The following is a 67,757-nucleotide window of genomic DNA, read 5'->3' on the forward strand; positions in this document are numbered from 1 at the left end:
CCTTGATGTGACTGTTGTTGTGATTTGGTGCTTTGATATGGTAAAAGTCAGCTTTGTTCTTTTTTATGATTAGTAATTGTTCAGCTTTTAAATCATATCGTATGTGTTTGTTTGTTTGTCTGTTGCCAACGTTTAAGTAGCACGTAGGTGGAGCTTCTGTCCTTTCTTTTACTGCAGACTGCTTTAGAGCAATCTAAGTATAAAGTCTAAGTCTAAATATAAACAGATGTGACATAAAACAGCACTTATGTTGTGAGCCAGTGTTGGTGACACAGTTAAAAGAGGCTGTTACAAAGGAGGCTGTGTTGGTGCTGTTTCCTCCTTTTTATGCCCACACACCTTTGAAAGTTAGAATGAGAGCAAACCTGATTTGACTGCAGAAGCAAGTCTGTCTTCCACCATTCACCAATCACATCCGTCTGCACTGGGGTTTCCCTGTTATGTAATTATATAGCAAACTGTGAAAATACCTGTCAACACGTTTACTTTTATCATGATTGTGGCAAATTCGGACAACAGTGGATCATGTAGATATATTTGACAAGAAGAAACCACTTAGAATAAGAAAAAACCCTACATAGATGTTACTTTTCAGCCACAATGAAGATCAATTCATTCCTCTGTTGCCTTTTATATGGTAAGTGACTTTACAATGTTACCACTTTAAGCTATATTTAAATGGTAATTTCAGTGCATTTAATTCTGCACTCAATGCTTTCAATTTTAGCAGGTACACTTACTGATGGAACCATAATCAATTTAGAGGAATTCGAGGGGAGAAGTGTCTCCTTCCAGTGCTCACACAGACTCGCAGGGAGCAACAACAAGTATTTCTGCAAAGATCCATGTATAAGCACAGGAGACATACTACTTACTGTAGAACCTGGCAGAAGAGCAGAGTCAGGGAGGATTGCTCTGATGGACTCTGGGGATGGATCCTTCACTGTGACCTTCAGCAATCTCCAGCTGTCAGACTCACAGAAATACTGGTGTGCTGTGGAGCGGACTGGTTTTGACACATATGTTGAGGTACAGCTAACAGTAAAGAAAGGTATGTGTATTATACAATCAGTTTTAAATAAAATGCATTAATACCCTTAAGTTCTGTAAAGTTTACACATTCATATTTCACTAGAAGAGGAATACATTTAAATTTAAATTTACCGTACAAGTATCTTACCACTGCTGAAGTTATGTTACAGATAGACGGTATAAAATAATATACTAATAATTAATTTTAAAATTTTCATAATCCTTTGGTTCACTTTTTTTGTCTTTTGGTTTGACTGGAGCCCACAACTTCTTTTAGCTCTGAAATTTCTATTATTTTGTATTTTCCTCTTTATTCTATTATTCTCTCAAATCTTTTTAGATAAAACATATTAGAGTATTTTGAAAAATGCAGCTTTTCTAACTTATTATAGTGGATTTAAAATTATTTTTTAAATCCATAAATCATCTCTTGAAAAAGGCATTACACACTTTGGTGGGGCTCTCTGGACAAAAAGACTAAATTCTGAACATTGTTGGGCTATTCTGTTATACCTGTATGTAAAAAATACACTGCACCCAAAATATTTCATAGTTCAGCAACACTGATCAATCTAATAAACTTAAACCTACTCCATCCTTCCTATTCTGGTATTTTAAAGAGTAAGCAACCTAACTAATAGGGTTGCAAACTCTGATGAAAAAAAAAATAGGGAACCACCCCCCACCCTCCACCTCATGATGCTTAATCGATGTAATCAACTTTAATTTGATACAGTGTGAAAAAAAAATGCACAGAAGTAAATTATTTTTCAAGAATAATTAAATAGATGCAACATGTTTCTTCTACAGCATAGGTGTCAAACTCTGGCCCGAAGCCATACCAAATTACTATTAGAGCTGGCCTACTGGTATTATACAGCTAATATATATATTGTTTAGTATTAAGCTTTGCTTGTTCCATATTCAGTTTTTCAGCAAAACTTGTTTGAGTCCATAAGAAAAGATTCATTCTTATATCTGGAGGAAGATTTTTTTTTCAATAAATATTAATGTTAGCCCGCGACTTTGTTCCAGTTTTGAAATTTGGCCCACCGTGTATTTGAGTTTGACACCCCTGTTCTACAGAATTGCAGACTGCACAGATGGTATCTTCCCAAAGGAAAAAGTAGTATAGCTTACTAGGGTATATTAGACTTAACAGTTACTATATACAGTAATGGACTTCTATATATTATACATAAGATTAAAACTTTGGGTGCAAGATTCAGACAATTATTGATTAAAAGCTAGACATTTTAAATGAGAATAAGAACTAAAAGTATGTCTTTGTGCCCCCTTTTCCCTGTTCATGCCCTATCGGCCCCCCTGGCTAAACTTTGCTAAATCCGCCCCTGCACAGTTACCAGCCGTCAGCTACGTAGAAAACGATCCTGGTGTAGAAAGTAATATTAAATAAATTCTAACAACAGATTATCAAGCTTAAACATGCTGCTGTTGTTCAGCTGCTGGTTTCCTCTTTCTGGCGCGAAGTGGGCCAAAAACAAAGAAGAGAGACGGACTCATGACAGAAAAGCCGATCAGCTGATTATTAAGCAGTTTCATGATTGAAGTAGCAACAGGAGAGGGAGGGAGAAGAGGCAGTCGCTCCATATATTGGTTGTTAAGCTTAATGTGGGAATGCTTTACAAACATTCAGAGATGAACTTACACACTTGCTTTACTTCTCTGTGGGATAACTTCCTCCGAGATGAAATGCTGGTTTGGTAGCGAGGCTACAAATACACACAGCCGCTCTATCACGTGAGCACACTGCTCCGAGGTGCTATGGTCAAGGCTGGACTGGGACAAAAAATCGGCCCGGGCATTTTGACTAGAGACCGGCCCACCAGGATAAAGATTGAAAATGTGACGTCATTCAGGGGTAAAACCGCAAAGGATTCTGGGAACTTGTGGCAAGAGGTACTAGTGCACGCAGGCTTTCAATTGAACTCGGTTACACAGCGATAAAAAGAAACACAGAAAATGGCAACAAGCTGTTGTATTATTAACTGCAATAGCCGGTCGCATGACAGCCACGGGAAGCTGACGGGTAAAGAGATCGTTTTTTTTTTTTTATCGGATTATGTCGTTGAAGAGAAATTTTTTAAGCCATGTTTCCGAAGTAAGAGCCGACGGATGGTCTGGATATACCAAATATAACGTCTCAGAACACTCCAGCTCACATATTAGTCTGCTCCAAGCATTCCCACAAAGGTCAGAGTTTTGTAGTAGTTAATACGTAATTTTTCTTAACATAATTGGTGATATAGGTTACAAGCAAGTCTGGCGCTGAACAGAAATTGTCGCGCTATGCTCCTTTGTTTATTGTGCATAAATAGTGAATTGTCCTGACACAATATTGCGTTTCGCTTCTGTTATTACCATGGTACATTGACAAAAACATATACTTTTATTCACAGGATAAAACAGTTGTTTTGTATCACTAATTGCCCAGTGCGATTACAACATACAATATTATTGTCACTGCTGCATTTCTGTAATGCTACCAGAAATTATTTCCACTACTAATTAATTACCGTTGAGCTCGAAGGTTATATTAATAAACTGTTAACGAATGTGTATTTATGACGACGATTTGTGAGACTGGTAAACTTACCTTTGTTCCTACCGTGGTCTTTCGTTCTACACGGTGCATTTCATGGTCCCTGTACCCATCCGTCGGTAAACTGTACCTGGGCTTGTTGCAGTGACCTGAAGTTACTAAACTTCATGAGTGTATGCACTCACTCCAAGAACCGTATAATTATAAATCTGAGCGTGGTGAAAGTTGGGCAGCACGCTGACGTCTTTTGTCCACTCTGTGTGCTCGTAAGGGTCTGACCCTTTCACTCCTTTGATTTTTCCTCGTATCTTTTCTTTGTCTTTTCGTCGAGTCTGTCTTTGTACGGACCGGCATTGTTCTCCTTTTGTTTTGTACATTCCTTTTTTGTGCGGCAAAGAAAAAAACAAGAAGGTGTTGGAACCGGAGAATGAACGTTTTGCGTTGCTGCAAATGCTTGCATTTGATGCGGTACTTGGATTGTTTTGCCACTAGTTCCCGGCATGCAATGCGCGAAAATCACGTGATTGCTAAACAAGGGGGAGGGTGCATCCGGCCTCCTCGGCTGTAATTGGTCCAGCCCAGAGTCGATCATGACCAATTGGCCAATCCAACACCTTTCATTATAGATACCCTTCCTTAAAAAAAAATAAAAATAAAAATCCATCGGCCCATAAAAACAAAAAATCGCCAGCGGCCCACCGGGCAAATGCCCGGTATGCCCGATGGCCAGTCCAGCTATGGCTATGGTTATGAGCCGAGTTACGCCATGTCATGCTTTTTTGATATTTAATGGATCAATTACATTTTTTTATTTCTCTCCGATATCCGATCCAGTAATTTACGTCAGTATCAGACCGATACCGATACGTAATATCGGATCGGTCCATCTCTACTTTAAATTCAGTGCCATTTGAGCACCCAGCCATCAGGGACATCAGTCATTGATTTTCAGGCTCTCTTGCCCACACAGACTTTTTTAGATTCTTGAGGAACTAGTTTGAAAGTGTTCCACAATTTGTGGACATTATTTTTTTTAGATTGGCTAACCTCTGCTTCCATTACCTGGCCTCTCTAAAATACTCTTTTTATACACTGTCATGGTGCAGCTGTGTTGCTAACTAACTTAAATATCTGCAAAGCATAAGATTTGAAAATCATTGGATTCATTTTTTTTTGCGTTTTACAATTATTTACGTTTACAATTATTACATTTATTTAAATATTACATACGATACATTTCCTGTATTGCTTACAAAAATAAAAATACCAATAGTCTAAATGCCTCTTACACCATTTCTTTTTATACAGCTGTTAAAATTGTGACAACGGTCATACCTGATGTGTCTTCCACAAGGACATATCAGAATACCAACACAACACATTTAACAACAGGAATAGACACCACAGAGCCCACTAAACTGTCACGGCGGGGTGCGCCGATGTGTGTGGAAACAGGACCCAAAAGCAGATGATGACGAGGAATTGTAATGATTAACAGAAAGGTGAACCTTTAATGCGATGACGGCAGGGAAATGAACCAAGAGACCAAAAACAAACAGGCAAAACACTAAGAAACAAAATACTAAATGGTACTGAGACCAAAACCTAAACTATGACTGTGGTGGAAAAATAATAAACAAAGACCATGACTAAGACTAATAATACATAACAGATGAAAACTAGAACTATGACTGAGGTGAGGTAAACAGACTAAGACCATGACTAAAACTGTGACCCTGGTGAGATAAACAGACGAACCGACAATGGCATGAAGAAAACAAAAGGCTTAAATACAGACATGAGGTGATCAGGGGAAGTGGGGACACATGGGGGAACAGCTGACAGACATAAACCTAATGACAGGACCAGGAGAGAAAGCTAAATACAATGAACAAAGAACACATGACATTGTCAAAATAAAACAGGAAATACTAACAACTAAACATGACAACACAACAGACCCAACACGTGATGAATAAATACCAAACCCCAAAACATAGAAAACCCAGGAACAATAACCAATAACTGCCTAAACTAAAGGCAAAATAGGAAATAACACAAACTAATAACATATCAAAAAATACAAAGAAAACTCAGAGTGCTGGGTCGGAGACCCAGCCTGTGACAGAGCCCCCCCCTCAAGGGTGGATTCCAGACGCCCGAAAACACCCAGAAAACAAAACCACAACAACCCACCAAGGGCGGGCGGCGGGGGCCCAGGACGGAGGGCCAGAAACAAGGCCACAAAAAACAAAGAAACGAAAACACACAGAGCAAACACAACAAAGGCACAAAAAGGCCGAGACCCGACGTCAGGAGGGCGACCATGAACCCGGCAGAACAGGAGCGAATGGCGAAGCGGTTCAGGTGGCCGCCCCGGAGGCCGACAACAAAACAAAAGACAGTTCAAAAGTTCAGGAGGCCGACCAGGAGGCCAACGGTCCAGCAGTCCAAAATCCACGAGCTCAGGGGGCCGACCCGGAGGCCAACGGTCCAAGAACCCAGAAAACAGTTCAGGAGGCCGGCCAGGTAGAAGGCACCGGTGGCGACGGAGCAGATCAGGAGGCCGACCGGGCGGGAGGCAGCGACGGCGACCGAGCAGGTCAGGAGGCCGGCCGGGCGGGAGGCACTGGTGGCGTAGCAGTTCAGGGGGCCGTCCATGACGGCGGCGTAGTTCAGAGGGCTGTCCATGATGGCAACGACGTCCAGTCATCGGCCGGACAGAACGTGCAGGACGAGCAGGCCGGACAGGACGTGCAGACCGGACAGGACGTGTAGGCCGGACAGGACGTGCAGACCGGACAGGACGCGCAGGCCGGACGGGACGTGCAGACCGGACAGGACGTGCGGGACGAGCAGGCCGGACGGGACGAGCAGGCCGGACGGGACGAGCAGGAGCAGACGAAGCTGAACACTCGGAGGCCGGACCAGGCGGAGCTGCAGAGGCTGAGGCCGGACCAGGCGGAGCTGAAGACACGGAGGCCGGACCAGGCGGAGCTGAAGACACGGAGGCCGCAGCAGACGAAGCACAGGCCGGAGCCGCAGCAGACGAAGCACAGGCCGGAGCCGCAGCAGGCGAAGCACAGGCCGGAACTGGACCAGGCGAAGCACAGGCCGGAACTGGACCAGGCGAAGCACAGGCCGGAACTGGACCAGGCGAAGCACAGGCTGAAGCTGGACCAGGCAAAGCAGAAGCACAGGCTGAAGCTGGACCAGGCAAAGCAGAAGCACAGGCTGAAGCTGGAACAGGCGTAGCAGAAGCAGAAGGTGGCTGGACGAGCTCCTCGGGCCCGCCAGCAGACGTGGCATGAGGCTGGAGGGGTTCTCCTGAACCCCCAGCAGACGTGGCATGAGGCTGGACGGGCACCTCGGGCCCTCCAGCAGACGAAACTTGAAGCCGGCTGGGTTCAACTGAACCTCCAGCAAACGAAGCATGAAGCTGGCTGGAGTCTTCTGAACCTCCAGCAGACGAAGCATGAAGCTGGCTGGGTTCTTCTGAAACTCCAGCAGACGAAGCAGGAGGCTGGCTGGGTTCTCCTGAACCTCCAGCAGACGAAACATGAGGCTGGCTGGGTTCTCCTGAACCTCCAGCAGACGAAACATGAAGCTGGCTGGGTTCTCCTGAACCTCCAGCAAACGAAACATGAGGCCGGACGGGCTCCCCGGGCCCTCCGACTGACACTGAAATTGGCTGCACCAGCTGTACCTCCGTCTCCAAACCGGCCTGGATAGCAGTCCCACAGCAGCTTAGCTGAGCCTGATGGCTAGCTTTTCCAGGGCAAACAGTCTCTGTATAGCCGGGCTCATTAACCGGAAAAGTAGTGTCAGTTTCCATAACCTCCGGAGAAAAAACATGAGGTGCCAAGATATAGTCACTCACTTGTGTTTGTGTAATGGAGCGTCGGCGGCGCGCACGCCGCTTTTTCTTAGGAGTGGAAGACGGCGGTGAAATAGGTGGAAGTCCCTGGTAACTCCGAGGTCCCCCGAGAGCCAGTCGAGTTCCCCGGAAAGAGTGCTCGTGCTCCGGAATGAGCCACGGCTTCCACCGGAGCTCCTCCTCCAAGAGAGCGCAGAATATAGACTGGCGCTCGTCGTCGTCCAAGTCTATGGTGTCCGGCGCTTCCTCGCGCTGAACTGTGACAGGAGTATGGCGAAACTGTGATGAGGGCGTGGAAACTGGTGAGCTGAGAGGTGGTGACGCTGCGGCGAATCTCAGCGAACCGACACGAACACACTCAGGTTCCGGAGGCAGCAATGGAGATGACTGATTGTGGGGTTGTTGTGACTGGTGGGTGCTGGAAGCCTTTTCCTGACTCGACAATCCCTGGGCCTGCAGCATCTCCTTTATCTTAGTAAAGGCATCAAGTATGGCAGGTGAGTCCGGGAGCTGGAGAAGGCGGGGATCCCTCTCCATGATAGCTTCAGCAACGCTAATCATTACCTGCTTGCTCTTTAAATCGGGCGCTGTAAGGATGCGGTCGAGGATCACTTGGATCCGAGCAGTCTCCTCCAGACACTCGGTGAGAGCAGCATCCGCTGGGTCCATACTGGTCGGTTCGTTCTGTCACGGCGGGGTGCGCCGATGTGTGTGGAAACAGGACCCAAAAGCAGATGATGACGAGGAATTGTAATGATTAACAGAAAGGTGAACCTTTAATGCGATGACGGCAGGGAAATGAACCAAGAGACCAAAAACAAACAGGCAAAACACTAAGAAACAAAATACTAAATGGTAGTGATGGGACGTTCTGTATCGAGGCTTCGGAGCGTGTGTCGAGTAATGAGGGGGCGTTTCCGCGAAGCGCGTATCGAGGCTTGCTTCATTTATGGGAGGAGCTGAAAATGATGACGTCCGAAGCCTCGCTGCCCGGCTGTACCACGTGACTGGTTCATGAAGCGGTTCGAATTTTTTCCGCGAGCTATGAGAGCGATATAAACCCCTCAGACTTCATTCAAAATGTGGGTGTTTGATGAAGAGTTGCGGTTAGTGAGAGTTTGGAGACAGTTTGGAGGTTTATGAGAGTGAGGAGAGAAAGTCAGGAGAGAATGGAGCCAGCTAAGAAGAGGAGGATGTCCTCCCCTGTGTGGGAACATTTTGATCTTATTCCTCCCAACAAGGTATGTGAATTTCCACAGAAGATGGATTTTCATAATACTGATGGTGCAATAAAACCTATGTTAGGCTGTCTGTACTTTTGTACAAGGTGAGGTGTTTGCTATGTGCCAGGGAGCTGGGATATAACAACAACACCTCATCCATGCTTAGGCACTACAGAGCTATGCATGAGAATAAGGGGAACACCGATTGTGGAGCAAGACCAGGTGAGCCATCAAATGCCATGATACTATAGCATGCTGTAATGTTACTAAATGATATAACAATATCATACAATGCAATAAGTGACGTGTGTGATATTTAAATTTGTGCTTTGTTTTTATTGTCTTTCCATACTGCCAGCATAAATATACACAGTATACTGCATCACTACAATATAGATGTTTTACACACTCCTTTTGTTGTTGACATTTACAGGCTGTGTGCAAAATGCCACACTCTTCAAATTCATACCAGCTATTATTTTTACGTCCAGTAGGTGTCCTGCTAGAGCAAATGAAGCTTCATGAAGCTTCGCGTTGGGGTGAACCAATTGGATGAAAAGCTTCAGTGCTTCATGGGGCTTCATCTGCCCATCACTACTAAATGGTACTGAGACCAAAACCTAAACTATGACTGTGGTGGAAAAATAATAAACAAAGACCATGACTAAGACTAATAATACATAACAGATGAAAACTAGAACTATGACTGAGGTGAGGTAAACAGACTAAGACCATGACTAAAACTGTGACCCTGGTGAGATAAACAGACGAACCGACAATGGCATGAAGAAAACAAAAGGCTTAAATACAGACATGAGGTGATCAGGGGAAGTGGGGACACATGGGGGAACAGCTGACAGACATAAACCTAATGACAGGACCAGGAGAGAAAGCTAAATACAATGAACAAAGAACACATGACATTGTCAAAATAAAACAGGAAATACTAACAACTAAACATGACAACACAACAGACCCAACACGTGATGAATAAATACCAAACCCCAAAACATAGAAAACCCAGGAACAATAACCAATAACTGCCTAAACTAAAGGCAAAATAGGAAATAACACAAACTAATAACATATCAAAAAATACAAAGAAAACTCAGAGTGCTGGGTCGGAGACCCAGCCTGTGACATAAACTTTCAACAGGTATAAATATATTTATCAATCCTTATTCATATGAATAATAGATAACTTTATATGACACAATATTCCAATCTGTCCTACAGCCCTAAACTTCACAGCAGAAGAAGGACCTAACATCAAAACAGGTAATGCTTACTTTGATAATATCATTTAAAGTGTTTGCATGAACAAGACCTGAAATGTTCTTGTTTTCATCAGGCACCATCGTGTGTGCTACTGTTGGTGGTGTTGGTCTGATCGTTATCCTGCTTCTGGCAGTATGCTGCAGGAAGTCCAGAAAAACCTCAAAACTTAAACAACATGAGTACTGCAACAGTGCAAACAAAAGAAAGGTATGAACTCAAAAAATGTACGTCAATCTGAAAGCTGTGCTTGTAGTACATAACTAAAAAGCTGAATTTACAGGAATGTAGTGAGTGTGTATCAACAGACATTACACTGTCTGGATTCAGAATGATTAATATACCGTTAGATAAAAAGTTACCACTACCACTCTCATGGCATTCACTGGTAGAAGTCTTGCTCTACCTGCAGTAAAACCAAGTATGTCTAATAGCATCATTGATAGGCATTGTTTAACAATTTTACATCTCAGTTTTATTTGTAGTAGAATCTTGTTAACTCCTCAAGTATTCCTCTGCCTGAAAACCCTCGTCAAAAAACATGTCTTTTGGATGGATCAAATTCAGAGCTTGTTTGATAGCCTATCGCGGCGCAACTGAGTTAAGCTGAACTAAGTTTACTCAAGGTCATGATCCAGTGGGTTTATTGTCAATCACCAGACTGCATAAAGCGCAATGCGCAAAATTGCAATAAAACAAAACAAAAACAGTGCAACACCAGAAAAAAACAGAATGATACCGACACAAGACGGTGCAGACCCAACAGTGCAATAGAATGTGCAAAAGACTGAGCGATGTGCAAAATGTAACTGATATATGAAGGTGTGCGTGTGTGTGTGTATGAGATCGTGCAGATAAGTGGTTGGTAGTGACATGTATGAAGGCATGCGTGTGTGCGTATCTGTGTGTATCAGCCCAGTCACTGAGTGTTCAGGAGTTTGATGGCTTCTGGGAAGAAACTGTTTTGCAGTCTGACAGTGAGGCCCAAATGCTCCCGTACCTCTTGCCAGAAGGCAGCACAAGCAATTCATTCTGAGCATCAAACCATGCATACAAGTAGTTCAGCGCATCTGGTACAGAGGCGTCACCGTCGCAGGCAGGTGTTGCCTTCCTGTAGTTGATGTCCTGGATGCCCTGGTACATGCACTCATACATGCCAACCCTCCCGATTTTTTTAGGAGAATCCCAAATGTCAGTGCCCCTCCCGAAAATCTCCCAGAGCCACCATTCTCCAGATTTTTCCAATAATGGCAGTACAAACATCCAATAAATGCAAGTCCCATAAGAATGTGCTAATTTGTTGTCTCTTTTTCACTTACCAACAGGTCAGCTGTGGTTATGATCACAATAAGAAGAGGACAAAGTGTAGGAAAAAGTCACCTAAGAGCTCTTATGTACCTACTCACCAACAAAGACAGGATATACCAACATCTGATTCCCCAGCAAGTGTACGCCTTCACATCTATGAAAACATCTCTTCCCCCCAATCTTTCTGAATGTTCAGAATATTCACCCACAGGGGAACAAAAAGGACTATGATAATAACTCTGCAATCCACATTAATACTTTGCCAAACATAATGCATGAAAGAACAGATCATGGTACTCAAAGAAAACACAAAGTTAAACGTAAGACATGCAAAAATATAGAGAGTTGCACAAACAGTGTCTCCAGAAGTGATGGGAATAACGGCGTTAGAAGTAACGGCGTTACTTTTTTCAATAAAGAGTAATCTAACTAATTACTATTCCTATCGTTACAACACCGTTACTGTTACTGACAAGAATCGCATTACTATTTTTCAACAAACAGACAGTTGAAGCTGTATTCAGCTTACCGCACCTTATATCAGTTGCACGGAAGTATTTGTAAGTAATTTGGGCGCTACAGCTTTAAGAAGCTGTACACGCTCCCGCGGACGGCAATCACTTTCTGGTAGACAAATCACTTTTGCCCCCCTTGAGCTAGGGGGAAAACAATCGCATGAGTGCTGCTGTTTGACTGAGGAAGAATAAAGTAGTCTTGGTAAGCCAATCACACGACCACTTCAAGATGACAAAGCAACAATGTGATATATACCAGTTTTTAAATTGTGTTGATAGGCCACGTAAAACCAGAATCATGATAAACAATATATACGGCGTGTTTTTTCCTCAATATTTTCATCATGCTGTCTAAGGACAGCGCGAGCAAGCACTCTGCTTATGAACAAAAAGGAAGTTTTAGGAGTGATGGCGAGAGAGAGAGAGAGAGAGAGAGAGAGAGAAAAATTCAAATTCAAATTTTATTTGTCACGTACACAGTCATACACAGTACGATATGTAGTGAAATGCTTGGACAACTGCTCGTGACCTAAAGAAAACAAAAAAAGGAAAGGCTATGAATAAGATAGGAAATAAATATGAAAAATTAAAAAGGGTAAATTTAACTAGGAAGGAATAAAATATAAATTAAGGTTAAAAATGAAATAACTGTACAACACAAATTAGAATGAAGGGTAAATTTAACTGGGAGAATAAGATAAAATATATAAATTAAAGTTGAAAATAAAATAACTGTACAACAAAATACACAATATAGAACTATATAAGAATGTATGAAGAAATATAAATAAATATATACACAATAACAGCAGCATATACACAATAACAGCAGCGTGATTTAAGTAATGAAGTGAAACAAAGTCCAGAAAGTCCAGTGTGTGTGTAAGAACCATATGTGTGGGTCAGTACTGTGTGGTGGTGTGATTGAGAGACCGTATCGCCTGCGGGAAGAAGCTCCTCCTCAGTCTCTCTGTGTTGGTCTTCAGGGAGCGGAATCGCTTTCCTGACCTCAACAGAGAGAACAGTCTGTTGTTGGGATGGCTGAGGTCCTTCACGATCTTCCTGGCCTTGGTCCAGCACCGCCTGCTGTAGATTGAGTGCAGGTCAGGGAGCTCGGAGCGGATGGTGCGCTCAGCTGACCGCACAACCCTCTGTAGAGCTCGTCTGTCCTGCATGGTGCTGTTCCCGAACCAGGTTAAGATGTTTCCCGTCAGGATGCTCTCTATGGTGCACGAGTAAAAGTTCCTGAGCACCTTGGAGGGCAGTTGGAAGTCTCTCAAGCGTCTGAGGTGGTAGAGACGCTGTCGGGCCTTTTTCACCACGGTGTTGATGTGACAGGACCATGACAGGTCCTGCGTGATGTGAACTCCGAGGTATTTGAAGCTGTCCACTCTCTCCACTGGGCACTCGTTGATGACGGGGGTCTGGTAGTTCCTCTCCTGCTTAGTGCTGAAGTCCACTATCAGCTCCTTTGTCTTACTGACGTTTAGAACGAGGTTGTTCCTCTGGCACCAGTTCTCCAGATTCCTAATCTCCTTCAGGTAGGCCGTCTCGTTGTTATCAGAGATCAGGCCCACCACGACGGTGTCGTCAGCAAACTTGATGATGGTGGTGGAGCTGGTAGTGGCCACACAGTCATATGTGTACAAAGAGTACAGCAGGGGGCTCAGAACACACCCCTGGGGGGCTCCAGTGCTGAGAGTGGTGGAGGCTGAGACATGTCCGCCCATCCTTACTGCCTGTGGTCTGCCAGTTAGGAAGTTGGAGATCCACTGACACATAGATGAGCTGAGTCCCAGATGCTCCAGCTTGGTGGTGAGTGTGGAGGGAATTATGGTGTTAAATGCAGAGCTGTAGTCTATGAAGAGCATTTTAACATAATTCCCCCTTCTAGTGTCCAAGTGAGTGAGTGATGTGTGGAGGAGATGAGAGATTGCATCGTCTGTGGAACGATTTGGACGGTAAGCAAACTGTAGTGGGTCCAGTGTGTCTGGTAGTGAAGAAATGATGAAGTCTCTGACCAGGCGTTCAAAGCACTTCATCACTACTGAGGTGAGGGCTACAGGGCGATAGTCATTGAGAGAAGCAGGGTGGGGTTTCTTCGGGACAGGAACAATGATGGACTCTTTGAAGCATGTGGGGATCACATACTGAGATAAAGAGATGTTGAATATCTCAGTGAACACAGGAGCTAGCTGGTATGCGCAGTCTCTTAGGATACGACCTGGGATGCCGTCTGGTCCTGCTGCTTTCCTGGTGTTCACTCTCTTGAAGGCTCTCCTTACTTCATGCTCGGAGATGACGAGCACGTTTCCGGTGCTGGCAGTATCTTCCTGTCTGCAGCCGTTAGCGCCGCTAACACAGAGTAAGAGAGAGAGAGAGCGAGAAAGAGCAGAAAAAGAGAGAGAGCAAGTTTTGAGATGTGAGAGATTTGTGATGTTTAGCATGTTTGGAGGGTGTAGTTAATGTGTTGTCTTGTGTAGTTAGTGTGTAGTGTTGTGGATAGTTTTGTGTTGTGTGTCAAAACAATGAGGCGACTGCTGTCTCCAGGTAGAAAAAGGAGTGATACACCTGCTGCTGTCAGATCTGCAGGTATCAGGCTGTGATGTTCTCCTTTATAGTGGACGGAAATTATTTTTTTGGAGTGGCACAAATAATTTGTGTGGCATCTTATTGAATGCAGAACAGCTGATTGTTATGTAAATAGTTTGAAATGGTTATAAAAAAAAAAAAGAGTAAAAGGTAAATGGCCTGTATTTATATAGTGCTTTACTAGTCCCTAAGGACCCCAAAGCATTTTACATATCCAGTCATCCACACACTGGTGATGGCAAGCTACATTGTAGCCACAGCCACCCTGGGGCGCACTGACAGAGGCGAGGCTGCCAGACACTGGCGCCACCGGGCCCTCTGACCACCACCAGTAGGCAACGGGTGAAGTGTCTTGCCCAAGGACACAACAACCGAGACTGTCCGAGCCGGGGCTCGAACCGGCAACCTTCCGATTACAAGGCGAACTCCCAACTCTTGAGCCACGATCGCCCCGCAATGGCTGCAAATAACTTGTTATTTGCAAAACTTGTGCATATGATTTAAAAATTCACAATTTATATTTGCATTTAAGGTTATGAAATATGATTCAATGAACATGTTTGTGGTTGTTACAGTGAAAAAAAATCACTTTTTCTACTCGGATTTGTTGTTTTTTGTCTTATTTTAGATGAATTGTGTTAATACAGTATTTCAAAATGAAAACATAACTGTAAATTCAGACACGTGAGGTTGTGCTGAAAAGAATGATACCAAACAAGGCAAAGTAAATAGTTTTTAAAGGTGAACTGTCGAGGAAAAATCAAAAGTGGTTAAAATGGCCAATTATACCCTGGACCCCAGAGGGTTAAACATTTTTTTTAAAGTATCAGAATCAGAATCAGAATACTTTATTAATCCCGAAGGAAAGTAACGCAATAGTTACTTTTGAAGTAATTAATTACTTTTAGAATCTGGTAACTCAGTAACTAACTCAGTTACTTTTTTGAAGTAACTAGTAACTATAATTAATTACTTTTTCAAAGTAACTTGCCCAACACTGGTCTCCAGAGTCCCTTGTGGATCCACTGAAAAGAAGCCCATATCACTTTGGTTTGGTTTAGATTTATCAGAAATAAAGGAGAGTTCACCTTAAAGATATGAGTTTTTATGGACATTCATGGACAAGTCCATAAATAATAAATGAGCAACCCTCATTGTCATCATTATTTAACTTGTACAGTAAGTCGTACTGTTAATGTTTCCATTTCATGTCTGTGGCTATATGTGTTTGTGTAAATTAAACTTCTGTTGCATTTAAGTACACGTTTTAAAGCTTCTCTGCTCAGAGTTAAAAGTGTAAAATGTTACTTCATGAGGTTAATACTTCTGGTTAAGTTCAGGGGAAGCGTTAGTAAGCATTGTGTCACTTTGTGCCTATGTTCATCAGCATGTGCTGTTGTGGTTGCATGTCAGCATGTAAATACCGAACAGTCTGTGTCTTCACAGTTAATGAGAACTTGTGAAAATGAGAGTGAATTATATCTTTACTATAAAGTGTGTATACAATTCATTATGCTAAAGACTTGGATTTTGCTTCTTCCTTGACGCCATAGCTGACACCACTGCACACTGATATGAGTAACCCAAATTAGACTAATTACTATCAACCTCTTAAATAATATAATATCACAGTGATGTGTAGTTCACACTGAAGATCTATTCTATTCTATTCTATTCTATTCTATGCTATTCAAGTGTTCATGTAATAAACAAATGATATGTAGCTTATACATATCATATATATACTGGGTTTTTTTTTTTTTTATTCATCCCAATGATAGCATCCTTTGACTGAAATTAAGTGTGTATACACACTGATGTCAGTGTCCTCTCACTTTTCCTGAATTGATATCTGATGCCCACAGCATCCGCTGGATCTTGGAGCAGTCCCCCAGTTCATCTGAAACATCACTTCTCTCTTTAAGACTTCCTAAACACTATGTACAGTTTGAGTTTACATCCTAAAATAACCAGGCCTAGCAGAATTACACCACATTGTGCCACCTTACTTGACAATATTTTCACTAACAATATGGAAAACAACATTGTGAGCGGAATATTAATTAATGACATCAGTGATCACCTACCAGTTTTTGCAGTTTATGACACTAATTATAAGAAAAATCAGCATGAAGAACAACTGAGATACAGACGTGTAAGGACAGAAGAAACTATGACTGCATTTAAGAACGATCTATTAAATCAGGACTGGGACAAGGTGTACAAAGAAGCTGATATTGATATTGCATATGGCATATTTTTAAGAATATTCATGGAGTTGTACGATAAAAACTGTCCAACAATAAAATACAACAGAAAGCACAAATATTCAGATAGACCATGGCTCACTAAGGGTTTACAAAATGCATGTAAAAAGAAAAATACACTCTATAGGGAATACCTAAAACAAAGAACAAAAGAAGCTGAAAATAAATATAAAAAATACAAAAATAAGTTGACCAATATTATACGTGTATGTAGAAAGGAGTATTATAGTAAAATATTGAACAACAATAAACATAATATGAAAGGACTATGGGATGTTTTAAACGGTATCATTAAAAATAATTCTGGACAACAAAGTTATCCACAATACTTTATCGATAATGGCAATATTATGGAAAACACTGCTGATAAGGTCAACAGCTTTAATCATTATTTTGTAAATATTGGACCAAAACTGGCAGAACAAATTCCTGAGTCACTGCCATCAGTAGAATGTAGTGAAAACCTGATTGATAGGAACCCTAACTCAATGTTCCTCACATCAGTGGAGGAAAAAGAAATAATTGACATTGTACACATGTGTAAATATAAAACATCCACTGATTGTAATGATATTGACATGAAAATCGTCAAGAAGGTCATTGAAGGAATTGTAGGACCTCTAACATATATTTGCAACTTATCATTTCAGACGGGAAAAGTGCCAAACAAAATGAAAATAGCTAAAGTTGTGCCGCTGTATAAAACCGGGGATAGACGCCACTTCACAAATTACAGGCCTGTTTCTTTACTACCACAATTCTCCAAAATCCTAGAAAACCAATTTAATAAACGATTAGACAAATTCTTAGATAAATATAAATTACTCTCTGACAGTCAATATGGATTCAGATCAAAAAGATCAACATCTCTGGCATTAATCGAATCAATTGAGGAGATTACGAATGCTATAGATCAGAAACAGTATGCAGCTGGAGTATTTCTGGATCTCAAGAAAGCATTCGACACAATCAATCATGACATATTAATTAATAAACTGGAACGGTATGGGATTAGGGGGGTTGTACTGCAATGGGTGAAAAATTATTTAAGTGACCGGAAACAATTTGTGAAGCTGGGTGTCCATTCCTCATCATGCTTGGACATTGCTTGTGGTGTTCCACAAGGCTCTGTACTGGGTCCAAAATTATTTATTATTTATATAAATGATATTTGTAAGGCATCTGATATATTAAAATTAGTATTATTTGCAGATGACACAAATATTTTTTGTTCTGGGGGGAATCTAAAGGAGCTGCTGGATACAATTACTTCAGAAATGTGCAAAATTAAAAAATGGTTTAACAGGAACAAACTATCGCTAAATCTAAGTAAAACTAAAATTATCTTATTTGGGAATTCCCTTAGAAATGCACAAGTGCAGATTCATGTAGATGGTGTGGAAATTGAAAGAGTACTTGAACATAAGTTTCTTGGTGTGATTATAGATGATAAATTAAACTGGAAGTCTCATATAAATCATATACATAACAAAATTTCAAGAAGTGTCTCAATCTTGAGTAAAGTAAAACACATTCTGGACCACAAATCACTCCACATTCTCTATTGTTCCCTGATTGCACCGTATTTGAATTACTGTGCAGAGGTTTGGGGCAATACTTACAAATGTTCGCTATCATCAATCTTTATATTACAAAAAAGGGCCATAAGGATAATCCATAAAACTGGTTACAGAGATCATACAAATCCACTATTCTTAAAATCAAAAATTCTAAAATTCACAGATCTGGTTCATTTTCTCACAGCACAAATTATATATAAAGCAATAAATAACCTGCTTCCTGACAATATTCTAAAAATGTTTTCTAAAAGGGAACGGGGATACAATTTGAGGGGGGAATTAAATTTAAAACATCCTCGTATCCGTACAACATTAAAAAGTTTTTGCATCTCTGTGTGTGGAGTGAAGCTGTGGAACAGACTAAGTAAAGATATGAAGCAATGTCCAAGCATGGCGCAGTTTAAAAAGCGGTTTAAGGATATGGTTTTTACAGGGTACAGGGAAAAGGTAGAGATTTGATAGGGTGTTCTTGTCTAATATTTTCATGTGTGTGCGCATGCACGGGTTTGTTGGTATGGGTATATATGTATGTGTATATGTATGTATGTATATATATATATGTGTATATGTATATGTATGTATATATATATATATATATATATATGTATATGTATATGTATATGTATATATATGTGTATGTGTGTATGTATGTATATATATATATATATATATATATATATATATATATATATATATATATATATATTAAATATATATAAAATTGTAGGTTGTGTATCCTTCAGGTGTTAATGGGGTTATTGAAAATGTATATATGTCCGTATGTGTGTATATACGTAGGTATGGATAGATAGAAACATATATGTGTATATATTAAAAAAAAAAAAAAAAAAAAATTACACATAACATATAATGTAATTACAAGGAGGTATTTCTGTAGTCTATTGATACTAGATAGTGGAAAAGGGGTGGGATTAAATAAGCTTATGCTTCTTCCTGCTCCTTTTTGAACATGGACGTTATTTGGAGTTGTGGTTGCTCATTTTCCTTTTGTTTGCTTTGTTCATTTGTCTCTTTTAATTCTATTTTTTTTTTTATACTTTTTCAACATGTTCAAAATAAAGATTCAATCAATCAATCAATCAATCAAGACCACCCTGTAAGCTAGTGGTTCTCAAACTGTGGGCAGGACTCCATTAGTGAGACATGGTACTACTGCAGGTGGGGAGTGAAACAAAATTTTGGAGTGAAACAAAATCCAGTAAATATGATTTTGGTTTGGAGAATAAACAAAAGTTTACTGATGTACTTAAGTGTGGATTACACTGCACAGGCAGCTGCAGACATGACAAATGAGGTGTCACTCCTGTCATAGTGCTTTGAAGTCGCAAAGTAACCATGTCTAGTTGTCACATTGTAGTAGTGTCTTCACTGATGACGCCACGTGGTCACAAAACAATGACAGGTACACAGATGTTTGTGCAAAGCCTTAGTTCACTGTCTGGTGATGAAATTCCCATTACTCTGACACAAGTGGACTTAGGCAGATGCAGAAACTGTATCATGCCCATAAAATTTAGTGTTGCGCGGGCAAACATTAAAGCCACCTTTGTATTACTGGTCTTAAGCTGAGGTGTGATGCTTAGAGCGTCTCTTTGTCACAACCAAAATAGCATGCTTATGGGTGATGGGAGGGGTGGAGGGTAATGATTTGGGCTAGTTTCGCAACTACAGGACTTGTTACTGTTACTTTTTGTAAGGTGTTCACACACACACACACACACACACACACACACACACACACACACACACACACACACACACACACACACACACACACACACACACACACACACACACACAGAGTATTGATTTTAAACCTGCAAAGGAGAACATTTGCCACAACTTTTGCCATTACAAAGTTCAAAGTAGTGTTCCAGTAAGCACTGCACACATGTACTATGGTTCCACCTTTGCACTCTTTATTCTGATCCCTTTTAAAAAATATGGCTTTAGGTCACATTTGAACCATTTTAAAGACTTCTCACCCATTTAATTCACACTTGTGTGTTGCTTGTTGTTATACATACAACAGGCGTGTATAAAAGTCAAAGACTGAATGTAACAGCCTGCTCTGTGGAAGAAACTGGGCATCACCTTTGTCTCTGGTTATTATACAGGAAGCAAATAGAAGAGTGGAATTACCTTTATAGAGTTGTATTTTATTTGCATAGACATAGCAATAACTGCATATAACTGCTATTGCTATGATATTAGGTCAGTTTTGTTGCATTATTCCTAAGCAGATAATAAGCAAATATAAGTATGTAAGAATACTTGAAATGGTGACAATAAAACATTTTCAGTTTTTGAAGTGGCTCTGCTTTGAGACTTTAACAAAAATATTTTAGTACACTATGCTCTTTGACTACATCTATAGTATTTGTATACTGTACACATGATGTGTTGAGGACAGTGATAAAGTCAGAGAAAAGCAGTATAAACACATTTGTGACATAACATCTCTGGTCACATGAAGTCAACCAGAAATATTTCTTGAATATAAATTTTCTTTATTGAATGGTCACTACAGTCACCAGATATCAGTTCAACAGAACGCATTGGGGATGTGGAGGTACAGCTATAATTCTTCTATATAATAGGTCAAATATCGACAAATGATAACAAAAATTATACTCTATAAAATCAGGTGCTTTCCAATTTGTGAAATTAGAGATCTATAGAATCAAAGTTTGATCTTTACTTGGAAATGTTAGTCTGGAGAAGGGAAAGACGTGCAGTCCAGCAATTACACAGAATCTGCCAAAATTCCCTCCATTGATAGCTGTCAGCACATCTAATGACATAGAGTAAAAATTAACTTTGATAGTTATTTTCGCAAACCTTATTTTTTTCTAATGTATAAACAAATGTGAAGGGAAATGGCATTCATGCTACTACCACAAAGAAACTGTGTAACAGTTAAAGGAGGCGGAGGGTCATGAAGGATGTTGTGTACATGTCAGATTGAAAGAGACTATAGGACCTGCTCCTCCCTTGATGTCTGCCCATAAAACCTTCAAGAGTGAGATCAGTTTGCGTAAACAGAATGCAGCTGATATTTTAGCCTGCAGGATTGGGTCTGTTCTCCATTTGTGGTACAAGTGTTTAACTTTTAGGCTGTAAATGCAGAGCCCGTAACAACCACTTAGAATGAGAAGGATCTACAGAGCTGGCACTTTATCAGCCATAATGAAGTGCATTTTTTTCTTCTCCTGTTTTTTATATGGTAAGTGACTACCTAAAATTAATACATTAATTAATTTAAATGCTCAATTTGATGCCTTATAATGTCAAATGTAATGTCATTTGTTTTAGCAGCTGAACTAACAGAAGGAGTCATAATTAAAGTAGAGGGATTCGAAGGGAGAAATGTCTCCTTCCAATGCTCGCACACACTTGCATGGAAAAACCATAAGTATTTTTGCAAAGATCCATGCACACGCATGGAAGACATACTGGTTACTGTAGAATCTGGCAGAAGAGCAGAGTCCGGGAGGATAACTCTGGTGGACTCTGGGAATGGATCTTTCTCTGTGACCTTCAGTCATCTCCAGCTGTCAGACTCACAGAAATACCGGTGTGGAGTAGACAGGCCTGGTTTGGACTCATACATTGATGTACAGCTCACAGTAATGAAATGTACGTGTATAATCCTATTTCTTTTAGCTTGATTAAAAATGCATCACTACAGTGAATTCTATAGCTGTATCTAAAGGTTGGTAAAGTTTTACATATTCATTTCTTACTAGCAAAAATATATTACAAACAACATTGTTACAAACTCTGAACATAAATGCTGTGATTTTTTTCCGCATGTTAAATACTTTCAAGTATTTAATATATGAAAGGATAATTAAAATATTTAAAAAACCGGAGGTACCTAAAACATAAACCACATACAATACAAAATAACACCAAAACACAGTAACTCAAAAACACTGGGTCAAAATGACCCAGTACTATGACAACAATCAGAAAAACATTATATTGCAAAAAAAGAACTACTGACATGAAAATGTAAAGTGTTTTTTAAATGTAATTTAGTGAAAAAAGAAGAGAACTTTATTTTTGAATTTCATGTTGAAGCGAGCAAATATCACAAGTTGTACCAGAAAAAACCCCCAAACAAAAGTATCCAACAATACTCAAAATAGAAAAAAAAATAACTGAGAAAACATTTTTGTGCACATTTTTTTCCTTGCGTACTTCGATATCAAAGTATAGTAAGCAGATAATACGTTTGACAAACTTTAGCATTTTAATGATTTCATTTGTATTATTTTTACAGAACTTATCATCTCTCTAAATAACTCTTCTACCACTTCTTCTTACACAGCTGTTGAAAATGAGACTGATATTTCTTCTACATTGCCATATCCGAATCCCACCTTGAAGCAGTCCACAACAGGTATAAGTTCTGTCTGATATTATGCATTATAAGAAGAAAAAGTTGTATAAAGGCTACATGATTCAAGATTTCTTTTTAATACATCAGGCAACATCATTTGTGCTACCGTTGGGGGTGTTATTCTGATCTCTGTCTTGATGATGGCAGTACGCTTCAAGAAATCCAGAAGAACATCAAACAATAAACTACAGGTTTACACCAACAGAGCAGACACCAGAAATTCAAATGAAAGCAAGGTATGAGTTAGAAAATGGAAGACACCTGTTAGGAAGAAGGAATATAAAAGAAGTTATATATAAAAAAAACTTTCTGGGTGGAATTACAGAATTATATTGAAAAGTAAATCATGAGAGTTATACAACCCCAACTCTGTACCAAAACCACTTTCATGTCCTTCTCTTAAATATAATGGCAAAACAGGAGGTGGTTGTCTGAGATTTTCAGACACTGGGACATGGGAGAAATGGTTTGTCTGGCTCTATTACCAGATAAGCATACCCGGAGGGCACTTGCTAACATTTTTATATCTCAGTTTACTTCTATTAGAGCCTCCTTGACTCCTCAAGTATTCATTAAATGGCCAGTCGACAAAACTAAAAACAAAATTACAAATCATGTCAAAGAAATCGTCTGGCTGACGGCTCCCTTAAAAATGCACCTGGTTTTTGTGTGTTTGTTTGTTTGTTTTTTGTCTTTAATGGATTAAATTTGACTAAATTTGTTTGATAGCCTATACCCCATGCTTTCTGTCTTTCAGTTAAACTAAGCAGAGCAAAGCCAACTGGCTGCGCATAAACTTTCATATTTCATATGTATCATTAAAAACTTTGGATTTTTATATATATCTATATATCTCAACACTTTTTTGTCACTTTTTAATAGGTCAGTTGTGGGTACAATGACACTGACACGAGAACAAACAACTGTAGCAAGCTGTCTGCAAGTTCTTCTGTCTCTACTCATCAACAAAGATCAGATCTACAAACATTTAAACCCACATAAACCAAATGCAGCACACTCACTGCTGTCTATAAAGCCATTTATTTCTCCAGCCCTCTGGCAGGTTCAGGGTATTCGCCCATGGAGGGCTCAAATGAATAATAATAACTGGCATCTACATTAATGTCTTGCCATCTTTAATATATGAAAGAACCTGTGATTGCAGGAACCTCAGGAAGTTAAGTTATAATCTGTACTTTTTATGGACATTTGGAGACAAATACATTTTCCAATTATGAGCAACACTTGTTTTCATTATAATATGCCTATACACTGAATTAAAAGTTATTGTTTCCACTCCATGTCTGCTGTGCTCTGTGATCACAATGTGATGTTAAGTATGGGAAAGCATGGATCCATCATGCCTTGTATGAATGGTTATCCTTTAATGACCATGTTTTATTTTCTCATGGCTGCTTCTAGCATGATGTCACGAAGCTCGTATCATCTCAACTGTTTTCCTGAAAGTGGCAATAAATTCTCTGTAGATAAATGGACTGTGCAGTCATCAGATTTCAATCCAACAGAGAACATTCACATCCATTCGTTTTTCATTTTAAAAACTGTTTCCAGTCACAAAGTAATTCACTGATAAATGTCAGTGCATCTAGTGACACGCAGCAAAGATTAACTTCAATAGTTAATTTTGAAAAACTGTTTCTCAGTGTAAACAAATGTGGAGGAAAGTAACATTCATGCTTCCTCCACAGAGTAACACTGTGTGTGGCAGTTCAATGAGGCTGAGGGTCATGAAGCATGCTGTGTATGTATTGAAAGAGGTCATTGGATCGGCTCATGACCGGCTCTTGTTTATTAATAAATATATTTCATTTGCAAATGCGTACAGTGGTGCTATAAGCCTTTAACTTTGTAACTCCAAATGCAGAGTCTGTAGCAACAACAGAGCTGGCACTTTTTCCAGCATTTCTTTCATCTCCTGTCTTTTATGTGGTAAGCGAAATCCTAAATTTATACATGAATTCATTTAAATGTTGAAGTAGATGCCTTCTTCTAATAACATGAATGGCTTTAGCAGCTGCATTGACTGAGTGAGCCATAATCAACAACAGGGCAGATCTGAGCAATGCAAACAAGAGAGGTATGAATCAGATACTGCTATCAAAGGCAGTGATCAGGGTGATCTCTAATCACTGTGAATAAAATAAAGCATAAAATATATTCGGGGTTGAATTTGCTGGAGCAAAGTGAGAGTAAGTCATTAGAAGTTGTACCAGCTGTGTTGATGTTATGGATTTTTTGTTGTGTCAGACAACCAGCTGTTTGATGGCTTGGTTTAGATTTGTCTGGAATAAATCAGAGCTAATCGCAAAGATATATGAGATTTGTGTAAATTTTATGGAAATTCCTCGACAAGTGGATACTCCGGGTATTAAAAGCTTCATCTGAAATCTTCGTCACACTGAGGGTGTATGCTAAATTTCACTGTGGTTATTTCTAATTCACCACTGTAGCTGCCTGTGTTTCTGTAACTCAAAAATTTATTTTTTTATTTATTTATTTATTTTTTTGGCCTGTCCCGTTTGGCTCTTTTGCCATCAGAATTGTTGTCTAAAGGCAAAGAAAGATGCCCAACGGATTTACTTTACCAAACTGACCATCCCAGCCTTGCCGTAATGGTCCATTTGATTCACCTTTTATTGTTTATTTTATTTTCACTTACTGAATACGGGACAGACTTGACTGGGGGAAAGAAGGGGAGAAAGAAAGAGGGAAAGAGAAACAGCTGAGAAGAGGGACGGGGGAGAAGGGCAAAAGACAAAAACCAACAGAACGGGCAGAGAAAAAAAATGCATATATCAATCACCTGGATCACCTGCTGAGAAAGAAAAAAGAAAGCAAGCAGAAGAGAACAAGAGTAATAGAATAAACAACATCACAATGATATATGGGAATATGACAGTAAATACTAAATGTTAAACATTATTGTGCAGCACATAAGATCAACAGAACACAGTGTGCTTTGAGGTAGGAGCCAAAAAGGGTGTAGTTTGTGGGTGTGATCACCCGTGTGTACACCTGTGAGCATGGACGCGCTTGTTTTTTGTTTTTTAAAAGGTTCCTTCATGTAATAATCTGCTAGAGGGTGTGGGGGGGCCACAGCCCCGTCCTCCAGGGCGTGAAGCAGGTGTAGAGGAGATCAAAACTCCAGACATCCAGAGGCCCCCAGAACACAAGAGACCAAGGAAGACCAACAGAGGGGCAGCTGCGCCACTGTCCCGGAAAGAGCTGAGGAGAGTCCCAGATGAGGGCTCACTCAGCAGCCGCGGAGCAGAAGCCAGGGGGAGTTGCAGTGACGCGCCCGTGAACTCCGCCGGCAGCCAGCTGCGCCTGAGTGACCGAGCCCCAGGCCGAGAGGCCGGGGGCACCCCACCTCCGAAGTGGCCCGAGCGAGCCCCAGGCTCCAGGCCCCGATAAGCGGCCGCCAAGGAGTGAGCCGGTGTGTACCTGGACGCCCACCCCCGGACACAAAGAACCACCAACGCACCGATGTCTGAGGGGGTCCACCACTGGCAGGGGAAGTGGTGGTAGGGGGAGATAGGCCTCCAAACCTTGGAGGGCCTGAGATGTCCCCAGAGAGGTGGCGCCTGACACCCAACCTGACATATAGACACAGACATACAGGCACACACAGATACAAACATCCATTCCCACCCTCATGCTCTCATATGCACTTACTCCACACTCAACCAACGTGGAGACAGACATAAAGAGACGTTGTACACACGATCACACTCCCCAAGCATACTCTACAAACCGGGTCTGCACCCAGACCCAGGTGGTGTTTCCCTTTTCCCTGCGGTGGGGGGAGGCAGACCGCCCCGACTCCGCAGCAGCAGGAAGGCTCCACACTCCAGACCGCAGTCGGACGGCCAACTCCTCCTCCTAGTCCTAGCCCCCCTGCTCCAGCAGGTCGCAGAGAATGGGGGTGAGAGAAGACTCCAAACCTCCCTCCACCCGCTCATTGTAGTGTTGATGCATGTGTGTTCTAAGGTGCATTTAAAACCCAGGAGGGCTTGGAGCTACCTGCCAGAGAGCAGCAGGTAAGCGCATGGTCCCTCCTGCTAGCCCTCAATGTCTACGTGTATTTAAAATTGAGAGGTGGGCAACGATGCCAGGGGTGGGGTGTACACCCTGATGGTACTTTGGACTCCGTGTATCGTGCCCACCCCCAAGATCCTATATGTATGTGTAATGAGAGTGTGAGTAATGTGAATGTCTAAGTTGTGGGATAAAATTGAGGCAGAGGCAGCCCGAAGGGGACAGGGGGGGGGGGGGGGGGGGGGGGGGTAGCCTCCTCTGCACCCTGGTGACATACCCCTACTCCAAGGCCCTGCATGTGTGGGTGGTTGTGGTGGAGCGGGAAGAGGGAGGCAGCTGGAGATGGGGAGGGAAGGAAGGGAGGGGCAAGTGACCCCTCCCTGGGGCCAGCTCCCCCGCTGACCCCAGTAGGCACCCCCATACTCCGCGACCCGCCAGGGAAAGGGGGCCCAGGCCCATCCAGACCGGGGCCCAGTGCAGCAGCGCCGCCCGGCCCCACAGAGCCCGGGACAGTCCACCCAACCCCACCACAGAGAAAACTGCACCCACCCCACCATCCACTCATCTTCCAGACTACATAAGACAATAGACACCCAGGCTGAGATCTTCCTCCACCTCTCCTGTATCTCCCCCTCCTGCAGAGGGAGCTCCTGAGGAGAGGAAAGCTCCTGCAAGATGTGACAATCTCCCCCACCAGTTGAAGAGCCCCCCAGGTGGCTCGACGCACCGGCGGCACCCTGCTCCAGGGCTGGGCCCCCATGCACCCACCCGCCCACAACCCCGGCAACACACCAACCAGGACCCAAGCCCCCGAGGCCCGGTCCGGGTCCCAGCCCAGAGACGGAGCGCCCCCAGAACCTCACGCCCATCCCGGACCCACCCAGGGGCAGCCAGGCTACCAGGTCAGTAACCCACGTCCGTCAGCACAGACCCTCCCCTAGCCCCGCTGCACGCAGCCGCGAGGAAACAGTCACCTGAGAGCCAACAGAGCCCCTAACCGGACATGACCGCTACCCCGGGTTGAGCCCCCCAAGGAAGATGCCTCCGGGGAACCCCCCGACGCCCTAAGCCTGTCCCTACCCCCACACCAATCACAACAGTGAAGGCGGGACCAGACTATGACCCCCCACCCCCACTAGGTGATGGAGCTGATCAAAGGAGCCCAGAGCAATTGATCTGATGTGGTAGCAGAGGCTGTATCAAGACTAATGTAATCTAATAGATAATTTCTATATTGGTTAGAATTAAGATTATTTTTATTTTTCCAGTTCATGAGGACTGTTTTCTTGGCTATGCATAGGGCAGTGAAGATCATATGGGCTATATTCTTTTCTGAAGTGACATTATCTAAGCTGCCCAACAAACACACTAAGGGGGAAGTTGGAATGTTGCATTTCAGACACTTCGATAAGTCTTCACATATCTCGCGCCAAAACTTCTGAACTGGTGGACAGAACCAAAGAGCGTGGATATAATTGTCCAGTGAATTGGTTTGGCAGTGTGAGCAGTTGTTGGTAGACGTAAAGCCCATCTTGAACATCCGATGACCTGTATAGTGCACTCTATGTAATATTTTGTATTGAATTAATTGAAGACTGGGATTTCTAATTAGATGAAAGGTTTTTAAGCAAATCTGAGACCAGAAGTTTAGGTCTAAGTTAACTGATAAATCCGCTTCCCATTTTGCAATAGGAAGTGATATTGATTCATCTGTTTTAGAAAGCATTCTGTATACTTTGGATAGTAATTTGGGGGGTTTAAGAGTAAGAAATTGAACCACACTTGGTGGTGTTTGTAGTTCAACTTGACCCGGTTTAAATTTCTTTTTTACTATGGATTTAATTTGTTGATATTCTAAAAATCTTTTCTTGTTGATCCCATATTGTGTAACTAGTCCGTCAAATGAAATAAATTCTGTTCCTTCTAGTATATGTTCTAAATATTTGATTCCTTTATCACTCCAATCTGAAAAGTTTATCATATTATTGTTTTGTAATATGTCAGGGTTGTTCCAGATAGGTGTACGTTTGCATGGGATTAATGAAGACGCCGTCAATTTTAGAAACTCCCACCATGCTGTCAGAGAAGAGCTGATGTTGATGCTTTTAAAGCATTCATGTCGTTGGATGTTTGAGCTGATAAATGGTAGGTCTGAGATCTCTAGATTATTGCAGAGTGCTTGTTCTACATCTAGCCAAGGTTCATCTAAGAGGGTGTGTTTTAGCCATCCTGAGATAAACTGAAGCCTGTTGGCTAAGAAGTAGTGCTGAAAGTTAGGCAGTTCTAGTCCTCCTTTATCCTTGGTCTTTTGTAGTGTTTTTAAGCTTATACGTGGGGGTTTATTTTTCCAAAGGAATTTGGACATACATGAATCTAGAGATCTGAACCCTAACTCAAAATTTTTTTGCATTTGAATATAAAAAGCTTGTTCACATAAGGTTAACCAGGTCTGAAATACCACTTCATATGGTTGACTCCTCTGGTTAAGGTCAGAGTAAGAGGGAAGTTCAGTAGATGAAGTTTAGTCACTGTAGTATGCTGTGGTGCGTTTATTTTTTACCTTCATGACCATACTTGTGAATATTGTGGTTGTTGTCACAGAACAGGGGTTGCATTTGCAATTAGTGACACCTTGTGAAAATGTGAGTAATGTCATGTCTTTACAGATACTCTATCCTCATATAACATGCCAGATACTTGGATTTTTGTCTGTCCCAGGGGTCATATTAATAAAGACACTGTGAGGGTCAGCACTGATATAAACAACCCCAAACAGACTTTATTACTGTAAAACGGTGAAACTTCTTCTTCTTCTTTTTTTTCTTTTTTTTTTGAAACATAACACCACACTGATCTGTAATTTACAATGAAGAGCAAAAGGGAAGTTTCAACATTTCTTGCATGGGTAGTGTTATAGAAGCCATGTTTACTGGAGAAGCAGATGGATAGTGATAAATTAAAGAACAGGACACAAGCCAAAAGACAGCTTAAACTGAATAAAAGACCAAGAGTGGCAGGACAAACTAAACTGTCTGTGTTTTATACCTTTAATCTTTTACAAAGAAATAATCTTTAAATACTATTTATCCCTTTTTCCCATTTTTAACCATGTTCAGATGAATTACCTGGTAATGGCCTCAATTCACACACTCGCTTGTGTGAAGTGAAAATGAATAATATATGAAAATAAACAAATACAAGTCTTAGAAAGTGTTCACACAGTTTAAACATTGTTTTTATGTTGTTCACAGAACAAGCTATATCCAGTCAACATCCTGGGTAATCAAGAGTCTTGTTTGGGGCCTTCTATCAATTATTTTTGAAAGAGTGTTGTTCATGCATTTTTGCATTCATAATTCCATCAATTTTGATAAGATCGCCAACACCACTGGCTGAAATGCAGGCCCCAAAAATATCAAAGCTTCCACCACATTTTACAGATAGGTATACACAACTGGAACCAAACTTTTCAAATTTTGGTTCGTCACGTATTTTCATTCCAGGTGTTGTTATTTGGCATATCTCAGTTGTTTTTTCTGCACTCAAAAAAATAATTCATTGGATGAACTTAATTTCATCTTGCCACCTATATTCCATCTAAACAAATCATGTTATATCAATCCATCTTGATTGTGTTGTTTCAACACTAAATATGTTTGTAAGTGTAACATAATTTAAACATTAACATTCAGTTAATTTGATTTTTATTCAGTTAACATGTTTGTACCAAGTTAGTCTAATTAATTTAAATTCATGTTATTGTTTAAACACCTTGGCACATCAAAAGTCAGTCTTGTTACATGAACTAGTAAAATATTTGTTACACCAATGTTAATCTTGTTGAATGAACAAATGTAATTTATGTCTGTAGTACTTACACCAATCATGTTTCAGTTAGTGTTTGTATTGCTTATGTAAACATTACTTTTAATTAAATTAATGAAACATACATAAATGATAACTTGCAAAACCATCTCTTTTATTTTGCTTGAACATTCTTAAAACAGTTGGCAGGATCCCAGTTCAGCCTAGCTTTCTCCCCTTTAACCATCTCATACTAAGACCACAGAACTTCCAGATCAAGACATGCTGACTGAAAGAAAAAATACAATAAAATAACCCTAACCCTAATAATAAAAATGAAATAAGTCTGTTGAATAGTTTGCAGACAAAAAATATTATCCCCAAAGCAACTTTCGTAAAATGTAGTAAAATATGCATTGCAAACAACAATATGAATTTTAACACAATTTAAAGCTCAGATATAACATTCAACATTACTATGTTGCTTGCATACATTAGTCCTCCATTTAATCAGGCTGTATCCATTAATAGTGACTTTATGCTATTTAACGTGTGGAGAAAACATTCAATTTTGAGTATAACTGCTCCACTCAAACAATTTGTGAAAACCAGTGTGCATTTGCCTTTGTAACAATTGCCATCTGGCAAAAATCAGTATTTACACTTAAACTGTATAAGACTTTAAGTTATGAACAAACAATCTTTGTATAATAGCCGCAGAGCAAACCACATAGTTTATATGAACATTTTATAACTTACAATTTTAAACTTTAAAACAGTAAACACATATTTGCATTGCAAAAACCTTGAAAAAAAAATATCTGGCTTGCCTGAGTCTGTTTCAAGCTCATTCACCCCATTAGCTTGTTTTTTAGAAACTGTGCCTTGGATGACAACCTCTGTCCATCCAGCTTCATGATAATCTTTTGCAAGACTTCAAAAGTGCATTTGAGCTCCGGTGGGTAGCTTAGGTTCAGACAGTATATCAGTCCAAATAACAGAGCACAAGCAATTGCAATGCTCCTCAAACCAGTGAGAACCTCCACGCCTTCAATCAGGACACCGATGTTCTCTGGGTCATCTCCAGGCTCCGCACCCTCCTGATGTATGACATACACTCCCATCACAGTTTGTTCCATGGCTTCAGTGTTGGCCTCAGTGTTCTGTGACGTAAAATACAATAATACATTTGTTTGAGTCTAGATATGAAAAAAATAAAGGAATTCAGCAATCAGCGTGAATATGCTGATATATTTACTAAATTCTATGTCTCTGGTTTCACACCTCAGAAATTTGACATGAAACAAAACAAGGACCAATTGCAATATCTTTTATTCACACGTGGTGTCACATTTTACCATTTCATATATTGAAATTACCCATAACTCCTGGAGCAAATTACATAACACAGAACAACTTGTGAATTTAACTGACCGTATATTGCTTCACAAGTTTCTCATGGTCTTCATTCAGGTAGACACACAAGGACTTCAGGATGCATGCTCGTCTTGCATGTATTGTGTCATCCTAAGAAAAAAGGGAATCCATAATGACAATATTTAGCTTTTAGGCAGCAGTTTGAAAAAGGAATACTTAGTTTGGAAGAGTCCAAAAGGCCACATGGTAAATAGACTGGTTCTTATATAGCGTTTGTACTGAAATGACTTCCTTTGGTCTATCGATAAAAAATACTCAACAGGCTCTACAACCCTAAAATTTTGTATGTAGTATAGTTTTCTTTTATAAGGAGTGGCAAGAGGGCCACACTTTCCCAATATTTTAGCCACAGGGTTAGAAACACAGAATTTGCAAGCTCTTCAATAACAGCCTGACTAATATGGAGGTTAAGGCTCTTAAAAATTTCTCTAATTGTACGCTTTGTCAGAGGTACACTAGCTGAACTCAACAGAAAAACTAACTCCTCTAAGAACTCATCTAATCCTTTTGCTGGAACATGAAATATGTGTTCCAATTTCAACAATATTACTGCTAATTTCCGTTCAATTAGTTTTCAACAGCACTATTATCACATTCTGTCACTGACTCACTTTCAAATTCACCATAGGATACATCTTCAGAACAGCTAGCCCTTACGTTATCAGAGGACTCTATCACTTGAACTGGGTCCACACGTGTAACTACCCTGTCTTTAAAATCTTTAAGTGTGTGTGGATGATGCTTCCTCTTGTGTGTATAAAATGTATTGTAAATATTTGTCTTGAAAGGGCAACCAAGAAACACACAACTAACTGTCTCGTTACTTCGCAGATGTGTTCCAATATGGACAAAAAAATCTCTCTCAGAGAAGACGTCACTGCAGTCACATAACTCACATTTAAAAGTTACTGAACTTGAAGCTGTCTGTGTAAACTGAGATGAATGAGCTTTATAGACATGAGTGTTCAGTCCACTCCAAGTCTTAAATGTGCACGGACAATTAACATATATGCACAGATAATGTTGACCTATTCCGTAATGATGATGTAGTTTATAATGTTGAAGTAATTTGTACCTGCTGCTCTCTCTGGTAACACAATGCTTGCACTGCCACATACACGTCACTGATAAAAAATGAAATATGCATTAGAAAACGTCAAGGAGATTAAACTTCTGCATCATCCAAAAAAAATAAATAACATAATAATAATAATAATAAGGCAAACATGAACTTACCATGTATTGTTGAGGAGGTGCATAAGAATCTCAGAGCATGGGAATGTGGCTTTATTTTGTGATGTATTTCTGGGGAGAGAAATTAATTAAAACAAAGTTATTACTCTGACAAATTTGTGTTAATATCTACATACTGTGAAATGTGAAGACTGTTACGGTGCGTACACACCGAACGCGATAGACGCGACCAGAGCTTCAGGTTTACATGTAAAGTCAATGGAGGAGCACGATGAAGCGTGACTGGAGGTCCAGCTAAACTTCGGAAGCAGATTTGCATTGAGAAAACGCTTTTCTGCCTACTTCACACGACTGACGCCTTTGAAGCGCGAAGTAAAATACGCGCTGCAGTTTGTGTGGTGCATTTTGTGCATTCGCGCTTATCACGTCTACCGCTCCAGCTGGTAAAATCTGCGGGACAGCAGCTCCTCAAACTCGGCAAGGGACAGAAGGTGGTACAGCTGAAAGCGGCCGTCATCCAGACGGAGCTTCTGGAGCAAGTGGTGAAACTCACCAAACTGCTCACGCTTGTGGAAGACCTGATGGACCCAGGTACGGTGAGGACGTCCTTTAGGCACTGCTCTGCTCTCCACAGCAAATAGAGAAGGGAGACTCTTTCTTCAAACGCTAGATTGACAGCTGCCATTTTAATAACATACCGTCTGGCACTACTTCCTCCCAGATCTCTTCTTCATACGCGTGAAAATTGCATATAAAGCTCGACCAGTTCATGCTGGACGCGCTTCGAGGTGCAAATGTGCACGCGATCAGCTAGGGGCGTCTATCGCGTTCGGTGTGAACGCACCGTTAGTCAGCCTTAATGCAGAGCACCAGAGAAACTATAACCCGAACAATTATCTACCTAAATCATTCTGAATTCGAAAACTAAGTGAATATATTACAAAAAAAGAAAATGCACATGCAATTATTGTGACAGATTTTATCTTACTCCTTGTTATTAACTCCCCTAAACGCTGGTTTAGTTGAATTAAACCTTTCATCAATCCAGTTAATGCGGTTGCCCGCGACTAAACTCCACTGACAAAAACAGGAATTTTAGATAGAGCATCATAAAACACTCATAAAATCACCAAAACCATGTCGGTCAGTCTTACCACTACTACCAACAATCACCAACTCCGGTTAAGCAGAAAGTAACCTGTCATTCACGGAGCTATATGCGAAGACGTAACGGCTCTACGCGGCTTTCCCGCTCTTCAAAGTTAGCTAACTCCAGAGAAGAAAAACAGTCCTACCAACGCAGATAACCATGAAACAAACCTCATTCAAAGTCGACAGAAACAAAAAAAAAAAAAAACCAACTTACCAAAATAACCTCATCAGTTTTTGCTCTGTTGCAACAATTAGCGACTCCGGTTAAGTTTTTAAAAAAACATTAAATTCACCGACTTACATTTGAAAAATGCTTGGGTCTACAACCTCCCTGCTATATATAAAACTCCTCTAAATCTCCACACTACACAGGTAAAAAATTTTAACTACCGGTAATAGTATTTATCTCTCACTCCACTAACCTAAATAAATATATCAAGAAATATTACTTACCTCACTATCAGGTATGCCAAAGAAGTAACTCCACGTGCGCTCGTTAACTTCTCAACGGACCTTTCCGCATCCGGTGGGCGTGGAGCATGCGCAATACATGACGCTATCAGAGCCGTTGGTTTGATGGACCTCATTCTCATTGGATTGCCATGGACGAATTTAACTCATCAAAGTTTTCTTTGATTTATATTCAACAAAAAAGAATGAATCATTTAATGAGCATAAAAATGATTTCTTCATGTGATGTAAACATATTACTACTTTGTTAATCAAACACATGCCCTAGTTGATTTTTTTGAGTGTGTTTTTCTTCCTTAAGCATTACTTTTTGACACCCACCCTTCCACTGAGACCATTTCTCTTGAAGCTTCAACAAGGCCGGGTGTGTCTCACAGCTCCTATGTCAAAGTGTTTTAGCCATTTAATTTCATGTTGTCATATACAGTTTCAGGCCTGCCACCTTTTCCCTCCATTTGTCCAATTTCCTCATATTTTTTTCAAAAACAAACTACACACCATACATATTATGCCAGGTTTTTAATACCAGCTCTTTGGGTCTCACATTGTTGGTATTTAAAAATTTTTTTTAATAACAACAAACTTTGTCATCATGGGCTTTTTTTTTTGTAGAATCAACTAAAGAAATGGCAATAAAGTGTCTTTTTACAACAGGCTGCTAACAAAGTGCTTAAAATGATGAGAATGGCACTTATCACTGGCAGTATTTTAAATCACAAATTAGCATTCGTATCTATATACTGTCCAGATGAGCCAGACAGAGACTTTTTTACCTATTTTGCCAACGCACTATTAGAACAAAATGACTGTTCCTTAGTGTTGGGAGATGACTTCAGTGCCGTTATTAACCCTGTTTTTGATAAATCTAATCCAGATGCAGCAACTAATCTCTCATCCACTCTGCTGAATGCACTCATTAGAGATCTCACCCTTATCAATCTCTGGCGTATGCAGAACATTGACACCAAGGATTACACATTCTTCTCCAATAAACACAAGACATTCTGTAGGATAAATTACATTTTTTTTTAGCCCTTGCCTAATTTCAGGTAGTACTTCTATTCAGCCAATCTTGTTATCTGATGACTCGGCCTTATTATGGAGCATCGACCTGCCTAATACTAAGACTAGGACCCCTAGGTGGTGACTGAATACATCGCTGTTAATCAACCCTACTCTTCTTAGCATGCTTTAGCTCCAGCTGAAAGATTTCTTAGATATCAGCACCAATGTAGACATTGACCCACAGGTCTTATGGGAGACTACAAAATGTTTTATTCATGGTTTTTGCATCTCATTCTCCTCTGTGCAGGCAAAATCAAAAGTTGCTCAGGTCTCTATTTTAGAAAATCAAATAGAATTATTACAGAATTTACAAAAAAAAAGTTAGATTACCAGTCTACACTCCTAGCATCACAGACAGATGAATACAATGCAGTAACCTTATCTAAAGCAGAGTTCATCTTCCATAGAACCAGACAGAAGTACTATTTTGAATCAGAGTGTCCTTGTCATCTGTTGGTACTTATGCTTAAACAAGGACACCCATCCCAGTAATAAAAGCTGCAGATGGTAAAATTGCAACAAACCCCCAAGCAATACCACTGCCTTTTTATATTGCTTTTTGAAAATCTGTATAAATCAGAGATCAATTTCAAGGAGTCTATTTGTAAGAGTTTTGACAGTTTGGAACTACCCCAAATCTCACAAGCAGCTCAGGACGGGTTGGAGGCCCCATTAACTCTGGATGAGCTGCATAGAGCGCTGAAAGGTCTAAATAAAAGGCTAAATCTTGGAATAGATGGCTTTGGGATATGATCGGCTCACTTATGCTTGACTCTTAATTTTGCAATCCAGAATGTCTCTTTCCAGAGAGATGAGAAAATAGCACTTATTACTCTTCTCTTAAAAAAGGTAAAGGATCCTCTGAGTGATCTAGTTTCAGACCAATATCCCTACTCACAACTGATCTCAAAGTATTAGTGATGTGTCGGTCTCGAACGAAATGGCTCTTAGAGCCGGATCTTTGACGTGAACAATGCGGGCCGTGGGGTATTTTTTCTTTCTTTCACCTTCTCTCTTGCACTTTTTTCCGCTTCACTCCGCACGCCAGCCTTGTGCTTTGTGCTGGGAAGAAGGGGGAGGGGCAGTAGTTACACTCGCAGTAGTACAGGAACAGAGAGAGAGAGAGAAAGAGAGCCAGGGACAACAACGTCACATTAGAAAGGTATAGTAGTCATCCACAACTATTTTCAGTTGCAGATGATAAAGGATTCAGAAAGTTTATTCATGCAGGCCCATATGACAGAGAATGTGCATCTTCTTTTTGTTTTCATATTTTAATTTATATTTAATTGTGTTGTAGTTTGCAGGAAAAAGCTGGAAATAGTTAAAAGTTGAAATGTGAATAGTTGGTTTTTGTATTATATGATTTATTTATTACATTTTATGTGGAGTGAATAAATAAAAGTATATTTACGGTGGCCACTAGAGACAAAGCACGTACAAACTCCGAAGCACATAAAAACTCAAAACACGTACAAAACACAGCAGAAGTGCTACAGGATGCTAGGGGCAGTGTTGAGCTTTTGTTACCTAGTGGCTACACAAGCCAGCAAGTAAAATGGCCTGCATTTGTATAGCGCTTTTCTAGTCCTTAAGGACCCCAGAGTGCTTTACACTACATTCAGTCATTCACCCATTCACACACACATTCACACACTAGCAATAGCAAGCTACATTGTAGCCACAGCTGCCCTGGGGCGCACTGACAGAAGTACCAACCACCGGATTTGGTGTGTGGTAGTAACAGGTAAATGAACTTTTTTTTTTTTATTATTTGAATATATATGAGTGATTGTGTATAAATATACAAACAATATGCTTTCAATTGTGTAATTTAAGTGATCTAGGAAGCTCTGTTTGGGAAGTTCAGTTAATGCTAGAAATGTGTTTTGGAATTTGTACGTGTTTTGTCTCTAGGGGCCACCGTATATATTTATATATAAACATATATGAATAAAACCACTTTTTTTGCATTAGTAATTCCTTTTGTGCATAATTTCATATTGTTGTTAATAATAAATTAATTAAAGCAACAAAACAACCTGAAGAGCCGGTTCTCTAAAAAGATCCCATCACTACAAAGTATGTGCCAAGTCTCTCGCATTGCGCTTGGAAAGAGTTATTCACGTTTTAGTTAATGCAGACCAGACAGGATTTATCTGAGGGAGGCTCGCATCTGATAACATAAGAAGGCTGTTGCATATCATAGATGCCACAGATGGCTATCATAATCCATGTGCAGTATTCTTACATGATGCGGAGAAAGCCTTTGACAGGCTAGAGTGGGAATATACATGGACAGTATTAAAACACTTTGGGTTTAAGCAGAAGTTTGTTGCAATGATTAAGACAGACCACTCACCCTTTGCAAGTGTACTAACAGGGGACCTTATTTCTCCCTTGTTTACATTCAGTGTTGTTACATCCCCACAAATGAGATCTAGGGGAAAGTGTGGGGAGCGGTAACAAACAGGACCGGAAAAGAATGAAAACGAAACCAAACAAAGGTGTTTAGCATATATTAAGGTTTTATTACAAATACTCTTAACACAAAGAGACAGCAACACCACTTTATCAATAAGACTAAATAAGAAAAAGATAACAACAGCAAGAAAACAACTAATAAACAACAAAGTAAAGTGCACTTCCGAGGGCCCACAGGCCCACCCTTCGCTAGCAGCAGCAAGCTCTACTGCTGTTGAGGCCCACACTACTCACTTGGCGCAGTTACTGTCTCCACTTCTCCCAACGCTCCACACCACAGGCAGCACAATCACACAATAAGACCTTTCAATCACCTAGAAAGCAATGTAGAGACACAGGACAACCACCCTGCACCACACAATTCTTCCCAAGTAACCTCTGAGAGGTAATTGCTGACTGAGTTCAGGTGCCAAACGAGGGAAAGGGCATCAGCTAGGGCAGAGTAAAAGAAAGACAGAGGGGAGGAGCAAGAGAGGAGGAGGCGGAGAGAGAGGAACAGCACATCCACACACTCCCACAGCCTCACAAGATGTAACAACCATGGGACAAGGCAGGGTTGCCCACTTTCCCCTCTCTTGTTCTGCCTCTCTCTCTCTCTCTCTCTCTCTCTCTCTCTTTCTCTCTCTCTCTCTCTCTCGAGAACCCTTAGCACAAGTCATTAGACAGTCCACAGTCTCTCACATTAGAATTGGTGCTCAAAATCATATCATATCTCTTTAGGCAGATGACATTATTTTGTTTTTAGACAACTTTGAGACATCCATCCATCCATTGATTAGATAATTTACAATTTTGGTTCTCTCTCGGGCTACAAAATAAACTGGACAAATCTGCCTTGATGCCTTTGGACGATGAAGGTACCAAAGCTTCTTTGCCTGGGTGCATTCAGATTAAAAGCACTTTTACTTATTTGGCCAGTACAATTCATAACAACATACAAAAGATAAACAGGCACAACTTGAATACCATGCAAAAAAGGTGGTTTGGCAGTTCCAAAAACTTTACTTTTTGCTAAAGCATATCGTTAGGGCTGGATCAGGTGACCCTAAATCCTCCTTTAGTTGTGCTGCAAAAGTTGTAGGCTGCCGGGGGATTCCCATGATGCATTGAGTATCTCTTTTTCAGTCACCTTTCTCACTCACTGTGTGACTTCTCTGCACTGAATCATACTTGTTATTCATCTCTGGCTCTCTTCCACAGCATGTCTTTTATCCTGTCTTGCTTCTCTCACTCCAACTGGTCACAGCAGATAGCTGCTCATCCCTGAGCCTGGTTCTGCCGGAGGTTTCTTCCTGTTAAAATTGAGTTTTTCCTTCTACTGTCCTTAAAGTGCTAGCTCATAGGGGATCATGATTGTTGGGTTTTCCTCTGTATTTATTATTGTAGAGTCTACCTTACAATGTAAAGTAAAGTACCTTCAGGTGACTGTTGTTGTGATTTGTGTGTGTGTGTGTGTGTGTGTGTGTGTGTGTGTGTGTGTGTGTGTGTGTGTGTGTGTGTGTGTGTGTGTGAGAGAGGGGAGTCAGCTCGAGAAACGTTGGTGCTGAACCAAGAAAAAACATTTTTGGTGTGCTGAATAAAGTATCTGTGAGAAAGACACCTGAATATCTTGTGGGGTGCTGGATATTCACAATTAAAACATATTTTACATTTTCTTTTTTCTTTTTTTTTTTGTATACAGAACAGGGGTAACAATGGTAACTTTATTGTCCCCAGTGGGAAATTGATTTGCAGTCTGTTTATACAGACACACAAAAAAATAAAAAATAAACCACGCACATCCTCACCACCTTGTGGGGCAGCTGCAGAGCTGAAAAAAAATAATGCACAAAAAACTCCAGATATCTACCTCTAGCAGATCTTTTAATTTTAGTTCTACAGTCTGCAAACTGTTAATTCTTTTCTATGTTTTATTTTATATTTTAAAATTTAAAAAATTTAAATCATACCTTATGAAAAGTGAATTTTATATATTTTTTTTACATGTGCAGCTTACTGCACAGTTGTTGATCGACATCAACAGATGCAGATATAAGAAGTATAAAGTAAGATGTATTCAGTATGTTGTTGTAGGTTTGTGGTGAATCTAAATTTCTGTTCCTGCTTTGGTTTGGTTTGTCAAGTCACCAGAATGATACTCATGCAACTGAAACTAAATGTAGGCAAATACTGGAGTCATCATTATTTCACGTCTTCCTGTTTTTGCTTTTTGTAAAGGAGACGTTGTAGGTGTCAGGCAACAATGTGAGAAGTTTATTGAAAATGAAATCAATAGTAAATATGTTTGGGGAAATTAAATATTATTAAATATATGAGGGCCGTTACCACATTTGTACTGAAAATTCAAATTTAAATCAAGTTCTTCCCTCCCAATATTACAAAGATGAGTGGCAAAATTAAATGACCCTCTGGGATTACCAGTTAATTTGAAAGCAGAAATAGAATCAGGTGTTTTCAACTGAAAAACTTTTGATTTTTTTTTTAAAGACCAATTAAAGCAAAGTCTGAAACAGTGTTGGATTTTCTTCTGGTCAAAACAACCATAGCACAAATACCCAAGAGGTTAAGACAGCAATGTAGTGGGAGTATAACCAGTCTTTAATCAGTTGCATGTTATTGTAAATGCTGTTACTGCTGAGTCCGGCTCCTCCTCTGTGTCTGGATCTAGTTTCAAATCAGATTTCCTTGATGACCATTTTGCTGCTTCCTCCTCGCCCTGCTGTGTCTGTGCCCCTCACTGGCTGGCACTGTGTGATTCCTCTGCCTCTTTTTAAAACCAGCTGGACTGAACGGGTGTAATTCCTATTGTTACTTGCACAGATGTCGACGGGAAGTAAACCAGTTTTCAAAATTAAAGTACGGTCTTTGATTAAAATGAGTAAAATCCTGTTTGGAGAAGGAAAACACTGTAGCTAAGCTTTTAAACAGGGAGGTTTCAGAACTTTAAAATGTATTCACTATCAAACTCATCTACAGATGTAGATGACTTGATCACAAATCTAACGCTACGTGCTAAAAGAAAAAAATATAGACAACTATGGCATAAAACTGTGCTGCTGTCAACGAGTAACTGTCAGTTAACTGAGGCCGTCATCAAGTTTGTGTAGGTGTCAGTTCTTTGAAGCAGTTCCTTCCTTTCTTTGCTTTCACAAGTCAGGTCAATTCACGCGAGAGGAGTGCAGCTGTGACACATCTGCGGAGGCGTGTTTGCCCCCCACTCGTCACAAACAAACGCTTCTCTGCACACCGTGACTGCTCTGTGCGCTTATAGTAAGCTCGCACCTTGTATTCTTTCGCAATCATTTGTATGTGACAGTGATTTCATTTACTTGGTAAATATTTTCGACTAGTTTACAGTTTTATCGCGATCGTGACTTACAATATAATTCAATTCATGTGCACAACCTCGTACAGTGGTGGAGCAAACTGAAAGAGTTTGACCAGTCGTAAATACCTGAAAGGACCACCAAGATAAGAACCACTGAGCTGGCAGTTTATCAGCCAAAATGAAGACCATCTATATCATCTGTCTTTTTTGCAGTAAGTGGCTTAGAAAAATTATATTAATGTAATTAATTAACGTATTAATGTTTTCTAACATTTGTTTAACTCCGGGATGCACTATATCTTGCCAATTTTAGCAGCTACGTTGGCAGATGGAAACAAGTTGATGAAGATAGAAGGATTTCAGGGCAGAAATGTCTCCTTCCAGTGCTCACACAGACTTGCATGGACGTATAATAAATACTTTTGCAAAGATCCATGTGGGAGCGAGAAAGACAGGCTGGCTACTGTAAAATCTGGTGGAAGAGCAGAGTCCGGGAGGATAACTCTGGTGGATTCTGGAGATGGATCCTTCACTGTGACCTTGAGTCATCTCCAGCTGTCAGACTCACATCAGAAATATTGGTGTGGAGTGGACAGGCCTGGTTTGGACACATACACTCAGATACAGCTCACAGTAAAGAAAGGTATGTCATCATTTTATTTCTTCTGAGTTTATTTTATCAGTACGCTTAATTTGAATTATGCATCTGCATTCTTACTTCAAAAGATAAGGAAAAAAAAATACTCCACGTTTCTTATAGTTCTTTATTTCAGAAAAAAATTACTGCATATAAAAGCATAGCTTGTGAATTAAAATGCATTTTATAATCCGGTTTATAATCTGGTGGTTCCAAGTAATTTCCCCTCGTGGCTTGACTGGATCTTCTTGTTAAAAGATTCAAAAGATTTATTTCCCCTTTTTTTCTTCTCACGTGGTTTTATTGTATTTTTGGAGGCTCAGTGAAGAAAAACATCCAGTTCATAACATATTAGAAACATCAGAGCATTAAAACAATCAAATAGGTTTATTTTAACTTTTTGTTTTTCTTGTTCTAAGTCATCTCTCGATAAGCTATATTAATACAAAGTTGTTAAAACTAGCTTCTGGACACCTGAAGTGAATACATCTGTAAAATGCATCAATTCCTTTTTGCATCAGTATATTAAAAATTCCACTTATATATCCATGACATAAAACTTATTTTGCAGAAAACATCCCTAGATATATATAAAAAATAAAGGTATCTAAAAACAGTAATCTTATTGCGGAATTAAATTTTGAATGAAAAACTTTTACTTTTAGAATATATATATTGTATATTGATTAGTTAATAATAGTACCATAATTTGCCCCTTTCTCTTATACAGCTGTTGAAACTGAGACACCTGATGTTCCTACCACATGGACATATCAGAATACCAACACAACACAGTTAACAACTGGAACAGACACCATTAAGCCTACAAAACCTTCAATGGGTATAAAAACAATGTATTACAAATTATTGATTTACAGTCCTTACAAATATAAATTCTGGATACATTTTACATAAAGAAGTAATATTGAGTCCTGTTTTGCAGAATCATTCTCCACTAAAGAACAACCTAAAATCAGCACAGGTGAGTTTCCACTTGAGGATGTGATTGGTGTATAAGTTACTGATGAATAAGATGATTCTATAATCTTGTTTTCATCAGGCACCATTGTGTATGCTGCAGTCGGGGGCATTGCTATGGCATGTCTCCTGATGCTGACAGTATGCTTCAGGAAGTACAGAAAAACCTCAAAACCTCAACTACAAGTTTGCTTCAACAACACAGATGTCAGCAGTGCGCATCAACAAGAGGTATGAGATGGAAAATTGGAGATCACACTATCAGGAGGTTCATTCCCTCCTAGAGATCAGTGATTGCCTTAGACAGCAAATTAAATAAAGTAGAATATGATTGGGTTTTTTTTTTTTATACATCAAATGTAAGTATGTGACGAGGGGTTTTCCAAAAGTCATTTCTCATTTTTTTATATTGTGGAATTTTTCAATGGGGATGTGTTAAAACCACAGTGTTACATTAGTGTTGTGCTAAAGGAATGGTTTGACATTTTAAGTAAAATGCTTCTTCCCCTTACAATTGAAAAGTCAAAAGTCATATTGTGTATAGCTCTGGTGATAAATCTGGGTCAACTAAAAAGGTATTCTTGCAAAGTAACAGATACTGGCACTGGAAGTCACTCCTGTTTCAGAAGCACACACTCACTGACACCATTAGATGCAAAGATAAGTTCTACTGTCTTCCTGTTAAAAGTAGCAAGATAAAAATACTAACCTTCAAGCAACATGATGGTTAACTAAGCACAATTAAGAAAGTGAGAAGGGGGAGAGATAGTCTGGCTATGTCTGGTGATCTGGTACACAGAGAAACTGAATTCTGCATTCAAGTGTCTCAGAAGTACACTGACTAACATTTTACATTTCTGTTTAATTTGTAGTGAATTACATTTAAAGAAGAACACAGAGGCCTTTTTGAGTAGAAAACTCATACACTACCAGTCAAAAGTTTGGACACACCTTCTCATTTAATGATTTTTCTGTATTTTTACTACTTTCTACATTGTAGATACATACTGAAGACATCAAATGTATGAATTTATGGATATTTGCAGCAAAGAAAAAATATAAATAACTCAAAAAATGTCTTATATTTTAGATTCCTGAAAGTAGCCAGCCTTTGCTTTGTAACAGCTCTGCACACCTTTCTCTCAGTGAGCTTCATGATGTAGTCACCTTTTCCTTCTTAATGGCATTGGGACCATTGTGTTGTGCAGAAGTCAGGTTGGTGCACAGCTGACAGCCCTATTTAAAAACTGTTAGAATTCATATTATGGCAAGAATCAATCAGCTAAGTAAAGAGAAATGACAGTCCCTAACCCATCATTATTTTAAGAACTGAAGGTCAGTCAGTCCAGAAAATTGCAAAAAAAAAAAAAAAAAAGGGCTAACTGGCTCAAATGAGGACTGCCCCAGGAAAGAAAGACAAAGAATCACATCTGCTGCTTAGGATAAATTGATCTGAGTCATCAGCCTCAAAAATTGCAATTTAACCACACCTCAGATTGGAGCCCAGATCAATGTTCCAGTAGCAGATATTCCTCTACATCAGGGCTGCCCAATCCCAGTCCTCGAGAGCTACTATCCTGCAGCTTTTAGATGCATCCCTACTCCAACACAGCTGAATCAAATGAATGGCTTGTTATCAGGCCTTTGCCAAACACGATGGCATGCTGAAGAGGTAATCAAACCATTTGATTCAGCTGTGTTGGAGTAGGGATGCATCTAAAAGCTGTAGGACGGTAGCTCTCGAGGACCGGGATTGGGCACCCCTGCTCTACATCAACTGTTCAGAGGAGACTGTGCGAATCCGACCTTTATGGTCAAATAGCTTCTAAGAAACCACTACTAAGGAAAAGCAACAAGCAGAAGAGACTTGCTTGGGCCAAGAAACACAAGGAATAAACATTGGACCAGTTGAAATCTGTATTTTGGTCTTATGAGTCCAAATGTGAGATCTTTGCTTCCACCCACCATGCAGAAAAGGTGAACTGATGGTCTCTACATGCATGGTTCCCACCGTGAAGCACAGAGGAGGTGGCATGATGGTGTGCTGGTGCTTTGCTGGTGACACTGTTGGGGATTTATTCAAAATTGAAGACACACTGAACCAATATGAGTACCACAACATCGTGCAGCAACATGCTATCCCATCTGGTTTGCGTTTAGTTGGACTGTCATGTGTAATTCAACAGGACAATGACGCCAAACACGCCTCCAGGCTGTGAAGGGCTATTTGACCAAGAAGTATTGTGACAACTAACAACGAGTCTTTCACATCACTGTGGAGGAAATTCAGTCACTTTAGGAAAGCTTTTTAAGTAGGGCTGAACGATATATCGCATTTGCGATAATATCGCGACATGATCAAGTGCAATTTTCTAACCGCAAAGGCTGCGATTATACTCTGGACATGTCCAAATTCATGGGCTGCATCCTCCTGAGGCCGCATTTGTAGACCGATTACGTCACAGCGACGCGCCGAAGGCTGTCCAAATTACTACCATATCCCAGAATTCATAGCGCGGCCCAGCCAAACTCCAGTTTCCAACAATGGCGGCCGCTACTAAATTTTAAAATTACTCATACTAATCTTTCAGGGTCACAAAATAAACTTTTAAAATATTTTCAGGCGAGAAAGTAGTTGTGTAAACATCAAATATCTGCTCGGTTTATCAAGATATCCCATATTTGCAAAAGTGCTTCGACGTTTTCAGAGGCGTCTGCTACCCACCAGCTCGACAGCTAGCCGGGAGCTCGAGGGTTACTGATGCGGCCGAGAACGGCACAACTCCCGGCACATCATTTTCAGATCACCGCGGAGTTTCGCTGCTCGGGTTAAACGTAATATATAAGTCACTTAGACAACCTAAAAATGTTATTGTTGGGCTTTTTTCAGTGTTTTGTTTGTTCGTGAGTAAATCGGTTTGGCTGAGATTAAAGTTATTAGATTAGATAAAATAAAACTTTATTAATCCCCCGGGTGGGTTCCTCCTTAGTTTTCACACAGCTGACTAAACGTCAAACAGAAAACTTATTAAACAGAAGTATGAGACAGTCGAGAATTTACACCAGTGTCTGGTTATATTTTAGATAGCAAGAAGCAGACGGCCGAGTTTATTAAACTCCACCGAGACAGCGGTGACGCTAATCAGAACTAGACCGTCCAATTTCACGCCTTTAAATTTTAAAGGCGTGTTTGTGTGTGTGTTTATACAATTGCTATTATGTTTGCACTTTATGTGTAATGTTACTGACTGCAGAGATCAGTAAGATGTGTGTATTTTTTATTTATTAGTTTTATTTATTTAATATTATTTTTTAATTTAATGACTGTCTAGTAGTTCACAGATGTCGAAAAACTGAGTGTGGTAAAGCCACTGATTTTGTTTATGTATATTTCTGCAATCTGCACATTGTACTGACTTTCATTTTAATGTTTACACCAGGGTTCCTTGTCAGCACTTTATGCTCAGATGTTTGTAAGCTAAAAATAAACTATTGTGTATGTTCAAATATACTGTTGTGATTGAAGAAGTTAAATAAAAATGTCAGTCATCAATTCATGCATCACCTCATGTCATCATAACAGAGGTCTGTCTTCCAGGAAAGAACAGTTTAAAATTAATGTAATATAGTATTGGCCATACTATATGATGTATTGCTTGTCTTTGTTTAATAATACAGAAGACAAAGACCTTAAAAAATAATCGCATATCGCATCGCAATCGCAATATTGGGGCAAAAAAATCGCAATTAGATTATTTTCCATAATCGTTCAGCCCTATTTTTAAGCCTGATCGCCTATTTAAGGTCATACAAAAGCATCTTTAAGTCTGGTCTTTGATTGGACCTAGTCTTTGACTCCCAACACCCTCTGGAACACAAACTCTCAAAACATGTGGTTAACCAGACTGGGCTTTCATCAAATCAGCAAAGATGCACAGGAAAAAAGGTCAGACACCAACTAGGGAGAATCAGGACAAACAGAACAATATTGCCATTTTTCTGCATAATCCATCATACAAAATGTAATCAAATGGAAAAGTCTCTTTTTAAAACTTGTTTTATTAGTTTTAATCTTTTAACTTTATGCATCAAGCAAAAATTTAATTATATGCAACATTCTCTGACTGGAAGAAATTTGTTTAACATTTAAACCTATTTTCTGCACATTCCAGCACATAAAATATTTTATTGTGTGTTTACACTCACTCTTTCAAATAGATGCAAGTGAAACACAGCAGAAAATAAATAAAATCAAAGACTAGCGGTCCTGTTGTTCTATTTTCACCTGTAAAGCAGGAGTGGGGTAGGCGGAGGTTTGCCCTGGTGCAGGTGTGCCGCAGCGGTCAGTTGAAGAATCCACGAGTTTCTCTGTGAATTTCCCATTAGCCTACTTTTCCTTGGCAGACAGGCTCTATTTAAGTGTTTTCTTTATCAAACAGGTCTGGACGTTAGCAATTCTAGGTGTGTAGTGAAATTGAACTCAGCTTTTCAAAAACAGGTTAATTAATTACTTGATGATTTAACAAGAGGATGCATTTACTTTTTCACAAAGGGCCAGAAAGATTTGGATTACTTATTTTTCCTTAATAAACATTTTTAATGCATTTTGTATTTACTCCAGTTCTCTTTAAATAATAAACAAAAATGTATTTGATGCTCTGAAACATTTAAGTGTAAGAAATATGCAAAAAACTGAGAAATCAGGAATAGGGGAAATACATTTTGATGGCACCGTGCATGCCTCTATCCTTACTGTAGAAAGATTTAGATTTATACATTTTTGTCTAATTCACATAGTAATTACTCAGCTAATAAGTAATGCTATTCAATGCCATGTGAGTAAAATAAAATAAAATAAATATTTTGAACATATAAGAAAATTCTGATTTATTTATTTATGTTTGTTTTTTTATTTTTGTCTGTTTTCAAGGGAGCAGAGCATCTTCAGAAGTTACCTGGGCGTTCCTCTATTCATACACACCATCAAAGACTGGATCCACCAGCAACTGAACCAACAGAAACGACATCTAGCCTACACCTTCATATCTATGAGAACATATCCGTGTCCAAACTTGCTGCAGCTTCAGAACATCCACCCGCAGAGCATCAAAATGACCACGATAATAACTCTGGGATCTACATAAATCCTTTGCCAGATGTAATATCTGAAAGAACAGGTGTTAGCAAGTGTAGGAAACACAGAGATAAACCTTTGACATCCAAAAATACAACGAGCGGTACTAATAGTGGATCTCCTTGTGTCTCCAGAGCTCCCTGTGAATCCACCGAAGAGAAGCCCAGAACACTTTGGTTTGGTTTAGATTTATCAGGAGTAAATCAGAGTTGATCTCAAAGATAGAATGTATATATTTTTCTGACAGTTATAAGCAAAACCTATTTCCATCATTATAAGCTTTTACACTAAATGGTGCTGTTAAGTGTTTTGATTACACATGTGGTTTAATATGTGTCTTAATCAAATTTACCTTACACTGGAGAAAAAAATGTGTGTGAACTACCATTTGACACTGTTAATATTTCTAGGTAAGTTCAGGGGAAGTGCTGGACTACATCCCTAGTGAATGAATACATTTAGCAGCTAGACTGCGTATTTGCCTTTGGTGTGAGTTTGTAGTAAAAGTGATTTGCACTTTTTCACTTAGTTAGTTGTAGTAATGATGTAGTTCTGCATTTGTGATACATGTAGTGTATTTTGAGGTTGATGCTTATCTGGAAGTATTTTGTGGGAGGGTAGTTTCAGTAGCTCCCTTTAAAAAAAAAAAAAAAATAGAGGTCACCACAGGAAACGCATGTATTCCGATGACTCCTAGTGGTCATGTGAATAAAGACACATTGGCAGTGAGGGCTGATATAAATAACCAAATATGAACTTCCTGTACCTTACTACAAAAAAATCATATTTTTGTAATATAATGTCACACTGATGCCTAGCTTTCAATGCAGCAAAAAAAAAAAGCTCTTTCAAGATGGCGTAATTTATTTGTCAAAAAGACAGTGACTTGTTGACAGTACATCTAACATAAAAACAAAGACAAAATTAATAATTTCCAACTGGAAATAAGCCATGAAGCAGTTTCAAAAAGATGCAGCAGAGAGAAACAAACAAAAATGTTGAACCCTCTAAGCTTTTTGTTTAATGCTTTCTATAAATAATAGTTTCATGTATTTTGTCTAATATTAAAAAACTAAATCTTCTACTTAAATGTCTGCTTGGCAAACCTAGTTGGCCAACCAAGTCTTGTTAATCATGCCTGTTAACATGCAAATACCCCTAATTAATACGAATACTTAATAAATGCTATATTAGACCTCAAGAGTGTTTGTTGTTTGTTTGTTTGTTTGTTTGTTTGTTTGTTTTGTTTTGTTTGTTTTTTTTTGGGGGGGGGGGGTTGACTTGGGAGTAACAGGCTATATGGAAAATTTTTCCAAGAACCTACCAAATTTTAGTCCAACATTAGTTTCTTTTACCATCTCTATGAAAAATATAAAATCTCTCTACCTGCTTAATGCTGAAGAAAGTTCGACAGTCACTAAACGTGCTGAATAACTGGTGCACAGTTGGTTTATTATAAAAAATGAAACCGCTTCCTGCAGTGGTTGAATGTTATGGGTGTACAGTTTTTTACATGAAAGAGGAAGAGTTTCAAAGCCATAACCATGAAAGCACCTGACTGAACACAGGGAGACAATCATTAGTCCAGGTTGTTACCTTCTTCAGTGGCTGAGGGGAGAACCTGACTCTGGCCTGAAGGTAAATTAGAAGTAATGGGAACCATCTTAGACTCATGGAGAATAACTACAGCTGTCATTATTACTATACTACACATCCAAGGTGAGTTTTATAGTATTTAGATTTAAAACCTAGTACTAGACTGCTTATTACAAAAATAATTAAAATGTGTAACTAACACCAATGTTTTATGACAGCAGTAATCAGCACCAAAACCACAGTTTTTTCTGGTGTGGAAGGTGAGAGTTTTGTCTTCAGATGTGAATATCCAAATGGCCTGACGGAGAATTTGAAGTACCTGTGCCGTATTGATGAATGCTCCAGTTACTTGATAATGACAGACAAACATAACCGGTGGGAGACCAAAGGACGCTTCTCCATGTACGACAACACCACTGGAAGCTTCTTCATTGTCAAGGTGGATAAACTGAGGTTAAATGACAGTGGGACGTATCAGTGTGGAGTGGATATCAGCCTCCAACCTGATTATCACAGCGCCATAAAACTGAATGTTTCCCAAGGTATAGTATAAATATTTACACCACAGTTCTCAGTTGGCTGGCTAAATATGGTCTCCAGTTATGCATATTTCAACTACTCAGAGCAGACTGGTTTCTGGTTAGTGGGAATTGTCCCATAGGACAACCACAACTGATCAAATCAAATCAAATCACTTTTATTGTCACATCACATCAACTGAGATGATATAAGTAAGTTAGATAAGTTAACTAAGGCTAAAAAATAGAAGGTATATGTGCTGTTCAGCAAGGTGATGAATTCACAGGAATAAAATATTATAGCTCTTATGAATTCTGTTTGTGACCCCAAAAATAATAGGCCATAAATGACATTCATGAGAAATCAGTCGTACTAATTCCATGTTCTGCTTTCATGAGGTTTCTGTTTCTGTAAAGATGTACAGTGGAGTCGAAAAGTTGGACTTACTTTTTATTTTAACTTTATCTTTTAAAATATTTCTATGTAAATGTGAAAATATCTTGAAAAGCTTTAAAGTACACACTTATAAATTAATTTTGTATAATTAACTGACCAAAAGCAAATTTGTGTTATTGATTGTGTTATTGCTTTGTTACAAAAGGTCAGATTCAGTTATCTCCTTTTCATGTAAACAACATTCAAGCAATATTCAAGTGTATTTAAGGACATTTTTTCCCCCGTTTAAGCATTAGTGTAGTTTAACGTTCATAGTTTCATAAGTGAAACTCAGAACATAAGGGACTTTCTCGTCAATTGACTGGAGGTTTCTTCTGAGGAAGTAAACAAGACTAAATCATTTGGGTAACATACCAGTATTTCACAGACATGATCGGAAAGGAAGCCATGTCTGCTGCTGAAAGTTTGAGACTTCTGGCCTGAACAGCCAAAATAAATGGAAGCGTTTATGAAGATAAAAAAGGAAAAGAGCGATGCAGCAGCATATCAGACAAACAGCGAAACAGGGTGGTTAGAGGCTATTTTGGGCTTGAACACGTGCACAGAATCAATTTCACTCTTAGCAAGGAGAAGTGGTACTTCAGTCTCATGAAAACTTTTCCACCCAGTAGTTTACATGCTTGCAAAGAAAAAGTCATGCTGCAGTAACATATTTAGCAATTTGAAAAAGAAAAGCATTTTTAAAAATTGAATAAGAATTCAATTAGAATTTTCAATGCATTTTCCAAGGGTTGGAGGGCCAGAGACTAAATCCCAGCCACTATAGGGTGGCCTTAAGCACACCCTGAACAGGCTGCCAATCGTATGCAGGGCTAACACATAGAGAGAGACAACCACTCACACTATGGGGCAATTTAAAATCACAAATTAACCAAACCTCATTAGTTGCATGTCTTTGGACTGTGGGAGGAAGTCGGGGTACCTCTGTGCATACTTTCATTTTATTTGCTCATTTATAAATTCCTCTTTTTGTATTTTCATTTTCCTGTAAAAGTAATACCAGCCAATAGTGAAGACACAATAGAGAGTAAGTGATGTGTTTGATGTGTTTGTGTGCGCATGTATTTTCATCTGTTTTATTAGCACTGAGATTTGTATTTGTGTAAATGTTCCAGCATATGAACCTCAGCTGTTGTTCCACCTGCCGCTGGTCCTGACTGCTGTTATGTGCGTGGCAGCACTCATGTTTGTGTGTCTGTTCACATTATGTCTTCTACTGGTTCTGAAACACAGAAGATCAATCCCACCGCAGAATAAAGAGGTTTGTCCACCACAGACACTTTTAGATATGCTAGCAGTATAAGCAACAGCAAAGTGGTTCAACACTGTACATTTGAAGTTTCTCATTATTAGTCAGTAACATTTATGAAATGTGAAACATTCATGAAACCTAAGGTTATATCGCAATAACAGGTCAAAATGTGAAGAGGATGTCAGTGATGAGTCATAAAGGTAGAACATAACATGTCATAAGCTTACTCTGGAAAAACACACCTTCAGAAAGGAAATAATAGTAAAATCACTGCATGGAGTTGACAGGCTCACAAAATACCTTTACCTGGCAAATGTTTTCTGATAACTATTTTCCTAAAGCTAATGTAAGCTGTGTGTTAGCAGAGATACCTACAAAAACAATAACATTGCTGACAAGTTCTCTGCTGTAATAACACAAATAAAAACACTTTGACCAACATAGCAAAAAGTATACAGTAATCTAAAGTTCACTTATCCCCTTAACATCTAGTTTGATACATACAGTTGAGACTTATACAGCATCAGTCTGATTTGAAGATGAATAAATACATTTTAGCAATAAACTGCAATATAAGACAAATTAAAACTCATATATGCATTTGTTTTACATTGGATTGAATTATTTCATGGTTCAGGCTTTAAAGTCTTATCATGTTTATCTTATGAGTAGCAAAATGATTCCCACAAACAGTGTGAGTGAGTGTCACGATCACACATGCATTGTGTCTTAATGCTCATGCCCACTTCTCTGGCCTGATAAAAGGTCTGGATTTTTAGTTTGGAAGCTTTAAAAGTTTCGTTTTTTGTTACAATATGTCCCACCATCTCCACTACTTCTTTGGACATGTTTTCAGATTAGTGGTAGCCGAAGGAATTGACATGGAGGTATGTTCACAAAATACACTGGAGAATGATATGCTTGTTAGCCCTGTAGTGTAGTTGAAATCTGTGTGTAATTACTCGTGTGATGACTTCTTTAATTTTCCAAGTCTCTGCTTTGATTAAAAACTGGTAGTTTTTGAAGATGTATTTATTTCCAATGAACCCTTCCTCTAAGGCAGAGGTTCTCAAACTGTGGGCTGTGCCCCCACTGGGGCATAAACAGAAGTGGTGACTTTCCATAGAGTATAAAACCATTTTGATGCTTGTTCATTAAAAACCTTTTTTTTTACCACTTATCTATTTTATTTTTCAATAATGTATTTAAAATAAATTAATTAATTGAAAAGGACCAGAGTTGAGGATGAGGTTGATGACCAACAAACTGACTATCGTCCTCACTTTTCCCTTACAAAACATGTGGGAGAATCTTTGGCAGCTGTCACTTGAATGTAATGTGTGGTTTGTCTGCTCTGGCCTACTGAATCTTTTTTTAAAGAAGGCTCTGTAGAAAAGGCTCATTCTAAGCTAACAAAAATACAATCATAAATAGTTACAGGTGATGAATCAAAATCTATATACTCCATGTATGCCTATAGATACACAATAGTGTTGTAATGTGTAATTTGACTGCAGAAAATGCCACATTGTTTACTCAGCACAAAGAAAACATGATCTCACTCTAAGTGTTCTTCTGGTATCTTGCAGATAACGTCTGACTATGAGACTATGATGCCAGGTCTAAAAGCTGAGCCTCAATGTTGCTGCAGCTGTTCAGCCCCAAACTGCGGTGATCCTTCATCTTTACCATTACCACCACCACCTGACCTCTGCTCCAGCTTCCTACCAAAGCATCGGGAGTCTGCTCTCTCATTCGGCGTTGGTGAATATGTTGATGTGGATGTACTAGGAAATATCTGCCAGTACCAACATCTGGATCTCAGCCAGTTAGAAGAGCATGTCTATCACAGTCTTCATGTACATAGTTGTCCTAAACATGAACCTATTAAAGAGGAGATGAACTGTTTAAATGTCAAAAGATAATTCTGGGCCAATCATACCTTAAGTCTTAGTAGTGTGGTTTCAATCAGCCTCTCACAAAAAGTACTAGTGATATAGAGTAGCTTGGTAAATCTGTAATTAATAATTCAACTAATGAAATCAAATGACCAATCCTGATCCAGATCCTGATTTAATATATTAGTTTTATCCTTTTACAGTGTTTGAATGACAGAAAGAGCTGAGTAACTCAAAACTTTTGGATCTTTATGCAATTTCTTTAAGTGTATATTTTTGTTTTGTTTAAATGGCAAAAAGAAAAAAGAAAAACAAAAAAATCTGAGTGGATGGTTTAAGCAGTGTCACTGTGCTCTACAATTTTTATAATATTTACCAAAATAAACAAACAGGTTTATATCTGAAGTTTTTCTTGTAGTTATTATTTACTGACCTGTTACCTCTTGATTACTCATTGTGAGAAAAGCGCATGGGAGGGACATGCTGATGGTCATGGTTTTTGGGGAGAGAATCAGACAGAGGAAACTGATGAAAGACAGGAAGTGAAAGGAAAAAGAGGAACCCGTGAAGAAAAGCAGACTTGGTATTCATTTAGAAAGACTCGCAAGGGCAAAGAATCAGGGTGATTAAAGTAAAGCCCAAGGACGGTAACAAAAAGAAACCTTACGTGAAGCATGGAGATGACTGTGATCTTTGTGATATTTCTTTTGGAAGGTAAGTTTACTGTCCTCTTTTAACTGATCCTTTTACAAAAACCTTTGCACATTTCATGGGAAATGCCTCATTTGCGTATTTAAACACAAATTTTGCGTAACAAAAATAATTATCAAAGTAGGATTGAGCGATAGTGAGAAACATCATCAAGAAATTCAAAGAGAGTCAAGCAGTACAGAATAATCCTGGCAGACACAAGAAAATAAATCTTTCAAAGACTTCAAAACGAAAAGAGATGTGGCTAAAGACCTGAAAACAACTGCCAAGAAATTAGTGAATAACTAAGTTGGGAACTGTAGTTTCAAAGAAGACAATCACTGCAAGGTTGCAGAACAAGAAATATCTTGATGCATGCTCAATCATCCAGGTAAGTAAATCCCCAAGAGTTGATTCTGTTCCTCTGGACGTAGTGTTTTCAATGGGAGAAACATTTGACTTCTTCAGTCTCAGTTGACTGCAGGTTTCCCCAATCTTATAAACAGTACATTTGCATTATGACTGAAACTAACACCACTGAAGGAACAATGGGCTGGGAGGTCAGTTCCTTGATGATCTCGGGATGATCTGGCTCTAGAGTTGGCAGTTTGTCTTCTAATCAGAAGGTCGCCGGTTCGAGCCCTGGCTCCAACAGTCTCAGTTGTTGTGTCCTTGGGCAAGACACTTCACCCGTTGCCTACTGGTGGTGGTCAGAGGGCCCGGTGGCGCCAGTGTCCGGCAGCCTCGCCTCTGTCAGTGCGCCCCAGGGCAGCTGTGGCTACAATGTAGCTTGCCATCACCAGTGTGAATGACTGAATGTAGTGTAAAGTGCTTTGTGGCCCTTAGGGATTAAGTAAAGTGCTATACAAATACAGACCATTTATCATTTTACCATTTAATATGGAAATTCTCATGACCATTGATCAAAGATGACTGATCAAAGCACATTGGTCAAAGGCCACTAATCAAAGACCCTCTCTCTGAATGAGTACCATTCAGAGAGAGTTGGGGAATGGCTACAATCACAGCATTGTAAGATGGCGAAAGATGTACCCTTTGCTATCCTACCCTGGAATACCATGAAGTCATTGGTTCACGTATGTGGATGACACCTGGGTGAAAATCAAATCTCAGGATGTTCCACAATTCACGGATCACATTAACTTGGTGGACCAACACATCAAATTGACCAGGGAGGACATGAAAAGTAGCAGGTTAGCCTTCTTAGACTGTGAGATTTCCATCACTAACGGGGGATATCTAAAAGCTGATGTGTACCGTAAACCTACGCACAAGGATTAGTATTTAAGATTTGACTCTCATCATCCACTGGAGCATAAACTGGGTGTCATTAGGACGCTACAACATAGAGCGAATACCACAGCGGCCAGGGAAGCAGAATCACATCAAGAAGGCCCTGAGTAAATGTGGTTATCCCAGCTGGACATTTGTAAAAGCTGAGAAGGCACCTAAAGAAAGTCGATCCAAGAGAGAAGGACAACAGCTGAGATGCATTTTTTCTAAACACCGTGTCTCTGTGGCTTTTAAACCTTTTAAACCCAAAACTCGCTTCACCAAAAATTGGAGAAACAGAGTAAAATAGTGTACGCTGTCAAGTGCCAGGAGTATTCCCAGGATTTATACATCGGGGAAACCAAACAACCTCTGGTGAAGCGGATGGCACAACACAGAATAGCTACCTTGTCAGGCCAGGACTCTGCAGTCTATTTACACCTACAGGCCAGTGGACACTCTTTCAAGGATGAGGATGTACACATCCTGGACAGGGAGGAATGCTGGTTTGAGTGCAGAGTCAAGGAGGCCATTTACGTGAAAAGGGAAAGACCATCTCTGAATCGAGGTGGCCTAAGGGTGCATCTTTCACCATCTTACAATGCTGTGATTGCAGCCATTCCCCAACTCTCTGTGAATGGTCCTCATGGCCTTTGATCAGTGGGCTTTGATCAATGGTCATGAGAATTTGCATATTAATGATCAAGGAACTGACCTCCCAGCCCTTTGTTCATTCAGTGGACTAGTTTCAGTCATTATGCAAATGTACTGTTTAAAAGATTGGGGAAACCTGCAGTCAGACTGAAGAAGTTACTTTTTTTAGTGATGAAACTTTTCGCCCACTGAAAATGTTACATCCAGATGAATCAACTTTTTGGGAGAAAAAGAAATACTAAAATTCTGCAAAAGACACATCTTCAAGACTGGAGTATGCCACGGATAACCTGGAAAACCATTATGCATACTGTAAGTGTGTCCTTTGGTCAGATGAGACAAAACTGGAGTTCTTTGGCCACAGACGCGCTGCTTATGTTTGGCAGAAAATGGGAGAGGCATACAATCCAAAGCCATCCTCACAGTGAGTATTATGCTGTGGGGATGCTTCAGTGTCTCTTAAATTGGGAATTTCATCAAGGTGGAATAAATCATGAGGAAAGAAGGAAGATTTGAAGATTGTTAAATAAAACCTCAAGCAGTCAGCATTAAAACTGGGTATTGGCTGTTGATTTGTGTTCAAACACATCAACAACCAAAAATAATCATATGTCACTTCTGCTGAAGAACTTCCTCCAGAAGATTAAATTGAAGGTTGTTGACTAGCCTGCACAAAGCCCTGATTTGAATCACATTGAAAGGCTGGGGGGTGACCAACGTCCATAAGAAATATTAAATCTGGAGGTTAAATCTGGAGGAATTTGAGAGATTTCCCAAAGAAAAATAGCTGGAATTGCTCAACATAAGACTTATTGAAAACTACAAAAAAAAGACTGCAGGCCTTTATCCAGCAAATAAACAACTGACTATTCACATCCATCCATCCATCCATCCATCCATCCATCCATCCATCAATTCGCTACCGCTTCTCCTTTTCAGGGTCGCGGGGGGTGCTGGAGCCAATCCCAGCTGTCATAGGGCGAGAGGCGGGGTACACCCTGGACAGGTTGCCAGTCTGTCGCAGGGCTAACACACAAAGACAGACAACCATTCATACTCACATTCACTCGCACATTCACACCTAGTGGCAATTTGGATTATCCAATTAACCTATCCCCACAAACTGCATGTCTTTGGACGGTGGGAGGAAGCCGGAGTATCCTCCCACCAACTATTCACATCATAGTGGCTAATAGTTTTGATTAAAAACTGTTAGTTTTTGGTTTGATTAAATAAGTTGTTTAATGAGTGCAAAGACCAAAAAAATGTAAGCATAGCATCTAGAATAAAACTATGTTGATGTTTGAAAAAACAAACAAACCCCAAAACCAAAAATAAGCTCCTTGCTTATTTTTGTACGTAAGCAAAATACTGAATATTAAACTATATTTGCACATAATACTAAAAAAGGCTAATGATTAATGCAATGAAATATGAAAGTTTTCTTTTAACTGTATTTGGTATTATAGACATGGACTCTGTGCTGCTGGGAAGTAAAAAGGATTATATATTATATCAAATGTAATGAATCATTTTTTTCCACACTTGGTTCTGTATGATGCGTAAGAGAGGGCATATTCATAATATGGTTATCTCAGAAACAGAAAGCTCTGTCTTTTAGCTAAGAAGAGCTGCCTACCAACTATTCTTATTTTGTTTTTCTGCAACAGCCAATTCAACGTATGCTGGCTGAAAGGCGGTAGTCCTAAAGAGAAGACAGCAAAAATGGCTTCAGATAGTGGATGAACTACAGATAATACAGAGTATAGTTCAAATATATACTTCTGATTATAAACCACAACATGATCTGACTGTTGGTGCTCTGTGTGTGTGCGCGTGTGTTTTTTCTAGGATTATGGGAGACTAAAGCTATGTCAGTAACAGGAAACAAGGGCAGCTCTATCACAGTAACCTGCTCTCACTCCAACGCCTACTCCACCGTCAAATATTTCTGCAAAGGACAATGCACATATCAAGACATCCTCATAAGCAGCACTACCATTTCAAATAAAAAATACAAAATTGAAGATAAAGGAAATACATTCAGTGTCACTATCTCTGACCTGAAAGAAGATGACTCTGGAACTTACTGGTGTGGAATTGAACGAGTTGGTTTGGACACATATAATCAAGTAATCCTTACAGTTTTAGGTGAGTTGATTATATTCTGTACGTAAAGCTTTCATTATGTTATCTGTTCTGACTTTCAAATTTCTTGTCATTGACAATAGTATTTCACAACAGGGTCTCAGATTGTGAAAAAAAACTGAAACACTAGCTCAGCAGAGCTGAGGCAAAATTAACTTACTTCACTTCCTGTTATTTGTGCACAGCTAACCAAGATAAGGCAGCCGATACACATGCTTCTCTTTCTGGTAAGGAAATGGCTGTGTGTGTGTGTGTGTGTGTGTGTGTGTGTGTGTGTGTGTGTGTGTGTGTGTGTGTGTGTGTGTGTGTGTGTGTGTGTGTGTGTGTGTGTGTGTGTACATATATCTGATAAAGTCCAGTGTGATATATTGTTGCTGATTTATAAGACCTATAACGTTTTCAGAGACGGTGGTGTATACTGGAGTAACTCTCGGTGTGGTGGTGCTAGTGCTGGGCGTGGGACTTCTGATTTTCTTCAGACATCGAAACAGCAACATCAATGCATCATCTGGTATAAAAAATTAACAAACTTTTATTTGCGTAGCTTCAAAATACTAATTTAACAGCCGTTTCAAACACCACAGTTGTTGTCACTGGCTGATTAATTCAATAATGTGGAACTACATAACTAACTATTCTCAGGAAGTCAAAGTCGAGTAAGGATGAGGGTAGTTTTGATATCAGAGGAATGACTGATTGCTGGTTCGTCTTTACCTCTTTACAGGACAGTACTATGACCTGGTGTTCAGGTCCTGTCAAAAACAAGATGCCTGCAATGACAAGAATGCCTCTCCATCCAAGGAGGATCAAGAAACAGATGGTGGAACTAAGAGCGCCAATCAGCATCAAGATACATCAGAGCCTCAGAAGGACTCAGGCAATCTCATCTACACGACTGTTACCTTCACAAATCAAACAGAGTCCAGCATGGCTGCACCCGACTATGTAGCGTCTATAAAATCATCCTCTAAGCCAAAATCATCAGAAGAATCTACAATCTATAGCAACATCTCAACTCAATGCTGATGTTAGACAAAGTATTTCTACTGGAACATTTCACTTCTTGATTATAACATGTATTTTCTTCTTGTGATTTAAATATTTTAAAAATCCAGCTCCAAGTTGTTATTTAACTTCATATCAGGCATAATGTGTAATGTGAAAATTATATACATAGCAAACAATACATAGATTTTTTCAGACTCTGTTTTTCTATTGTATATGTGTTTTGTATACATGCTTATTTATATGAGACTGAAACTGAGAAAGTGATATGAGCAAAGAAAGAGGTTGTGGGTTCATTCGCATGTGTCTAACGTAGCTTTGTTTTGATTAAGGTCCCTAGAATAGGATCAAAGCCCTAATTTGAATTTTGACTTGGTGACCTGAAACCTGATGGATTGAAACCAAAGTTTAAAAAAAGACCATTCAGACTCAGACCATTTACCATTTGACTGTGCAGTGAGTGTTGAGCACTGAGCACAACACATCTCTTTTTCCAATGATTTAAAACAGGTTTATTGTGTCTAAAATCTTGTTTAAATAAAATCTCTGAAAATAAACAGTTCAAGTATTTCATAAACAACTCAAATTCTGCACATTTGTTTCCTCTTTGAAGATGACTGAGCAGTAGCAACAATTTTGCATGCCTTTTTGACAGAGCTGTGATTGGGTAAGACAACTAGACCCATCAGTCACCAGAAGGTCTTTTGTAAGTAAGAAACTGTTTGAAGGAAAGCAGAGTTATACTTTGAGTCTGAATACAAAACACACAGATGATATGTGTGCCCCCAGAACCTACTTGTCAATTGTTTCTTTAGTGTTTAGTGTTGTTCTGTATGTAAATACAAATGGACTGCAGTTTGCTGAGAACCTTGTCAGTTTGCCTCTTGCCCTGTGAGAGCTGGAAGGGGCTCCAGGCTGCAAACCATTTTAGAACATTTAAGCTTGTTCTCTACTAGTGATGTGTGAATCATGAACGAATTGTTCAATACTCGAGGATCACTTTACTGACTCATGAATCATGATTCACAAGCCCAACTGACTCACTGACTCATCCCTGTTGCTGTTAGCAGCAATTTATCTAGCTTATAATTAAAATTGTGGAGAAAAACACAACATCCAGTATCTTAACAAAAAAAATTCTGCTCTGAACTGGAAGAAAAAACCCTGAGTAGAAGCTCACATCAAGAAAATAGCTCCTCGGTTCACAGTAGCATCGCTCTGCTAACATGCTAGCAGCACATTTGACCTACTGACCCCCTCCCTTCCTGTGCTGAATCATAGAGCGAACGAATCACTCACTCACCCCCTCCCTCCCGGCTCACAGCTTCTTCTTTATATTTAACACATTTAAGGAAAATACTAATAAAATAAAATAAACAAAATAAATGTTTATTAAGCAATTTTGATAGGGAATTGCTTACTTTTAGAAATGTTTTGCTCTTTTTTGCTCTATAAAATAGTTGTTTTCTTTTAGAATCATTCATCTTAGCAGTAGGATATACATGAAAAGAGAAACAAATTAAGTTTGAGTGAAAATGTAAATTTTTTTCACTCTCTGGTCGACTGACTCAGTGAAACAAATGACTCAAAAAATCCGATTCACTTTGGTGAGTGACTCATTAAAACTCGATTCAGTAAAAAGAATCAAATTTACCATCACTATTCTCTACATCAATTAATGTTACCAATCTATATTAATATGACACAATTTAACTCAAATTCCTTCAAGAAAGTGCGCTCAACATTCTTCTGTGTCTCTCATGTTTCTTGTTTGGCAGGATGATCTTGCATCATGGAACCCTTTTGTTTTTTTTAAGAGAGTAAATTGAATTTTATTTGCTCTAACTGCATTGCAGATATGCACAGTTTCACACAGGTTTCAAGCTACAGCAGTAGTAGCTGCAGTAGATTTTTACATAATTCCTTTTTGTGACTGATCTTGGGAAAATTTAGCTAAATATATAAAAGGATCCTGACTGAAAAAATGAGGATATTATTAAAATTCACTCTCTGCATATTGACTGGTAATATCATTATCATTTTTAATATTATCATTCTTTTCAACATAAACTGTAAGCACAGTAACAATGGAAAGCACAATAAAAAAAATGCCTTTGCATGATATATAAGTAAGTTAACTAATTAAATACAATCCTTGAACACAAATAAATTTCTCAGGTAGTTCTACTTACTTGGGTACTTGTATTAATTTTCTTGCTGATTTTGTAGCTGTGCTTTTTACTCAATAAAACTTATCACATGTGCACAGTAAAATAAAATAAAGTGGTCAAACAGATTTTGGAAAGTGGAACATTTTGGAATTTCTCCGCTGTACACCACCACTATACATTTATAAAAAAAATAGATGAGATTGAAGAACAGACTTACACCTTAAAGGACTTCACATACTGGACACATAGAAATATTTGGCTTAAAAATATGTTTTTGGACTCACCTATTCTTAATGCAGCCGTTCACACCAAATGCTTAATTGCACATGACAGATTTGCAGCTCAAGCCCAATTTGTCCAACTTTGTGCATGTGACTAAATACACCTGACCAATCGGCCCACTGCATTTGTTAACAAGTGCCCCTGTGTCTCAAAATGCACTGAATGTGCAATGATCTAGGTATTTCTATCTTTTCTTGTTTAGAAACGTCACAAACAGCCCATCATTGCTTAGCATTTACTCCACTTTTCTGTAATGCATTTTTTGAGGACATATTTTTGCAAAAGATGCTTTCACTGTTACACAATAAGTTTTTCTTCCAAAAGATTCTGAATTTTTTATGGTTTTGTCACAACATGCTTGGTGCAAAGGCCTTTAATTCAAGTTATTTAAAAAAATGTCTTGTATTAACATTTAGGAATTACAACCACTTTTGTCCACAGGCCCCAATTTTTAACGGGCCTAAAGCTGTTGGACAAACTAAAATAATTACACATTCAAGGAATGATTTTAACACTTAGATGAAAATTTGTTTAGGTCAGTGACTCCCTGAAGTCTTGAGCCTATGAACATCACCAAATGCTAAGTTTTCTTTCTTTGACATACAAGGCCTTTACTGTAGCCACAGTGAAGCAGTTGGTGGTCCTGGTGCTGTCTCCAGCAGCGGCTCTGGCTCTGCCTCTGGTGCCGGCTCTGCCTCCAGCACTAGACCACATTTCACAGGTATGTCTCACTAAGAAACACAGAAATAAAGATCCTCAAGTCTTTACATTTATCCTGAAAAAAAAAAAAATTTGTGCTTTGATTTTTACACTCACTGAGACTCAGTTGGTAGACCTGGTGGTGGCACTTTCTCTGACGCCAGCACCAGTGGCAGTGCTGCCTCTGGCGATGGCTTTGTCGGCACCCCTCTCTCCAGTGACAGTGACTCATCCACATCCACTCATTCCAAGTGAGGGCTGGAAATATCATGAAATATACATACACATTCTGTTTCATCTATATTTAACAGTATCAGCTGTCAGATCAGAGACTTTCTTAAATGTGAGTTACGCCTAAATATTTCAACCATTGTCAATGGAAGATCACTAGTCCATTTTGGAGACCTGTCCCTCCCTCAATGTCCATATATGAAAAGCTAAAAGAGAGTGCAGCATTGTAGAACAGAGAGGGCATCGGGGATTATAAATATCACACTCATTAAATCTGATATAGCATGAATGGAGGATCTAGGGTGAAGCTATACTGAAAAGCAGCTTGCAGATGTTCATTGGTTGCATAGAAAGGTGTTTAGCTGAGCCATCAAATCAGCCAGATCATCTTGATTTACATTGGAGTTTCAATTTGTGGCCTCTCTGAACAAACATTCAGCTCAACTTTTGAAACAGAGTGTGTGATTTAACAGTTGAAAAGAGAACATTTACTCGCTCAGGATAAACAGACACACAATTTATGGTTTATATTTTTTCGTTTGTATTTATTCAAATCCTCCTACTCCATCTCAGCATGTCGTTGTTGAGAAATCATCAAAGGAGAGGATACAAGCTAACAAAGAGGTATGTGTGAATGCATGTGTGTGTTCAGTTGCATCATCATCCTATCATCCTGGTCTCCTTTTTCTTAACAGGAAAGTATAACAGATCATCGTTATGATGAGATAAAGGAACAGTAACAGCAAAAGACCTCACTGCCATCTGTTTATGCTACTGTCAGTCCTCTTGCAGACCTGGTCCACTATGAATCTGCCAAGTTTCAGAAAAACGGGAACACACTTCCTGACAGTAATAAAAATTGATTCACTGAAAAAGAGCAGGAAGCCACCAGTCCTCCAGCAGCAGAACCAACTCTCTATTCAGACGTCACAAAGGGGCAACACTAATAATATAGTCACTCTGTGAAGAATGTCTCAGGTCTGGTACTACACACTCCAGTTCCGCACACTCCAGTTCCACACAATCCAGTTCCACACACTCCAGTTCCACACACTCCAGTTCCACACACTCCAGTTCCACATAATCCAGTTCCACACACTGAAACTCCAGGGTGAAAACCTCCAATCCAGCACTCAATCTTGCACCCTCCACTTCTGCATCCTCCAGTCCCAGTTTTGCAACACTTGCACCAGATGTCATAGGTATGACACAGAGACAGATCCTCTTGTCCAGGTGTTTCCAACTCCAGTTCTCGAGAGCTACTCTCCTGCAGCTTTTAAATGCATCCCTCTACCAACACAACTGAATCAAATGGTTGAATTACCTCTTCAGCATGCCATCAAGTTTGGCAAAGGCGTGGTAACAAGCTATCCATTTGAATCCGGTGTGTTGGAACAAGAATGCATCTAAAAGCTGCACGACAGTAGCTCTCGGGGACTGGAGTTGGGGACTCCTGCTCTAGTCTATACATGACTCCAGAGGGCAATAAATTGTATGCATTGTTGTTTATACCTTTTTGCAGGTTGGCCTATCGTTATTGGGGTGTGTCTGGGAATATTGCTGATGATTTTTGTGATTGCACTAATACGGTACAGACAGAAACTACTCAGGATGTCAGGTGAGGACTAGAAATTTGACAAAAATGCCATTAGATCAGCCAGATCTGCCAGGATTACAGTAAAGCTTCACTTTGTGGCCCGTCTGAACAAACGCTCTGTTCAAATTTTTATAACAGAGTGTTAACAGTTAAAATGACATGATTTACTTGCTCAGGATAAACAGACACAAAAACAAATATGATGTCCTTTACATTTATTCAAATCCTCCCCCTCCTCCATCTTAGCACGTTGTGTTGTCGAGAGATCGTCAAAGCAGAGGATACAGTCTGGATATAACAAAGAGGTACGTGTGTGTGTGTGTGTGTGTGTGTGTGTGTGTGTGTGTGTGTGTGTGTGTGTGTGTGTGTGTGTGTGTGTGTGTGTGTGTGTGTGTGTGTGTGTATTTGTGTATTTGTGTAGTTTGCATATGAGCACTACACCTGTATCTATCATCCTATTATTTTCTTTCTAGGGAAATACTGGAGATCCTAATCATTATGATAAGATAAATGAACAGAAACAGCAAAAGAGCTCATTGCACACTGTTTATGCTACTGTGAGTCCTCATGCAAAGTTGGTCCACTATGAATCTGTCAATATTCAGAAATAGCTCCTCTCCTGTGCAGGGCGGTGCCACCAATCCTCCAGCAGCAGAGCCAACTCTCTATGCAACTGTCACAAAATAGGGTTAACAACAACAACATCATCAAGCTGGGATGTGTTTTCCATGCATAAATATTATTCATACATCTAAAATAGATGGAGAAATGTTGAATGGATTTCAATTTAGCATATAATTTTATCAAATACTTTAGTTAAGGCTTGTTTGATACTTACGTAGTCAGCTACTGAACACAGCTTCAACCGTCTGTTTGTTGAAAAATAGTAAGGGACCGCATTTTCTTGTTAGTAACTGTAACGGCGTTGTAACGATAGGAATAGTAATTCGTTAGATTACTCATTACTGAAAAAAGTAACGCTGTTAGTAACTCCATTATTTGTAACGCCGTTATTCCCATCACTGTTTAACAGCGCTGATAAACTATGCCAATAAACCATATCACCGTAAAAAATGAGTGAACTCCCTGAACACCCACCACACCCTTAACTGGAGGCCACTTAACTGTAGAACTAAAACCTGATAAAGGGAATGAAAACTGTAAATGCACACAGCTGATGCAAAGATGATACTGAAGCTGTAAGATAAATAAAGATTGAAAAAGCTGCTAATGCACAAAAACAATTAAACACCTATTAATTTATTGTTATTATATATATATATATATATATATATATATATATATATATATATATATATATATATATATATATATATATATACAGACGCAAACTGCATTATTTGCATATAAGTGAATATAAGTGAATGGCGTAACATGCAACTATGTAGTCATGCCAGCAGCCAAAAATAAATACAATAGTGAAGTCTTGTGTGTTATTACCTGTAATAAATACACAATAGGATTGGACCCAAAATTTGTAACTAGGTATTGTCAAACTACCATGTAAAATGAGGCATAGTTTTACTGTAACTCTGAATACACAACCAGAGGCACAGCACAAAACTCTTTGCCCTATACATAAGCAGTCTCTGTGCCTCCCCTTACTTTTACAATCAATATCTCATGTGCATTTTTGGATTTTTTTAATGATTAATAATTGAGTCAATAACTGTATTGGCCACTCTGTAGTGGTCATTGGGGTTGCCAGTAATGAACTGGTCACATGCCAAATGTAATAAAAAAATCTATAAGTCTCATCATATTCTAAGTGTCATTTCTGAGCATACTACAGTCTACAGTTATTTTCTGGTTGGATGCATTTTGTGAGTCGTATTATTAGTATTATTATCATTAGTAGTAGTAGTAGTAGTATTTTCTTCACTGTAATTTACATATTACCATGTCATGAAAATCTTAAGAGTTAAGATCTGAGTTGTCTAACATATTCTGCCTTCTTATTTTTCCCAACACAACCTTTATTTGCCTCTCTCTCTCCTCATCTACATCCCCATCAATTAAATTGTGCCAAATCTGACATTCACACACTGTATTTTATTAAGTAAAACATAATTTGTTAGTTGTGCAAATCAGAGTGTCACGTTTGCCACCAGGTAGAGCAGATCTCAAATGCAGGACTCTTAAAAGACCAGTGAATTTATTTACAAAGAGGATGTGCAATAACAATCCCAAACATGAATCCCATAACAATGCTAGTCCTGATTCCCAAATCTCAAGGATTCTCTCCAAGTCAGCTCTCCACAGTTTGTACACCACTGGTCTCTAACAGGTAACTCTGCAGGTTTACTGTATACAAGAGGACACAGGTAAGTTTCTTTACAAAACAAAAGTAGCAAACCAACTAGTACCAGAGCTGGGATTTACACTGACATAGTAGCGCAACAATTCAGCAAAGACTTAAGCGCAGCCATTCCCTTAAGTAAGGCCACTGCATAAAATCCAGAACACCACAACACACATGTAGACACACAAACGAGGACAGTAGAGAGGAGAGGCAGAAAGCACGAGTGGGATAAGACAGACAGAAAACAGTCAGTTAGACGATGACAAAGGGACCATGACAAAGACAGCCTCTACTATTTTGGAATCAAAGTGCAGGCACACAGCTACTTTATCCGGAAATTTAATTATAATAAAACTCTACTACATTTTCATAATTCCATGCCTCTGGATAGACTACATTAATACTTTTTCATGCAATGGGTAGATACGTAGAACACCTGCTAACTAATATCTGGTATTATAATTATTTTGATCCAAAGATAAGAGAGACATTGTGGACATTGTTTTATGATGAATATTTTGCTTGAAGCAGCGAAAGAC

General features: G+C 39.4%; 3 protein-coding genes across 3 annotated transcripts; 2 read left to right on the forward strand and 1 right to left on the reverse strand.

The window, feature by feature from the left end:
• Window positions 1-30,990: 30,990 nt before the first annotated feature.
• Window positions 30,991-34,868, reverse strand: LOC308395608 (uncharacterized protein). The gene is made up of 5 exons (XM_080880526.1): window positions 34,761-34,868; window positions 33,198-33,266; window positions 33,037-33,085; window positions 31,959-32,051; window positions 30,991-31,687 (listed from the first exon to the last, which is right to left on the reverse strand). The coding sequence occupies exons 2-5, from the start codon at window positions 33,218-33,220 to the stop codon at window positions 31,376-31,378; spliced, it is 477 nt and encodes a 158-aa protein (XP_080736652.1). The 5' UTR covers window positions 33,221-33,266; window positions 34,761-34,868; the 3' UTR covers window positions 30,991-31,375.
• Window positions 34,869-41,080: 6,212 nt separating this feature from the next.
• Window positions 41,081-49,569, forward strand: LOC308395818 (uncharacterized protein). Its single transcript, XM_080880810.1, has 7 exons — window positions 41,081-41,597; window positions 41,742-41,867; window positions 41,969-42,298; window positions 43,023-43,133; window positions 43,236-43,274; window positions 43,353-43,501; window positions 48,201-49,569. Exons 2-7 carry the CDS (start codon window positions 41,834-41,836, stop codon window positions 48,615-48,617), a joined length of 1,080 nt encoding a protein of 359 aa, XP_080736936.1. The 5' UTR covers window positions 41,081-41,597; window positions 41,742-41,833; the 3' UTR covers window positions 48,618-49,569.
• Window positions 49,570-54,710: 5,141 nt separating this feature from the next.
• Window positions 54,711-60,404, forward strand: LOC308395651 (uncharacterized protein). Its single transcript, XM_080880569.1, has 5 exons — window positions 54,711-54,839; window positions 58,614-58,913; window positions 59,096-59,137; window positions 59,314-59,421; window positions 59,635-60,404. Exons 1-5 carry the CDS (start codon window positions 54,800-54,802, stop codon window positions 59,934-59,936), a joined length of 792 nt encoding a protein of 263 aa, XP_080736695.1. The 5' UTR covers window positions 54,711-54,799; the 3' UTR covers window positions 59,937-60,404.
• Window positions 60,405-67,757: the final 7,353 nt, after the last annotated feature.

The sequence above is a fragment of the Rhamphochromis sp. 'chilingali' genome, assembly GCF_963969265.1.
Source record: "Rhamphochromis sp. 'chilingali' genome assembly, chromosome: 4".
NCBI lineage: Eukaryota > Metazoa > Chordata > Actinopteri > Cichliformes > Cichlidae > Rhamphochromis > Rhamphochromis sp. 'chilingali'.

What these genes read in the sequence shown, in the direction of transcription:
- LOC308395651 (XM_080880569.1), top strand. Translation starts at nt 54,800, where the DNA reads ATGGAGATGACTGTGATCTTTGTGATATTTCTTTTGGAAG. An exon ending in TGTGATATTTCTTTTGGAAG is followed by an intron (nt 54,840 to 58,613) that starts GTAAGTTTACTG and finishes TGTTTTTTCTAG; the next exon opens with GATTATGGGAGACTAAAGCT. An exon ending in TACACATGCTTCTCTTTCTG is followed by an intron (nt 59,138 to 59,313) that starts GTAAGGAAATGG and finishes TAACGTTTTCAG; the next exon opens with AGACGGTGGTGTATACTGGA.
- LOC308395818 (XM_080880810.1), top strand. Translation starts at nt 41,834, where the DNA reads ATGAAGACCATCTATATCATCTGTCTTTTTTGCA. An exon ending in TATCATCTGTCTTTTTTGCA is followed by an intron (nt 41,868 to 41,968) that starts GTAAGTGGCTTA and finishes TGCCAATTTTAG; the next exon opens with CAGCTACGTTGGCAGATGGA. An exon ending in GCAGTGCGCATCAACAAGAG is followed by an intron (nt 43,502 to 48,200) that starts GTATGAGATGGA and finishes TCTGTTTTCAAG; the next exon opens with GGAGCAGAGCATCTTCAGAA.
- LOC308395608 (XM_080880526.1), bottom strand. Translation starts at nt 33,220, where the DNA reads ATGCACCTCCTCAACAATACATG. An exon ending in CACCTCCTCAACAATACATG is followed by an intron (nt 33,086 to 33,197) that starts GTAAGTTCATGT and finishes ATTTTTTATCAG; the next exon opens with TGACGTGTATGTGGCAGTGC. An exon ending in AACTTGTGAAGCAATATACG is followed by an intron (nt 31,688 to 31,958) that starts GTCAGTTAAATT and finishes TTTACGTCACAG; the next exon opens with AACACTGAGGCCAACACTGA.